A 72,089-nucleotide genomic window follows, 5' to 3' on the forward strand; every position below is an offset into this window, starting at 1 on the left:
TGTTAATGTTGTGTTTTAGTGATGATGTTAGTGTTGTGTTGTAGTGATGATGTTAGTGTTGTGTTGTAGTGATGAACAAACACACACACACACACACACACACCACCCCCCCCCACCCTCTGCCCCAAGCCAAACTTTTTTACGGTTCTCTAAATATAACACAACAAATGTCTTCCCACAGAAACCCATTAGAATGTACAGTAATCTGACCCTATCCCTCACTCACTCACTCTTCTCTCTCTCTTCCCCCATTCCCTCCCTCCTCTCACTCACTCACTCTCCCTCACTCTTCTCTCTCTCTTACACCATTCCCTCCCTCCTCTCACTCACTCTTCTGTCTCTCTTCCCCCATTCCGTCCCTCCTCTCACTCACTCTCCCTCACTCACTCACTCTTCTCTCTCTCTCTCTTCCCCCATTCCCTCACTCTCTCTTCTCCTTACTCTTTGTTTACCCTCCCTCCCTCCCTCCCCCTGGCCTTACTTACTCTCAATGCTCTACAAGTACACATTCACTTACACACAATCAACAATTTCTTGTTTTTTATAAGTGAGCTGCAGATTTTTTTAAGTTTCATTATTATTATTATTTTTTGTGTGGTTTATTCTTTTATATTATTGTTGTAACTGTTATTTTATTATTTTACTAACATTGTTATTATTTATTATTATTATTATTGTTGGAGGTGTCGGTGTTTTGATATTTGAGTTGTGTTCTTGAAAAACATCGTGTTATAGAAATTCGCGTAATAGAAATAACAGGCTTATGGAGAAAATAGGGTTAGGTGCAGATTACTACTCGAAATCGAAAAAAATTTAGTAGTTAGCCTAACACAAAGGATAGCACAGTCTAAATAAATGTTACATTCATATTTAATAATGAAATCATACAGTAAATGTAACACTTTACCTTGAAAAAATATGAATATAACTTGATGAGGGAGAAGGATGATTTTGAGGTAGATAACATGGAGCTTCTCTTCAAGGGTTATAGACTTTCTTTTACGATCATCACCGGGAATGCGATCACCAGAACGCTTCTTGGAGATATTCTTCTTTACCATATTCACAGTTAATACCACAAAATTGGAGAAATAGTAAGCAAAAATTGCGTTACAGCAAACAAGTGTTTTCGTTATACAAATATCGTTCCTCTATTCATAAATCGCGTAAGAGCTAATTCGCGTTGTCAAAACACCCGTTATAGCAGAACTCACTGTACCCAGAATATTCCTGGGATGAGGGCCGGGGGTGGGGGTGGGGGATAATTATAATAATAATAATAATAATAATAATAATAATAATAATAATAATAATAATAATAATAATAATAATAATCCAGATAAGTAAACTTTTAAATAAAATACTGTATACAAAAATTAAAAAATAAAACAATACTGATAACAATAATAATAATAACACTGCAGCAATAATAATAATATTAATAATAATAAAAATAATAATAATAATAATAATAATAATAATAAGGTAATAATAATAATAAATCATAATAATAAAGAACCATAAAGAAATAAAAAAAAAGATCAAGAGTGAGAAACCATATATGTATATATAAATATAAATTGTATCTTTGAGGAGCCCTACTTAAACTGTTGAAATTACTGTAGTGTCTTTGAATCCCTATGCAAACACCTAACTTTCAGATATATTTATCAGTGATTTTATACAATGCAGTATCCCACGTCTGCGTAGTCCCTGCAGTCTTTCAAAATTGTTGTCGGAATCCCACATTCTGAGAATATGTGATAGTGCTGTTGTCCGACATTCAGCTGACGACCAGTATATTCGGACACGAATAATGAATCACGTGGTACAGTACTTTTAGCTGAGGCAGCAACCCTTACAAACGCCTTATCACCATATGGCTTCAGTAGGCTTTCAGTGTACCGTCGTCACCTTCAAGCCTCCTGCATTTTTCTTTTCCTTTTGAAATTTGGTACAAATAATGCACCTCAATTATATAAGAGTCCGATATCAGTGAAACATAATTAGATTTGTTATTTGCTTCCTTGATGTGCCTATTAGCAAAAAATCTATGGATTGAAATAAATTAAAATTTTAACAGTATTTTTAAGTTGTGTCAAAACTATCGAGACAATCAGACAGAGGGTTACAATTGGTTAGTAAATTTTATTTTGAAAGTTCCTGCAGAGGCCATAATATCGACAGCAGCAGTTACACAGAATGTCACATACAAACTAAAGGAACACAACTCAGGAGTCGCTTCTACTGGACTTCTCATTCTCTAGTCTTGACCTTGGTAAATTACCCCCCCCCCTTTTTTTTACGGGATTAGTCCACCAGGGCATAGGTCAATGACCCACATCAGGGCCTGGAGGCGAAATTATAAACATTAATAATAAAATATAATAATAAATAAATAAATAAATAAAAATATATTATTAATTTTCTTTAATAATAATAATAATAATAATAATAATAATAATAATAATAATAATAATAATAATAATAGTAATAATAATAATGATAATAATAATAATAATAATAATAATAATAATAATAATAATAATAATAATAATAATAATAATAATAATAAAAATGACCATAAATAAAAAAGATTAATAGTGAGAAACGATATATGTTTGTTGTGTTGTCAAAGTAAGAGAAACAATTGAAATCCTGCAATTGTGTAAATGTGGCAGCAAGTCAGATCAGCAACCTCTGGGACTTTGTGATGCCATATTTTTGTGATGCCATATGGCAGCAGGGTCTACCATTAGACAATACTTGGTACTTCTTTCAATTTTGTTCAAGAATAACAAACGAATCAAAAGTGTGGTTAATCGTGCCTTTGAAGTTTATGTATTTAGAGAACTAATGTATCTGTGTTACTCCCTCCCCCAAAAAACAAATCTAATAAATATCGCGACATTAACTTCTAGCATTAATCCTAACAATTATGAATGCCATTTGGTTACCTACAGAAAAAAATATGAATACGAATGAAATTATTTATTTTTGTTTCTGAAATATATTTAATTCAGTCATAATATTAAAAGGTCTAAAACTTATATAACATTCAGAGCACAAGTTACTATTATCAGCAATAGCAAATGATAGGTGAAGGTTACCATTGGCTTGAGCTCATTGTAATAAACAGATAAACATTCTTTGCTATAGTTAGTTACAAAAATAAATAAATAAAATTCAACGTTATTCTTAATATTACGATGATATGATTCTGTAGGAGTCTTATTGTATTTAACGTTGATTTTCTCCATTTTGCAGTCACTATGACATGAATTAGTGACGCAGTGTCGCACTCCGCAGTGATGCCAATCCTTTACCAAATATAAGTGAACTGGTGAATGATGATCATTCCCCAGCCCGGGCGCAGTGGCACTCGTCCTCAACCAAAGAAAGCTAAAGTGAATCAACAGAAGTTTAGTTCATATTTGTTGAAACATCCTGAAATGAATGATTGCCTTAACCCTGACACTAATGATACACATGCAGCTTTGTGTAGTTTGTGTGAATGTAAGCTAAAAAAATGCAAAAAAAAAGTGTCTCATCAAATGATACAAATCTGAAAAACACGTGTCCGTCTCGAAAGGCTTTACAGCCAGACTTCTTGTTCTATGACTTTATGACAAAAACACCAGTCGTTCAATTTTCAAGATGATCTTATAAAAATTATAAAATAATATGTCCCCAGACAGTGATGGTGCTAAAAGGTTGAGTGAGTCAAAAGAAAACTACAAGAAATATGTCATTCTTACTTTTTTTTTTACTTTTTACTTTTACTTTTATCCTCTTCGCCACTGATCGGCTTGTTAGCCGCTTGGGCGATCGGTCACGACTCTTTTCCTTTATATTCTTCACCAAAAGGTCGGCTCGCTAGCCGCCCGGGCGATCGGTCACGTCTCTGTCACGCACTGTTGGCAAATACTGGGCATGCACCGGCTCCTGAATGTACCTGAACCCGCTCCAGTGTTGGTCAAGTCTTCTCTTGAAAGAGCTCACACTCGGTGCCGTCACAACACTCTCTGGTAGATTGTTCCAAGAGTTTACAACCCTCACTCCGAAAAAGTTTGCCCTCACGGTTTTCCGGACTTGCAGCTTCTTCAATCTTGAGCTGTGACCCCTTGTGGGGCGAGCGTCCGCCAGCTCCAAGTAAGGACACTCAACTGAGTAGTGCCCCCTGAGATGCTTATAAACCTCAACTAGGTCCCCCCTTGCCCGTCTGTAGTATAAGCTAGGCAAGTTCAGGCGCTCCAATCTCTCAGGGTAGCTGAGATGCCGAAGTGCAGGCACCAGTTTGGTGGCCCTCCTTTGAACATTTTCAACCAACTGACAGTCCCTAGCATATCTCGGGGACCAGATGGGGTGACAGTACTCCAGATGGGGAAGCACTTCACTCCTGAAGATCGTCACGAGGGACGGACCGTCTAGATATCTGAACGACCTTCTTATAAGACCCAATAATTTATTTGCCTGATTTACCTTCTTCTCACAATGGCCCGAGAACTTCAGCTCATTGTCAACATACACACCTAGGTCCTTCTCACACACAGTCTCAACTAGTACATTTTCTTCATCCCGTTGGGACATATGGTACGCCTCCTTACCGTTGGTACGCCCCAGGTGCATCCTCTTACACTTCGTGACATTGAATCTCAGCAGCCATTCCTTCGACCATTCCTGGAGCCCACAGAGGTCCTTCTGCAGCTCTTCACAGTCCGCTTGGTTCTTAATTTCCCGAAATAACTTGGCGTCATCGGCAAACATTTGTATGGAGGAGTGTACAACGTCAGGCATATCATATAATTCATATTTATGTATTACTATACAGTATATCATAAAACTTGGGAAATATTGGGAATTTGACCGAGCTCATCCTGGGAGTTCTCAATATATGGAATGTCTGGCAACACTGATACATGGTAGAGTGAAACATATGCGGGACTCGTGAGGTGGCGTTTAGTGCTAACCCTATTATCTAATGTATCGGCAGATAGCTCAAGTGACAGCCCGGCCCAAAACCTTCACTGCGTTGGTAAAGACCCAGATCACCTATAAACACCACCAATTGTGTGCACAGCTTTTGATTTTACCATCTCTACAGCAAGATTTGAGAAGGTAAAAGTAGTCCATCGGTCTCAGGTGCCGGCAGGTGATTCTTGGTGCCTAGTAAGAACCAAGAAATCATCAGGTGTATCCAGGCACAGTGTGTGGTTCAGAACTAAGGTAAAGAGAGTTATGGTTTGAGATTGACTGAGTAATGTCTCCGTCGATGGTAGTGAGCATAGCCAGCTGGATCGCAACTAATAACCTATAAAAGTAAGATTAGTTGTATTGTTTATCCATCTGTGTAGGCTAGCCATTATTAACATATACAGTATTGGAAGATAGACTAGTTGTGTGATACTGCAGTACTTGAATGTTACATTGTAAGTCTTGTAGACAAATGTTTTGATTGCTTGCACTACTTTAATGCTTGTATAGTACGAGTTTTTTTTTATTTTTTCAGAGGTACAGTATTGGTAAAGTTCTGTGGTTGATTCTTCCTAATCGGTGTATTTTGGGTACACTTGTTTTTAATGGGCGTAAAATCATGCACTCCTTTATTTATATTTTGTGCATCTGGAATATCAGATATTGCCTATTTATAATTTTCACCATTTATTAGCTTACTACCCTACCTAACTTAACCTAAATTACTAGTAATCTTCTATTCTCATCTTGTAAAAATATGCTTTAAATGGAAGGAACCAATGAATTCATCCACAAACGAACTTGGCAGACATAATTTTTTCCCCATTAAATCAAGGCAGTGGAAATTTTGCTGTGACTGGCTACGTACATACTAACACTATTTTACTGTGTGTGTGTGTGTGCGCTCTAATTGGCTAATCGTCCATTACCGGTGAACAATGTGAGAACTACATTTGACCATGACTGGTGGCTTTTATTTAGCTGTGAGTTGATTGTTGCATTGCTATAACATACCTAACCATATTTCTGTTGTGCATGGAAACTTATCATTTTAAAAGATGCAACATTTACTTGAACCTAATAGAACCTGACCTAACCAACCAAAGAAACCTACCTTTCCTTACCTAACTTCCTAGCTCGGGGGTGGGGGGGGGGGCAGACCCCCCCATCATTATTAAACGGAAAGTACTTCGCCAAACAGAGCGCACTCACGGTAAAATAGTGTTAATAGGAGCATAGCTGGTCACAGCAAAAAATCCACTATGTTAAATTAAAGATTACTGTATTTATTCCAGCCTGAAAAGGTGTCCTTCCTCTCGGTGGCACCATCTTTTTTATATTCCTTGTGTTTTGTTTCATGCCTGTATACACAAGAACAGCCAAGATAAATATTTGGTAGTGACCTAGCACACAACTCTATACAGTACGTATTGATTTGTATAGAGGGCGTATAAACAAGCAAAAAAACTGACGAAACCGAACCAAACAAGACCTAATTATTACAAAAGCTATAAAAGGTGTAATATTTAAGATCAGCTGCCTGGGTTAAGGAGCCGAGTTAGGAAATTTTTTAATAGAAGAAAAATTCTTTGGTTTATCAAGAACATCCCAAATTTTGTGGAAGAAATAAATTTTTGCCAAACAAAATGATCAAGAACTTAACCGGTCAATATTTGGTAGTTGCCACCACGTAATTGACTTTTGAAAATGGGTTTTTATACTGTAAGTCATCGTGTTAAATACAATATGACCTTCATTGCCGTCAGAAATTAGCAGTAGTTGAGATATTGAAAAAAAAAGTGGAAGGTCAGACATTGTTAAAAACAACTAAAAAAACCTTAATTAAGAGATACAGGAGGGTAGAAGGATAGAGTGATGAGACTTGAATGAGGAAGTGGCCGTCAGTGTCCGTCACTTACCACAGTACCATGCATGGCGATCTACACGTTACTGACACTCTGAATTACATCTCGGACACTCTACAGATGAAACAAAAACACCGTAAGCCTTAAAAATGACAACGGCTGCTGCTTCCTTGTCCAAAATGCACTGAATAATGCGGCAGCCAGCCAAAGATGCACCGACCCCACCCTGGGTCTCGTGCTCGCAATTTTACTTGGCAATCCTTGGTAAAGGAAGGCTGTATGCAAAGGTGATTGTGACTGGTGGATCTGTTTTCGGCTGTATCACTGTCAGGATAAATATTAAGCAAACCAAAGGTAACATTTTTATGATAATAAACTATTCATTGTTGTTTAAGGTCATGAGAAGTTTCCAAATTTTCTTGTGCAAGTACAGTACAGTGGCCCCTCGGTTAACGAACTCAATCCGTTCCAGAAGGTCGTTCGTTAACCGAAACGTTCGTTAACCGAAACCATTGTTTCAATGGGTTTTTGGGTAATTGGTTCCAGCTCACCGAAAATTTCCTAAATTCAACAAAAATGGTAGAAAAGTTCACTTACTTTGAGGTGTGTATGTAGAAGGCTCCTGGATGATGATGATGATGATGGGATTTAGAATGGGGGTGGAGGAGAAGGAAGAAGAGAAGGCATTGGGGTGGAAGAGAAGTCACCCCATGGTGCCATTTCACCCATAAAATTTTAGCTCTCTGGTTTAATTCAAGATTATTTTCTTTAAATCAACGCTGCACTGCATTATATATTGTCAATATATAAAATATATTTCAAAATGACCAATAATTTGCTTGGAAACACAGAAAAAAAGCGTTTAGTTGAAGAGAGTCTCAAGCAAGATGTTACCTCCAGTGAAAACAGAGAGAGACTGACGCCTGTTTGCTGTGTTAAGAGGCTGGATGCCGCGCATTAAACTAGTCACTTTACCTTCAATTTTGTTCAATAATTGTTAAAATGACTAAAAAATTGAATATTAAACTTTTAAAATTATTGAATAGTATAAACTTCTTGATATTTACAAAAATAGTAAGGAATTTAAGCCCTAGAACCGATTAATGTATTGGCGGACTGATACTAAAGCTGGTTGCCCGGTCAGTGCAAGCGAAAACATGTTGAGGTCGGTTCGTAAGAAGTTCGTTAAGCGAATTTTTTTTCGTTAACCGAATTGAAGATCCTTATGGAAGGCAGTTCGTTAATCGAAATTACGTTAACCGAGGTGTTCGTTAAACGAGGGGTCACTGTATTTGCTTAAATAATGAAGAAAATAATATTAATGAATTGGCAACTCAACTACAACCACAGCTGCCACAAGATTCTCACATCAAATTTTCTCTATTATTCAAACAAATATACGAACATTTGGAAACTTCGCATGATCTTAAATAACAATGAATAGTTTATTATTATAAAAATGTTACCTTTGGTTTGTTTAATATTTATCCTGACAGTGATACAGCCGAAAACAGATCCACCAATCACAATCACCTTTACATACAGCCTTCCTTTACCAAGTATTGCCAGGTAAAATTGCGAGCACGAGACCCAGGGTGGGGTCGGTGCATCTTTGGCTGACTGAACATCCTTCACACACAGATGTCATCTTCCAACTGGCCGCGAATGCTGATTAGTGCACGAGTATTACTTCACATTGGCACTCACGCTGATTGGTGTGAATGACTATGATGTCAATTATAATAAAATAAGTTAAAATAACTAAAAAACTATAAATTTCCTTCGGAAATGTTGTAGAATATTTTTTTTTCTATCTCCCCATATATGACTCAATATTCAGTGAGGTGGTGGCAACTTCTAATTATTGACCACTTAATCTAATGACCCTTAAATATTAGTACAGTACATATAGGTACATGTCTAACCTAACCTAACTTAACCAGAGAAACCAGAAGGACTTGACCTAACCGTCTATCCAGGGAGATGGGGGGTGGTTGTGCCCTAACCTAACCCAACAAGACAAAAGAAAAACAAAGGACTCTAAAGAACCAAGCCTCATCTTTCTGTAGTACCCAAATCAATACTGGTACAGTACAGAGTTCTGTGGTTGGTCACTGCCAAATATTAACCACAGCCAACAAGTTTAAAGCTTTTTTTTTTGTTTAGATGATGATAATGCTGTAGAAGATTTTTAATAACTCATACTAAATATTGTAATACAGTACTGTTTTGGCAATCTCAAGAAATGATGTTTTGCACATTTTTTAATATTGTGACAATTTTCTTCTGAACCGCATTTCATACACATTAACTCTTCCACATAGAGCAACTTACTTACCAACTACTGCTGCATTATATCATTTATTGGAGTTAAATGAGCCAACCAATCTAGCCTAATCTACCTAATCTAACCTAGGTTAGGCTAGGTTATTATTAGTTCATCTTTTATCAGATAAATCATAAAATATAAAGATAGTTGGTAATACCCTTTATGTAAATAGTGAATCTAATTTCATTGCACATGTTTGGGATAGAAAAATCACCAAAAAATAATTTGTTCAGATTGCACTTTGGTTGAATGATGTGATGCTCTACCCTTGGGTTGATTTGTGTCCATGATGTACAAGGCCAGCCTAGATTAAGTACAGGTCACATTGCCAGGCCACACCCTCATATGTCCATCTCACTCACAAAGGTAAAAGAAAAGGGAAAACAAAATATTGAAAGATATTAGTTTCTTTTTAGCAATTTTTTTTCTTCATAAGTTTCCAAAAGCTAGAATGTGTTATTAAGAGAAATACAGTAATCACTAAGATTCACTAGGAACATGTCCTCTATTACTAACCTTCTGTATTTTCAGGTCCACTGCCACCATGTCAAAGCCTAAGGTGCTCATCACCCGATCAGATATACCACAGAAAGCGCTAGATTTATTAAATAAAGAGTAAGTGCTAGATTTTTATTGATGGATTGCTGTACATTTAGAAAACAACCTTTGTTTTCTTTTAACATATCTGGTTGACAGGAATCTGGTAACTTTAATATCTGCATATGCCCCACAAGTTGGGCTAAGTGAATACGACAAGTTTGGGATGAGTTGGTGCATGTAGTGTTGGAGTGAGGTGAAAGGGAAGTTGTAGTAATGGGTGATGACCTAAATTAATATGTTGGTGTCCACACTGAGGTTTATGAGGTTTATGTGGTGGAAAAAACTGTGGTACAAGGAATATGGAAGGAGAATAAATACTTAAGTTTGAGGATGCATGGAGTATGATTGTGCAGTTTGCATCATGTTTAAGAAAAGGACAATTCGTTTGATTAGGTATGAGTCGGGTGGTACAAAAATCCAGATTAATTATGGTATGCAACTACCTGTCAGGAACTCAGACAGGAAGGTTGTCAGGGATGTAGAAGTTATAACAGGAGAAGAGTGTGTCTTGCAGCAAAGATTGCTTTTGTGTGAAATGTTGCTTGAAAGGTGTAGAGAAAGGAAAGTTTATGTTCCAAGAAGGAAATTGTGGAATATGAAAGAACAGTGTGTAAAACAATAATTTTATGATGAGTTGTGAAGAATAGAATCAGTTATTAACAGTGTGGGGTGTAGTGTACCTAGTGAAATGCCGGTCCAAGAAACGTTTCTAGAGAAGTTTTCTTGCACTATTATTGTTTTGTAAGAGGTATACTTTTACATTGTTGGAGATTTTTCTTTCTATGACCTTTCTGTAAACTTTATTGTTTATATTTCTTTTATTTTATTTATTTTCTAAGTCTTTCTTTTAATATTATTATTTCTCTGTATATTTTCTCTTACTTTTATTCTCAGCTTTTCCCAGTTATATTCTGTTCAGTGGACCAATCTGGGAAAACCACATTTTCTACATTCTTATAATGATTATACAGGTTGTACCTCTCTAGTCTGGCATTCTGTGGTCCGGAACGATTTTGGTTTGTCCTATAGGTAGATAGGCAGTTTTTTTTTTTTTTTTTCTGAATTATTATTATTATTACAGGAGTATTAAATTTTTGCCCCTCAGGCCCCAATGTGGGTCAGTGACCTATGCCCGGGTGGGCTAATCCCCTTAAAAAAAAAAAAGCCGCGGGAAATTAAGGTTTGTTTACATCCGGCAGTTCGGCTGCTCTCTCTCTCTCTCTCTGCTTGTCTATACAGAGTACAACATTTAACCCTTCAATATATATGAGCAGTAAATAAGTGTTGCTTTCATATTCTTATGTAGAGTAATGACGATATATTTTCACATGTGCGCACTTACATACGAGCAGTCTCACTTTTTTTTTACCATTAATGGTTAGCTACTTATATTGTTCCATTTATTAACATTAAATAACATTACAGGTACTTCAAGCAACCATATTCATTTTTTACATTAATTTTACTACAGCTAAACTCAGGGTCTTATTTTCTTCAGTTTTATATGTAGAACCAATCAGTCACTGGTTTCGTAAGCTTTAACATAAACAATGCCGGCAGCCGTCTCGTCTCCTCTAATATTCCACGTATTATTAATAAATTGTATTGTTAATTTTGCACACACGTACATTGATTCAATAAAAACAAATTCAGAAACATTAATTAAAATATATATGAACAGTAAATAAGTGTTGCTTTCATATTCTTATGTAAAGTAATGACGATATGTTTTCACGTGTGCGCATGCGCACTCATATTTCTTTACCATTATCGTTAGCTACTTCTATTGTTCCATTTATTAACATTAAATAACATTACTTAAAACAACCATATTAATTTTACTACAGCTACAACCAAGGTCTTATTTTCTTCAGTTTTATATGTAGAACCAGTCAGTCACTGGTTTTGTAATCAACGAAAACAATGCTGTGTCATTTCCTCGTGTGTTTTAATATTCTACGTATTATTAATGAATTGTATTGCTCATTTTGCACACATAAACATTAATTCAATAAAAAAGACATTCAGTAATAAACAATAATGAATCTTTTGTACATAAGAGAAATGACGCTGTTTACACGATTATGCACGTCGTCTGCACGTTGGCGGGCCGTTCAAACCCGTCGAAATTCAAGTTTCCGCCGTCAAAATTTTTATTTATTTATTTTTTTGTGTGTTCCAATAAAATACGTTAAGAATTAAAAACTCGCGAAATTTGAGAAGCTACTATACGACATTTAACCCTTCAATATGTCTTCAAAGAGACCATGGCGCAGAGAAAGTGGTGCTAGTGCTTCCAGGCATAAGCACAAGTCACTATCTATCCAGGAAAAGGGTGAATTTCCATGGTCTGGCACCGGTCAGGTCCCGAGGTTGCCGGACTAGAGAGGTACAACCTGTACTTACATCTTAGGCTGCCACCACCCAGTAGAATATAACTTCTACAATGAACAAGTGGTAGCGTGGCAGACATGAGAGGTTAGGCGTGTTAGTCTTATTTATATTTTCTGAGATGTCAATGGATGAGTTGATGGTCGGAATTTTTTTCTAAGATGGCAGGTCAATGGGCAAAGAAAACGCTTAAATTCATTATGGTAATGATATTTTAAAATAAATTGGGCCAAAAAGTGTCAAAAATAAGGGTTAAAGTTGCTAAAAAGTCACTTGATTGCGAAAAGCTCTATGATTGGTTGTGACATCACTGGTTGGGGTGCACTTCCCAGCAGGAGTCAGCCAGCTGCAGTGTTCCAACCTTTTTGGTTGAACGGCTCTGTAAATAAATATTGTTCTATAATTAATTGTGCAACACAGTAATACTATTTTGAGTATAGTATAAATATTACTAAGCACATAAACTAATTTATTGGATATTAGATGCCCATACAACAAATTTCATAGTACAGTATAAACATTCCAAACAACATTGGTATTGGTTTTGGTCATCTGGGGAACCTTAAGATTCTAACTATGGGATTAAGTACTTTAAACAGCAAGACACATTATCTCTACAGGATTTCTGTCGCAAAACATTTTTCGATCGCATAAGAAAATGCAGGTCATAGGTTAGGTTAGGGTATGATGAGTTACAAGGTTAGCTTAACATGCATCGGTAAGGGGGGATAATAACTCAAAACAAGTGATTTCCGTTAGAAATGAAGGTCAAAATCGTTCATAACACATTGCAAACCATCAGAAAACAACATAGTCTGCTTGTCTAAGTACAGGGATGACCAAAACTTTAAATTTACCCAATATAGCCTATCTTGAATCTAAACATCCAAATACTTATGGTAGTAATAGTAAAATTTTACCCATTAATTAATATAAATGATGATATATCCCAGAGGTTCGGTAGTGAACCATCAAAACAATAACAGGACTATGTCATCAGGCATTATCAAAACAAAGTCCAGGCAATGTCATCACTTCTAAATTTACTAGTATCTCTTTCAATTTCAATTGTTTATTCCTTGATAGAGGAAGCGGGATCCTAGTGCTGTCACTAGGTACCCCTGTACAATGACACCAGAAGCATCTGGCAAGTGTGACAGGTATTTTCAGTACAGTATAAATATTATAAAGGGGCTTACTAAAGCCTAAGGAAGGAAGGAAGGATATTCCTTTAACACATAATGTTATTTACAAAATATCTGGCCAGTATGGGGAGGATCATCGTGTCTCCGTCAGGGGGTCGTGGAGTGGTGGTCCAGTAGGCGTCACGGAAGCGTTGTGTGTGGGGACATCTTAGGAGGTAGTGGATAAGGGTGCTGCTGTCGGGTCTTCTGCATAATGCACAAGAGCGTTGCTCAGGGGATGCGGGGATACCAATCTACCAAGCAAAGTCATACCCAATGATGATACGGGCAGCAATCATGTCCTCTTTCCGCGACCCTTTCCCATAGACGTACGAGAGGTGTATCTCCATCTAGTACTGATATACTCTGTAAATGCACTGAAAAAAGAAAAGAAAGAAAAAGTTTTTTTTTTCTAAAAACCAGTTTACCAGGTAAGAGTACATGACAGCTGAGCTGGTGTGAACATGTGAGTTTTTTATGTCCAAAAGAACATAAGAATGGAGGAAACTGCAGCGGGTCATACTGGGCAGTCCCATTTACACCCAACCCCTATTGCTCATATATCCATCCAACCTATGTTTGAAGCTGCTTTTCATGGCACATTTCTTCACTTACAAAATGTCCATGACTTAGACCATAAAAAAATACCTTTAAAACTTACGTGAACATGGCATTTGGGGTCTGAAGAGGCCATCCTCTGTATAACCTACGACTGCAGAGATGATTTTGAAATTGGTGATGTCATTGCAAATGGCGGCCCTGTTTCTCGAGAAATAAACTTATCACTACTATTATAGCAGGACTTTAAACTTTTAATACAAATTATACAGTATGTACCGTATCACTCTACGAACGTGGCAGAGTGTATTTCTTGTGTTTACCCAGAACCGTCAACTCGTCTATTGTTAGAAGGAAGGAGCGGTGATACTCCCATTCTACTGGATCAATATTTCTAAAATCAACTCTGAATATTATGACAATCTGAACCTTTACTCACAACAACAAAAACTAGGCTCCGTCACTGATTACTTTACTGTAACACCTAGACAAAACTGACCAATAGGTCTTACTGTATAAGTAGCAAAAATAGATCATTGATTAACAATTACATTCATTACCATACTTATACCTCTTGAAGGGTATTATTATACATCAATGACAATAAAGGTGATTACTCTATACACTTGTCAATAGCATACAGGGATATTAGTGCAGTGCATGTATCATCATGTCATTATTTGAAGAACAAACTTCGAATGTACGTTCACCAGCAAATCTCAACTGTGAGTACAGTACAGTACAGTACTGTATAGCTGGTTTACCTAACAAGCACTACTTCTGTTGGTATAAATATTTATGGTTTCAATACTCAACCTGGGACATTTATATTCCTGATAATCATCCACAATAATGTACACAAGAGATAACAGTACATATGATCAAGATTACTACACTAGGTTTTCACTACTGGTGTTCAAACCTATGCGGCTTGGCTGTAGCCTTGTTAAACTCCAGCACCACAGCGCTAGAGAGCCTTATTTCCGCGGGCTCATGACTCCCTCGGATTTTAATCTTGTTGCATTAAAGACCTCCTGCTTTGGACATCCTGTCTGCAGGCAGCTACCGATACTCTGTAGCAGCCACAACACACACCGTTCCTGTTAGATGATGGAAGAGCAAGTCACGAGTGGTCTAAGATCAAATACAAAATATCAACCCACATCTGGCAAAAGAACGCATGGACGATTCAACATTGCCGATATCTGGTTACGTTATTTTTATCACTTGGCACATAAGACGTTCAACTACGTTAAAACATGAACACTGATATATTCAACGAAGTTCAACTGAGTTAAATCACTTAATATGGCGGGTGTGAGGCACTAGTTACATACCTGTTAGACGATGGAAGAGCGAGTCACGAGTGGGGATTGCTCTCTCTTGTACACTCAGTTATATAAGACCCTATGGCAACTCAAGCACATCAGGGTGTCACCTCATGAATTTACGTACATATTCATTTAACTCGGTTGCGGTACACATTGGACTATGAAAATCAGTGTTATGGGTCAGATCAATTTCTTAAGTCTATTGCTCCAGATGATGATCAAGTAAGTCTGATCTAAGAGTACTGTACAGTATAGATCTAGCCACAGCTTTTATAAGGACATACTCCAAACCCCCCCCCCCCCTCGTGTCTATTCCTGTCAAGATGTTAAACATTTTAACCTTTTCTAATTTTTTGGACTGTGACAATCATATAATACCTGTAACTATGTTTTTGAGATGGAAAATATGTCAGCCTTAAATTTTAGATGCTAGATTTTTTATTTCTGACATCTTGGGTAATAATGATCTAGGCTATGTGTATAAAATGCAGTTCCTGACGGTCAACTGGTGTGTTTGCTAGGAATAGTGGAATAGACTATTGAGCATTTATTCTTAGACTACATACATAGTTAAAATATACACCACTAGACTTCAGACTTTCATATTCCTCTTTGGTTAAGAAGTGTGCACACACTGTGATTCTTTCATGCACCAAATATCAACACAAATGACTTTGGCTCTTTGTTCCTTCTGTACAGTTGAGACATGTCTGGCTTGTCCTTTTGATTGTTGTTACCTTTGAGATAGAAATTACAGACAATATCATCAGAAAGAAAATAGCTTACCTTGAAAGAATTCAAAGCCCCTAGAGTGGATGGAGCACAGACCAAGGTGATAAAGGAGGTGGCAAGCAAGATTTGCACCCCACTAAGACTCCTATTCAGGGACTGGAAATCAGTCAGTGTCACTCCAGTATACAAAAAGGGTAGAAAAGAGCAGCAGAAAACTATAGGCCGATCAGCTTAACATACCATACTGTACATGCAAACTCTCGGAGAAAAATCTGAGGGTTTCCATCATCCAACACCTGACTAAGCACAGTCTTATCAACACATCGCAACACGGTTCATGGAAACGGTAACAGACTACGTGGACCAAGGTTTACATGGATTTTTCTAAGGCAAAGGGTGGCTTAAAGATTCTTCTGTTTGGGCTAACTTTGCAGAGGGGAGCACTCAAGGGGAGATGAGGAGCGAGAGATAAGTTCAGTATAACTTTAATATTAAAGTACAGTATTTTGATTTATAGATGTGAAGTGGACATCTGGCCAGGAACCTTCCCAATTCCAAGGAATGAACTGCTGAAGAGAATTTCTGGGAAGGATGCTCTCTTTTGCCTCCTTACTGAAAAAATAGATGAAGAGGTGTTGGATGCAGCTGGTAAGATGTCAGGATTCATCTTTACTCATACAGTGTTATTGGGTAGCTTTAGAATGATAGTTGCAACCTTGTAGTAAATACATATATTCTTTTTATATGACTTGTATTGTTTAAGTACCTTGTTCTAGACAGGTTAGCTATGATCCTCCAGGGAAACAGTTTTAGGAGAAAGGAACTGTCTTTCTTAATGTTAACATTTACGGTGTATTCTGTCTTTTGGGAAGTGAGCACCTCAGGGTATACCAGAGTTTTCATTTGGGCAATCTGGACACATTTTCTTTCATAACGTGGAAACAAACCCCCCACCTGTTTTTCTTTTTGGCAATACTGTATGGTACATCTTGTTTTGGTTGTCTACATTCTCAGCTTAGGTGGCCTAGAATTGCTGTACATTACAGTAGTTACATACATTGCCATTGTGTGTGTGTGTGTGCGCATACATGTGTGCTTGTGAGAGAGAGAGAAAGAGATATTGAATCATACATATTTGGAATTTCAAGTTTTGATTAGCTAAAATAAATTAATACTTTACAAGTACAGGCATCTCCCGGGCTATGGAAGGGTTCCGTACCTGAAAATCTTTCCGTATCGCGAAACCATTTATTTTTTCCCATTGACTCTCATTATATAAGTTAAAATGCTTTCCTGTGGAAATTTTTTGCGGCCCTAAAACGTAACACAAGCACATGTAAATGAAAATAGACACATACTGTACAATGATTCATTCATGATGTAACATGACACTAAATACACACACTTGAATTTAACTCACCAGAAACTATATATAGAGTGCTGCAGGAAGTGGTGAGGTGAGGTAGTGCAATGGGAGTTACTGGGAGTTACATGACTTACCACCTAAAAACATCAAGTTTAATGTCCAAGGTAATTCCTTTATTAAATCTTTTATCACCACTGCTTTCACCTGAACTTGATGGTTTTCTTCCACTTATCTTGAATAAGTATCCACAGTAACACAGACTCATAACTGAACAGAAACTGGAGAAAGAATTCAAATTGAGCAGTGCCCTTGTTGTTGTGGCTGTTGGCAGCTGGAGAGGTGAGCTGCCCTCCAGCCGTCATGTAGCTCCCACCACATTCCACACAAAATAAATTTTAGAATTTTGGTGAAATTTTTTATTCAATATCGCTATTAACCAAAATTCCGTAAGGGCGACAACTGTCCTGAACACAGATGCATAACTGAACACAAACTGGGGAAAGAATTCAAACTGAGCAGTCATTGTTGTGGTGGCTGCTGGGGAGGTGTGCCACTCTCCAACTGCCTTGTAGCTACCACCAAGAATCCACACAAAATAAATTTTATATTTGGGGTAAATTTTTTTTGTTATAAATTTTGTTTGAAAAATGTAAAAAAATGTAGCGAAATTCCGTAAGGGTGAGTTTTTTGTCTATCGCTATTTTTTGTAATAATTTCAAAATTCCATGGCGATTTACCATAACCCAGGATTCCATATTGCGGGGTTGCCTGTATAATAAGGTTGTGGAATTTCTTTAAACATCGATCATTCAATCAAGGTTCCCTCCACATCACATGTCTGAAGGTTGGTGATCACAGGCATTTCTCCAAGCGCCCAGATTTTAATTTATTTCATCCATCCCAATCTCTGCCTTCCCCTGGCCCTCCTACCTTTAATATATTGCCCATTAACATTTTTCGTAATATCCCCTCATCCCAAATTATATGGCCAAAATATCTTATAATCTTATTTCATAGCAATGCAGACTGTATTGTGCTTGCTGGTTTTTTAATTCTTCATATGTTTTCTTGGATTGAGGTGCTGTGTGTAGTATTGGAACTTGGTAAAAGGAAATTTGTAACACTGGGTAGTGACCAAAATGGCTATGTTGGCGAACGTACATTGGGTTATGAAAGTGTGCATTGGGGAAAAGGCTTTTGGAACAAGGACTATTGAAAGCTAAAGAATTCTGGAGTTTGGGAATGCACTGAATATGATTGTATGCATCACACCAACCCAGAAAATGCAAAATGCAGCGGAGACCAGGAGAAAATACACAGCCCTGATGTCACAGTTGCCATCTGACAAATTTGAAGTACAGTCAACCCTCACTTTACGCGGTTAATATAACCCTCAGGGTACCGCGGAAAGTGAGAAACTCGTAAAGTGAACAACATAACATATGGGATTAATTGAAATAGAGACCGGGCCGACCCCCAAACTCCACTTTTTGACGACACTTTATGATGGTATGCACACACAAGTAATATAGAAGAGGTTAGGTTAGGAAAAATAAAGGTTAAGTTAGGAAAAATAAAGGTTAGGTTAGGAAAACTAAAAGTTAGGTTGAACACTTACGTTAGTAGAAGAGATGGGTCGGCGTACGGGGATGGAGGCTGGTTCCGAGGCAGAGGGCAGGCTACTGGCCCTCAGGTGAGTCACCATCACTGTCATCCACACTTGTCAGGGCCTCCCTGACAAATCCCTCAAAGTCATCTTCACTGTCTCTACCTCTGTCACTATCACTGGCTTGGGCTGGCTGTGGTGGGTTGCGGGCGAAGAACTCTGTTATGCTTTGCTGACGGCTGGTGTTTATGTTATCGTGATAAACCTTGAAGTAGGGCTCCATAGTCTGCAACAGCTGGGTAGTGACGATTTCATACCTGTTTGCGTCATGGTCGTCGGAAAGGAGGAGCTTGATTTTCTCGACACACTCGATGGCACCCCTAACATTACTATGGGATAAGCGGTGTTCTTCTTGGGATGACGCACCACCTGCCTCTTCACTGACGTCATCATCATCTACCATCTCGTCGGTAGTCACATCAGGATCCCTTATCACCTCCAGGATGTCGTCGTTGGTGGTCTCGGAGAAGCCTGCAGCTGTAACACTCTGCGCAGCTTCTCTGGCAAGGCCCACTGCTACTGTAACAGTCTGAACCTCACCAGTCACAGATTGACTCTGCCTTACGCCCGGAATGCCTTGCAACACATGTCTCCATGCGTGACGAACAGTTGCTACAGACAGCTGATCCCATGCCTCCACCAAGAAGTCCACAGCTTTCTTGATGTTAAATATTCTCCAGAATTGTTTGGAAAGTATTTTTTGGTCTGCCAACTGTTGATCCTCGTCTTCTTCGCTCTTGCTATCGGTGGTGGTGTCACTCAGGTTACGCAACTCTTCCCTGGTGTTGGTGTAGTCGTTCAGTAGCTGGAATTTTTTTGTTGAGAATGCAGCTTTTACATTGCAGATTAACTCTTGGTCCATTGGCTGTAATATAGACGTAGTGTTGGGAGGAAGGAAGACCACTTTTACGTTGGGGTGACGATCTAACAGTAGGGGCGAGTGTCCTGGTGCGTTGTCCAGCAGCAACAAAATCTTGAATGGCACATTCTGTTGCTCACAGAATTTCTTTACATCGGGAACGAAACATTCTTCAAACCAGGAGAGGGACAGTGTAGAGAACATCCACGCCTTACGTGCGGTCAGCCAGTGGACATTTAGCTTGGTCATGGCCATGTTCTTGTAGGCGTGCGGCTTGCGGGCTGTGTGGAATCACCGATAACTTGAGCTTACAGGTACCGGAGGCATTGGTGGTAAACAGGACGGTGATGCGCTCCTTCTGCAATTTCCGGCCCCGAATCTTGCTGGCATTCTTCACAACGAAGGTCTTGGAAGGTAGCTTTTTCCAAAAAAGACCAGATTCGTCCGTGATAAACACCTGGTCGTCGGTGTACTGTCCTTCCTCCATAATCTCACGTAAAAACGGAGGAAATTCCCTAGCTGCAGCACGGTCAGCACTGGCTTCTTCACCACCAATATTTATATTGGTGATCTTGTTCCGCATCTTAAACCTCTGTAACCACCCAGAGGAAGCATTAAAGGGTTTGGGCTCTGTAATTCCCATCTTTCGTGACACTGCAGCATACAGTTCACGTGCGTACTCCTTAACAGAGCGCGTGTCGACCGCCATGTTCCGTCGCGCCTGATGCACCAAGTAGCTCACAAGTAATTTTTCTGTCTTGAGAAGCACCTGGTTGTGAAAATACTTGATCATAGAAGCACCTGTAGACTTTGTGATCTTCATGTGCTCCTTTATCTTGGCTGCATCCTTCTTTATCGTCCGGATCGTAGATTCGTTCACACCATGTGGGCGAGCCAAATCAACCTGTCTTGTTCCTTTCTCTAACTCTTGGATGATCTTGTACTTCACCTCGTAGCTTAAGGAACGTCGTGTCTTCTTGGGCTTCGGGCGGCTGGGTCCAGGCAAGGAAAGGTTTCTCTCTTGGGGTGGTTGTCCGGCGGAAGCCATTTTACAGAACAATGGATGCACGATTACACGGTGTGGCCTGGAGGGATGAAACTGCCGTGGCTAGGTCAATCGTCGTCTTTCCTCCCTCCCTCCCTCCCCCGGGTGGACACGTCATATTACTTTAAACCAATTACAGCTAGCAGCGGAGGGAGGTAGGGCTGCATGGCCAATCACAGTCCGATAAGTCATATGACGTCACTGATAACGCAACAGAGACATGCACTGCGCAACCTTACCGCGCGGCTTGCCCAGGCGGAGGCAGAGGAGGGAGGAGGTGGGAGCAGGCGGGTGGGGCGAATCTAAAAATAGTGACGAGCCGGACACTCTCCGCGTAAAGGGGTACACGCACTGCTGAATGTGAGCATCCTGGGTTCCGGCAGGGCACCGCGTAAATGTGGAAACGCGGAATGTGGGACCGCGTAAAGTGAGGGTTGACTGTAGTATGTTTTATGGCTGGATGCCCTTCCCATAACCAACCTGATTTCACAGAATGGTAACTGGGCTTTATATGTAGGGCACAATAGTATCAGGAAATGTCTAAGTCTGTGTGTGGAGAAAATTGCAGGTTGCTAATAATTTAATCTGTAAATTATATTTTATTTCTTTTTTGATAGGACTAAGTCTTAAAGTGATTGGCACAATGTCAGTCGGACATGATCACCTGAGTTTGGAAGAGATAAAAGAACGTCGTATAAAAGTAAGTTTTAACATGTTTTTTACTATTACAGGTATATTGTATATGTTTGTTTCAGTAAATATTTTTATATCTTACCACTTTAAATAAGGGAAATACAGTGTATTGTCTTCTGATTTAGCACATAGGTAATCCTCCATTACCTGGAGAAGCATATAACAATAGGTCAAAGAGAGGGGTTATTGATTCCATAAAGTACACAAAGAACTTGAAATAATGTTTCTCTAGTTGGTTCAGGAATTGTCCTCCATAAGTTCTGAGTTACTTATATCATTAGGGATCAAAGTACAGTAGTGTAATCACAAAAGCTTAAATGTCATGGTCACAAATTTGTTATATGAGTACCGGGTAGTCTTTTTTTTTCTACACCATGCCAATGTTGTATTAGCTTTGTATAACACCAGTCACCCAGGACACTTATAAGGAATTGGAAATGATTAACTAACGGTAATCTTTAAATCTCATTTTATAACCAAAGATGGATGACTGATGTTATGCCTTCTGTTAATGGTTACATACAAAATGGTTTGCACTGAAGATTGGGTCTTTATTGGTCTTGCAAGTTGTAAGTGAATAAATAATGGGAGAGATAAGTACTGTTGAAGTACAATTTAGCCAAGTGATTTAGATGACAATATTATTTCTTAGCTCTGAGGGGGCTGGAAGGCATCAATAATCTTTTGAGTACAGTAGTACCAACCACTAATTAATGGGATAACATAGATGGTTATATAATGCAGGCCATCCAGTTGTGTCTCGGTTATTAAATAAGGCTTCAGGATCAGTTCCTCATATCTGGTTAATTTAATAATAATGCTGCATGGTATATATTTCGTAACCGCAAAACAATACAAATTATGAGTGATTTCGAATTTGAGGGGGTACGAATTATGTTTTTTTTTACTGTAGCTTGTCTTTTGTTTCTCAAATATGCCAGTTCTTCTAAAGAATTCACTAGTGCTGGACATACTACAAAGTCAAGGATCTGAGAATAAAAAAAGAAAAAGTACAGTATACTACCAAAAAAGATAAAAAAAAAAGTGACTGTGTGTATACACCCTTCCTAACACTTCCTGAACCCTGTAATTCTCCATCAGCGTACCCTCTTCAGGATCATAAGCTTTAAAAAAAAAAGAATTAATTCTTAAATTAATTCTTAAAGGCCTTCACAGGAGACAATTGTACAATCTGGGTGCTGTATAGGAAAAGGATCTGGCAGTGAAAGAACATTCCCACACTGGGTGAGGGGGATCATCACTACTAGGCAAAATAATTTCAGAACTTGTGGTCAGAGAATTTAGTAAGTTGGATAAATACTTAAGATCACTAAAGTTCCTAAACATAAGTGCCTTAAAAGTCATTAGGCAGAAATTGAACTCTATTCTAGCTTTAATTGGATGACTGCAATTTGATCAAATCAAGAATGGGGTAATGGTAGTCCTTGGTGGGAGAGCAAAAATAAGCCTAGCAAGTATTGTTATATCCAGAGGTGATGCAGATTCTAGTACAGTACAGCATGCCCTTAAAATTCGCGAAGATTAGGTTCTCAAAATGGTCATGAATAGCCGAATCCGCGAATAACATTTGCTGACTCGTGTGCAAAGAATTGTAAATTCCCTCTATATGTTTGCCCTTAGGACAATTATTTCTTTTACCTGTATTGTATATATATATATATATATATATATATATATATATATATATATATATATATATATATATATATATATATATATATATATATATATATATATATATATATATATATATATATATATATATATATATATATATATATATATATATATATATATATATATATATATATATATATATATATATATATATATATATATATCCATGGCCCGTAATGAAAATCTTGATAATCACGGAAAATGGAAACTTTGCTTTAAGGCTAGTTGTTCTTCCCATATATATATATATATATATATATATATATATATATATATATATATATATATATATATATATATATATATATATATATATATATATATATATATATATATATATATATATATATATATATATATATATATGTGTGTGTGTGTGTGTAGACACACACAAAACACATACAAAAAATAATAATGGGAAAATTCTTTAACAAATAATCAGAAACAAGACAACAAAATGTATTAAAAATGTGAGAGTCTACCCTCAAGTCAACTCCGTGCTTTGTTATTGAAGTTAATAACAAAGCACGGATGCGAAAATGCTAGCAACTTTAATACTACCCTTAGACATTCTTGGGTACATCCAGGGTGTCATCCGCAAATAATCGAGGTCCGCGAATGGACGAGTTGTTAATTCTGAGTCAACAAAAAATACACTCTGCCACGTTCGTAGAGTGATACGGTATACAATGGTCCCTAGGTTAACGAACGGTTCGATTAACGAAATTTCAGTTCACGAATTACCTCCCATAAGGATCTTCAATTCGGTTAATGTGAGAGGTTGGAGTCATAGACCACGTTCTTTGTAGACTTTATTCTAACAGCGTCAGCTGGTGACTGGCAACCGGGCGCTGCCAAAGACAAGCCCCCATCTCAACATGGGAAAACATATCGTACGATGGTACAATCTTACATCTCCCCCCCAAGTTAAAAGGAAATGACAATGCACATTTGAACTAACAAAAGGAAAACAATGCATTCATAAAAACAACAATAATGCAGGAAAAACGAGTCAAACAAAGGAAAAAAAAGAAAAAAAACCCTCTAAACTGATTTTACATCACATACACTACACCACGTAGTCCGTTAACCAGCCCGGAGGCCTACGGCCTCTCCTGGGCCTGGCCGCGCTCGACTGGGGAGGGGCCGTGGGTGCGGAGGAGGGCGCGGGTATGGAGGGCACAGCAGAAGGGGGGCCAGGAGGCACAGCTTGGTGCACCACCGGAGTAGTAGGCACAGGTGTGGAGCCGTTTCGCAGGTGGCGTCTGTTGCGGATGGACACCCTGCCACTGCCACTCAACCTGACGGCATACTGCCTGTGAGGGCGGGCTTCCACCACTATGCCTGTCCTGTCCCAGAACTTGGTAGCTGCGTCCTGCACACGCACCTGCGTGCCCACGACTAGGGGAGCCAGCTGGCGGGATACCTCCCTCCGCGACAGGACCCCATCCTGGGTTTCGGCCAAGCGCACCTACCTCATACGAAGTGCCCGCCGCCAGTGCTGGTCCACCTTATAGTGCTGTCTGGCCACGGGAACGCCGTCACGGAGCTGGCGGCCGGTGGCAAGTTGGGCGGGCGACTTGTTCACCCCCCGCAGAGGCGTGTTCAGGTACTGGAGGAGGGCCTGGGATGTCCTATCGCAGTCCAGGCTACCCCCGGGCCCAGTGTTATCCCTGAGGAGCCTCTTGGCAGCCTTGACCCCAGCCTCTGCCCTGCCATTGGACTGGGGGAAGTGGGCCGACGAGAGGCACACCTCGACCCCCCCATGACTTGAGGAAATCTGTCATCTCAAGGCTGGCAAGGTTGGTACCTCCATCCGTGGAGATCTGCTCAGGTACCCCCCACCTCGTGAAGTAGGCCCGCAGACGGGCGATGATTTTTCCAGAGGTGGCCTCGTTGGGGAAGTGGGCGATCTCCAGCCAACCTGTGAGTCGGTCAGCATATGCTAGGTACGTGCGGCCCTGCAGGTGGAACAAATTGGCCACCACTTGTTGAAAGGGATAGTCTGGCGCTGGGGTCAGAACCAACGACTCCGGAGGCTGGGAAGGGGCGTGGGTCTCGCAAGCAGCACACCGGGACCGATGATACTGCAGGTCACCCTCCATGCCAGGCCAATAGACAGACTGCCGGGCCCGCCTGAGCATTGAGTCGAGGCCCTGGTGCCCCACATGCAGGTTAACGGCGACCCGGTGGCGGAGGGAGTCGGGGATGACAAGGCGCACGCAGCCCTGGTCAAAGGTGTAGGTGACCAAACCCCTGACCACAGCCAACCTGTCCCTCACCGAGAAGTACGGGCGCAGACAGGCCACCTCCTGTGACTTGTGGGGGTGCTAGTCGCCCGCCAGCACCCTCGACACTAGAATCTGGTACACTGGGTCGTCCGCAGCCGCTTTGCACATTGTGTCTTCGTCCATAGTGATGCACCCATCCTGATCCAGTGCTGCGATTGTGACTGCACACACTGCAGCGCACAGGTCCTCCTCTTGGTCCATGTCCTCCGCATCAGGCGCCGCCCTGAGGGAGGGGAAGCGGGATAGGGCGTCAGCTGCACAGTTCCGCTTCCCTGGCAAGTATTTGACCGTGAATCGGAACAGGCGCGGATTCGCCACATCCGTGAGGGCTCTGTCCCCTAGCAAGCCAACTAAGGGGCGGTGGTCCATCACCAGAATGAGGTTTGGGCAGCCAAGGAGGAACAGCCTGGCCTTGCGCAGGCACCACACCACAGCCAGGGCCTCCCCTTCTACTGCAACATAACCGGCCTCGGCCGTGCTCAGATGTCGGCTACCACACAGAGCCAACCGCCACCCTCCTCTGCAGCAGAAGGGCGTCTCTGGAGAGGCACAGGCACAGTATTGTTGCAGGACAACGAAGCCGATGCCCTCCCTGCTCCAATCCGTGACAGCTGCCGTAGGCCTGGATTTGTCGTAGTACACCAAGCCGTCTCTGGCCAACTGACAGATGGTGTCCTGGGCCTGGCGAAACTTGAGCCGCAGCTGGTCGTCCCAATACACCTGCTTGCCCACTGGCTTCTTGAGGAGCTCACGGAAGGGCTCCATCACAGGTGCAGTGGCAAGGAAGGGAGCCAACTGGTTAACCAAGCCATGCCAGTACCTGATGTCAGTGATTGATGGCTGATCCGGCATGGGGAAGTCCTTGATGGCTGACAGACGTTGGGCAGTGGGCTGGTAGAGGTCCCACCCCAGGAGGAAACCCACAAACTCGGCTTCTCTCCTGCAGAACAAGAACTTTTCTGGTTTCATCGTGATACCTGTGCGAGCGCAGGTCTCCAGAAAATCGTAAGTGTGCCAGAACGCCCCCTTCACACTGGATTCATAGAGGAGAGTGTCATCCACGCACTTGTACTTGCGGGGCACATCCTGAATAGCGTCGTCAAACCTCTTGGTGTAAGCATCTGACGCTGAGCAATGTCCCATGGGCGTCCTGCAGTATCGAAAACGGCCCCACGGCGTGATGAATGTGGTCAGGCGTCTACTCTCCTCCTCCAACTCCACTTGATGAAATCCCCAAAAGGCGTCGACGACAGTTTTGAACGAGTGCACTGGCACCCCAGACACCATGTCGAATGGTGCAGGTGTGTGGTGCGTCTCCCTCAGACAGCTTGCATTGAGGCGTTGGAAGTCCACAGTGCGCCTGGGCTGACCGTTTTTCTTGGCCACCACGACCATCCTGGCGCACCACTCTGTAGCCTCACCAGCAGGCACTGGCTGGATGACGCCTCTCCTGACGTCCTCCTCCAACTGGTCCTTCACCTCCGCTTCCCAGTGTTTCGGAACGGGAGCGGGTGTGTGACAGGCGTAGGGGGTCGTGCCGAGCGTCAGGTGGATACGGTGAGGGGGACCAGTCATGACTGGCAGTGGGGACCTGCTGGTGTTGAATGCGGTAGACGAAAAGTGCGTGAGTAGTCATGCCTCCAGCCTGGCCACATTCTCCTCCAAAGGAGGCAAGGGTATCTCAACTGGCCTCGGCGGGAAACGGCTGCTCTCAGGTAAAGGTTTCGGAGGTAGATCGTCGGCAGTGTGCCGCTCCCCCTCCATCGCTCACGGCAGCCACAGCACGTCTATGGAGCGGGAAGTCGACAGGCACCAAGTTGAGGCACTTGCAGGCCTCCAATGACAGATAGAGGGCCTTGGCTGTCTGCACGAAGTAGACCTCCTGGACGGTGGACCCCTCGTCCACACCGAGGCGGCAGGGGGCGGACCCCAGACACTTGAGCTGTTTGTTTGCCACGTCCCTTAGGCCATTACGGGCCCGAAGTTGCCCCAGACACAAACCGATGTCCCGGAGCAGGGATGCGCCTGCCACACAGACCATAGCACCTGTGTCAGCTACAGCCAGCACAGGGGTGGCGGGGGAATTGCCCCCGGCCTGGGACACGAACACTTGTAACCTGGGGTGGCGGGATAGCTGGGCTGTTGCCACTGTAACAGCGCCTGACACATCCATAGGAGCACTTAGGGCTGACTTACTCCTACAACACCTTTTGAAGTGACCAACCTTACAGCAATTGCGACATGTAGCCCCACTTGCAGGGCAGTTACTTTTACCAGAGGCATGTGACATGCCGCAGTTACCACAGTGCGCGTGATTGGGGTGTCCAGGTCGGGCGGCAGCTACCTTGGACTCACCGGTGACGTCATCACCAACCGCCACTGCCTCCGCGGCTGTTCCCACCACTGCCTGGCCAGACGTACGACACAATACACCAGCATCTCTCACTGCTGCCTCAAATAACATGCATTTGTTTCTGAGCACTTCAACACTATTATAACTAGAGTACCCCTGGAAAATTTCCCTTTTCAGCACTGGGTTACTCAGGCCCACCATAACTTTACGTAATAGCATGTACTCAGAGAGGTCGTTATCACAGGTGGGACATTTAAATTCACACTCCACTGCCTCTGCGAAGCATCGTTGAAAATACCTTTACATGGGCTCCTCTTCACCTTGTTTGCTGTTGAAAAACTCGTTCCATTTCACAGCTTGGTTTGAAGATTGAAGAACCATTCCACTGATGGCGTCCAGGGCTTCTTTGGGCGAGAGCTGCTCCCACTGACCGCATTTCTGCCTCACACTTCTCTGGTGCGATAGCTGCTGAGGGCTTCATGACCGGCATAGAAGCATGACCACCGCCAGCAACTAGAGACGCCATCTGCGCCATCAATGCACTCATGGCCTGCTGCTGGGCGCGAGTGGTGTTCCCCGCCGGTGTAGAGAAGCCCTGGCGTGCCCTTGAGGGCGTCGAGAATCGTGGACGTGTAGGGGCCATGTCAGCGTTCTTGTCAGGGCTGTAATGGCGTGTCGGGCCCCGACATATCCTACTCACTGCGCCATGTGAGAGGTTGGAGTCATAGACCACGTTCTTTGTAGACTTTATTCTAACAGCGTCAGCTGGTGACTGGCAACCGGGCGCTGCCAAAGACAAGCCCCCCATCTCAACATGGGAAAACATATCGTATGATGGTACAATCTTACAGTTAACGAACAAAACTTCATTTAATGAAAACCTTACGAACATCACGTTTTGTTGTGAGCATCTGCTGATCAGCTGATGGGCTAGTCTGCCAATTCAGTAATCTGTTCTATGCTTACATTCGCTTCCAGTGGAGTAAATATCAAGAAAGTTGTGCTCTTTAATATTGTTGCATTTTTTATATTAAAATGATTAGTCATTTTAACATTTATTTAATATATTGAAAATATATGCATTACAGGGAACTAGTTAACATATTGGTAATATATAGCGCAGTGCAGTGTTGATTTAAATGAAATAATCTTGAATTACAACTAGTGAGCTTAAAATTTTATTGGTGAAATTACTGCATCACACAAGGGTCCCCTGAAAGGTGATTTCTCCTCCATCCCCACTTCCTTCTCTTCTCCCTTCTCCTCCTCCCCCACTTCTAATTCCCATCATCATCAACCAGGAACCTTCTACATACACACCTCAAAGTAAGTGTACTTTACTGCATTTTTTTTTTTTTACTTTGTACAGTGGGGTATGCTATAACGAATGTAATTGGTTCTAGAGCCTTGTTCGTTATAGCATTCGTTCGTTATAGGATTAATCCGTTCCAGGCCCCCAAATACATCCACTTAACACTGAAAAATATAATATAAAATTGTAAAAAATTAAAAAAAGTGCATAAATATGCATCTAAACCCCTGAAATAAAGAATATCATTAATACTTGTAATAAAAAAAACAATAAATTAGTAAAAAAAAAAAAATTCGTTGCAGGAGTTTCGTTCGTTATAGCATTCTCAATTTTATAGGTAAAACCGTTCGTTATAGGAATATTCGTAGTAGAATCCATTCGTTATAGCATACCTCACTGTATGTACTTTTCGGTGTGCTGGAACCAATTACCCAAAATCCCATTGAAACAATGGTTTCGGTTTATGAAATTTTCCGATAATGAACTACCTTCTGGAACGAATTGTGTTCGTTAACCGAGGGACCACTGTATACCATTACGTTACTGTGTTGCACAGTAAAGCACAATTAAATCTACTAATATTTTTTTACAGAGCTGATCAGCCGAAAAGGTTGGACAACTACTTCCAGGGTTCATCAAGGCAGATGAAAGAAATTTACCAAAAGTAGATGTCTTTATGATTGTAGAGTATTATCAAGAACTCCGCCATCCAGCTATGAAGCACGTTAAATTACATCTATCATTTTAATCATCTCAAGCTTTACCATGGTCGTCCCTAGTCCTTCCATAACATTAAATATAGACATCAGTGACGAAAACTTAAATTTTTCCAGACATTAAATAGAGAACAGTGCTGAAAACTTCCATGTTGGAGAGTTATCGGTCTTTTGTATCATTTTGGCACCCAGCAAGTAAATGCACACCATGATACTTGAGCAGTAATTTGTTATAACTAAAAATAAGGTATGCATGTGTATATCAACATTGTATATGGCCACAAGTCTTGTATTTCTGCTGGTAACAACACATACACCACAGCTGGCTGCCTCCACGCTCCTGCTCGGCAGCTCGAGGCTACCAGTGATGTCACAACCAATCACAGAGATTTTCACAATCACGTGACTTTGTAGCAACTTTAACTCTTATTTTTTACACTTTGGCCCAATTTATTTTAAAATATCATTACCATAGTGAATTTAATCATTTTCCTTACCCATTGACCTGCCATCTTACGAAAAAATTCCGACCGACAACTCGTCCATTGTCAGGGCATGCTGTACTGTACTTTTTTATTTTAATTAATATAAGAAGTGATTCAGATTTTTTTTACCTTTGCAATTGTTTTTACATTGTATGCTTTTTGAATATGTATCTCATTGTCAAGGTTACTGTTAAATGACAGAACTTCAGAAACATTCAAAATATCTTACTGGCACAGGTATTAAGGACATACCTATAGAGTTCATTCTTCATATTTCATGTAAATCATGTTGATGTTACATGGTGTTGTATACTTTAGGCTATTTATTTTGTCGTGGGAAGGCCTTGAATAATCTTGTCTCACACAGGATATTGCCACCTCATTCAATGTAAAATGGGATCAGTGATAGCTCTAAGCTTTAGATTGAGTCGAGTTTCTTACAAAATTAATCTTTTACAATTAGGTGGGATATACTCCTGGTGTCTTGACTGATGCCACTGCAGAGCTCACTGTTGCGTTACTCTTGGCAACGTCTCGCAGGTTGATTGAGGCACACACGGAGTTACTCAAGTAAGATGAACTTTGTTTTGAATTTATAGGCATATTTAACAGATGTCTTATAGCCACTCTATACCTGAATTCTCATGTTATTGTGATTCTGCAGTAATTCTTTGATTAGACATAGTACTGTGTTCAACTGAATACAGTACTGTCCCAGTAAAAGTAAGTACTGTACAATATAAATGGAAAAAATAAGGTTACATCAGTCTCAGTAATTCCATACTGTACTGTAAACTCCTTGTTACTGGAGATTGTAAAACTGTATCTAACTGCCTGCTATAGGATATAATTTATTTTTTATTTTTCAGAACTGACATTGGATACATTTTCTTAGCATTAGTTAGGGCATAAAATTATTATACACATACCTTGTGAATCTGGACCCTGAACTCTCCAAATTGCTTATAAATAAATGAACTGGTTAAGTAATAATAATGCCAAGTAAATTACAAGAGAATGCACAGTACTGTACATCCTTATGATTTCAGGTTAATTGGAGAGAAAGCAATCTGAACAGAGGCGCATATTCCAAAAGTTAGGAGGCATCTCTAAGAACATGTTTTCATTGACAAAGCTATTCATCTCACTCCCTACCTTATCTATATGCTGTACAGTGTAATTAACTAGCCAATACTGTACCCCATTCTCTACAATTTCTAAAGACAAGGTGTTAATACAAATAAATTAAAATCCACTATACCAAATATTTTTTGATTTATGGACCAGAGGCAAAATTATGCAGTGGTGATAACAGTACAGTAATTGTAATCCATCAGTTTATATTCAGTTTGGAGTTTTTCAAGAGGAACTTAATAGTGCAAAATCTCTTGCCATGCAAAATCTTACATATCTCATAATACTTAAGCCCCTGTTGCACATACCTGTTCCTGCATTTTACATAAGGTCTTGTCTTTGCATCCAGTTATAATTACAGTAGATAACTAATTGTTTATGACTTTGTACATCTTGGCTCTCTATTAAACTTTAAGATGTTTAAAGATGATATGGATTGTGGGCAATGATGTATGTCATGTTGCTGAGCAAACTTTTAATTTCAGTGGAGGCTGGGCTAAATGTGCCTGGTCACCTCTGTGGATGACAGGTTGGGGTCTAGCGGGCTCAACTGTTGGTATCTTTGGATTGGGTCGGATTGGTCAAGGTGTTGTCCGGAGGTTGCAAGGCTTTGGTGTCAAGAAATTCGTCTATAATGGCCGTTCCCGTAGGAAGGAAGGTAAGGGTATCAGTGCATGACATGCATGAAAGACCCTATGTTTTGCCCTTAAGAGAGACTTTACCTCTAGTCATTCAGTGTTTTCCACATTTACTTGGATTCCAAATTAACTTTAAATTAATGGGGAGAAGTCTAGTTTCTGGTAGCATTTATGATTTTATAGATTTAATGTTTTTAAACAGAGTACAGTACAGTACAGTATTCTGAATTTCTTAATTTTTTACTGAATTGAAAGAGCCATTAAGAAGGCAGTAAGAGTCTGCGCAGAAGCAAATAGGATTTTATATGAGGCAGAGTAGACCTGCATTTCTGTGACTCATTCATTTAATACTGGAGTGGACAAATATTTTGGCTAGCAAGCCACATCAACAGCTTGGGTACACTTGGTGGGCCACATGCTCAAATTCATGTCTTCCATATATACATAGAGAAATTGAAGGATATATGGTTAATATGAATTTAAAGGCATGTTAGATAATGATAAATCATTGTAGAAATATTCATTCAATACAGTATTTGCATTTACATATTCATGAAAATGTGAGAAACTTACTTTGGAAAGAATAGAAACAGTGATGTACACTTGTTGCATGAAATAAATAGGCTGACTGAAAAGATAGGAATTTTGTATAAAATAAAAAACAACTTGTATTTGATGAGTCATTGAAAATGTTGATGAAGGTGTGAGAAGCTTGTTCAGTGGGAAGAATGCCAGCGTTGGTATGCGGTAATAAATTTTTTGAAGTCCAATGATGTCGCCGTTGTTGAGTACTGTTACAAGGTGGTCATTGTGTTGAGTACTGCTCCAAGTGGGTCATCTTGTTGAGTACAGTAAACTCTTGATAACTAGGAATTTGATATCTCGTAATTTCATACACTGTAATTCGTCACGTGTATAATCTCGGAAGTTATTACACAGTAAAATAACTCGGGAAATGCCGAGTTATATCAAATTATCTGGGAAGATCTTGGCAGAGTTGGTCACGTGGGTAACACTCACTGCACTCTACACTTGGTCAGTCTTGTGTTTGTTATTGTTGTGGTGAGGTGTGTGCTGGCTCACTCCACCCAGTACTTGGACGTGGGAAGGGAGGGTGCTGCAGCAGCCCAGTATTTTGGGTATAAAATGCTATACAATACATTGCACTACATAGTATCTAGGGCACCAGAATTAATATTCAACACTCCCTGGTAAATTTAGTTCCTGCTAAACGAACCCAGTATACTCTATATATATAATCTATAAATATTGACTTTTAAGAATGGAACCCATGCAAATAAAGAGGCCTCACTGTATGTAGTTTATTTATTTAGTTCTTAACAAATCAGGTGAAGAACTGGGTGCTGAGTACGTTTCCTTCAGTGAACTGCTGCAGGAATCGGACTTCATTGTGGTGACTTGTGCTCTCAATGATGAAACACGTGAGATATTTAATGATGAGGCATTTAGCAAGATGAAGAAGTCTGCCATTATTGTCAACACTTCTCGAGGAGGTAAGTGATAATACTTCTAATTGTGAACTTATTTACTATCCAGATGTCCAGTATTTAAGGTAAAACTTTGTTCAACTATACTGCATTTTTGCCTAATCACAATACATTAAAAATACTTCAGTTATCATACTTAGTGATATACGAGTTTGTGAAATGTTCCATAAAGTAATAAAACTTGTATTGGCAAGATAAAACAATTTACTATAATTACGGTAGATCTGTAAGTTATTTCAATGAAGGGTGGTGATTATCTGATCACCATGACACAAAGTACAGTCATGCGCCGGTTAACGTCCTAGATACGTTCTTGGAAACGTGATGTTAACCGAAATGGACGTTGTCCGAAATTACATAACCCTATGGGATTTATTCTAATGGGGGTTCTAGGCACCCAACCCCAAGTTTACCATTTTACGACCATTTAGACCCACTAAATATATACAGTCAACCCTCGCTTTACGCGGTCCCAATTTACGCGTTTCCACGTTTACGCGGTACCCTGCCGAACACGGAATGCTCACTTTCCGCGGTGCATGTACCCCTTTACGCGGAGAGCGGCTGGCGGTCCTCTCGCGCCATGCCATTTTTGGATCCAAACCTCCCGCCATCTCTCCCGCCATCCGCCATGTTGTGTAAGCGGCGCGAGCATGGTGCGCAGTGTATGTCTATGTTGCGTTATCGGTGACGTCATATGACGTAGCGGACTGTGATTGGGCAAAGCGTCCTTACCTCCCTCCCTGCTAGCTGTGATTGGTTTAATGTACTATGACGTGCCCCGCCGCAGGAGCGTTCAAGCCCCTTGACCTACTGCATCAGTTACACCCCTCCCTGCTAGACCGTGTATATCGGTATCCATTGTTCCATAAGAATGGCTTCCACCGGACCACCACCACCACCAAGAAACCTTGCATTACCTGGACCCAGCCGCCCTAAGCCAAAGAAGATACGACGTTCCTTAAGCTGCGAAATCAAATATAAGATCATACAAGAGTTGGAGAAAGGAACAAGACAGGTTGATCTCGCGCGCCAGCATGGTGTTAACGAATCAACTATCAGGACAATTAAGAAGGATGCAGCCAAGATAAAGGAGCACATGAACATCACAAAGTCTACAGGTGCTTCTATGATCAAGTATTTCCACAACGAGGTGCTTCTCAAGACGGAAAAATTACTTGTTAGCTACTTGGTGCGTCAGGCGCGACGGAACATGGCGGTGGACATGCTCAGTTAAGGAGTATGCACATGAACTGTATGCTGCAGTGTCACGAAAGATGGGAATTACAGAGCCCAAACCCTTTAATGCTTCCTCTGGGTGGTTACAGAGGTTTAAGAAGAGGAACAAGATCACCAATATCAACATTGGTGGTGAAGAAGCTAGTGCTGACCGTGTTGCGGCTAGGGAATTTCCTCCGTTTTTACGTGAGATTATGGAGGAAGGACAGTACACCGATGACCAGGTGTTTAACATGGACGAATCTGGTCTTTTTTGGAAAAAGCTACCTTCCAAGACCTTCGTTGTGAAGAATGCCAGCAAGTGTCGGGGCTGGAAGTTGCAGAAGGAGCGCATCACCGTCCTGTTTACCACCAATGCCTCCGGTACCTGTAAGCTCAAGTTATCGGTGATCCACACAGCACGCAAGCCGCACGCCTACAAGAGCATGGACATGACCAAGCTGAATGTCCACTAGCTGACTGCACGTAATGCGTGGATGTTCTCTACTCTGTCCCTCTCCTGGTTTGATGACTTTCGTTCCCGATGTGATGAAATTCTGTGAGCAACAGAATGTGCCATTCAAGATTTTGTTGCTGCCTGACAACGCACCAGGACACTCGCCCCTACTGTTAGATCGTCACCCCAACGTAAAAGTGGTCTTCCTTCCTCCCAACACTACGTCTATAATACAGCCCATGGACCAAGAATTGATCTGTAATGTAAAAGCTGCATTCTCTGCAAAAAAATTCAAGCTCCTGAACGACTACACCAACACCAAGGAAGAGTTGCGTAACCTGAGTGACACCAACACCGATAGCAACAGCGAAGACGACGAGGATCAACAGTTGGCAGAGCAAGAAGTACTTTTGAAACAATTCTGGAGAACATTCAGCGTCAAGAAAGCTGTGGTTTTCTTGGTGGAGGCATGGGATCAGCTGTCTGTAGCAAATGTTCGTCACGCATGGAGACATGTGTTGCAGGGTATTCCGGGTGTTAGGCAGAGTAAATCTGTGACTGGTGAGGTTCAGACTGTTGCAGTAGCAGTGGACCTTGCCAGAGAAGCTGCGCAGAGTGTTACAGCTGCAGGCTTCTCCGAGACCACCAACGACGACATCCTGGAGGTGATAAGGGATCCTGATGTGACTACTGACGAGATGGTAGATGATATGATGATTTTAGTGAAGAGGCAGGTGGTGCGTCATCCCAAGAAGAACGCCGCTTATCCCATAGTAATGTAAGGGGTGCCATCGAGTGTATAGAGAAAGTCAAGCTCCTCCTTTCCGACGACCCTGACGCTAACAGGTATGAAATCTTCACTACCCAGCTGTTGCAGACTATGGAGCCCTACATCAAGGTTTATCACGACAACATAAACACCAGCCGTCAGCAAAGCATAACAGAGTTTTTCTCCCGCAACCCACCACAGCCAGCCCAAGCCAGTGAGAGTGACAGAGGCAGAGACAGTGATGATGACCTTGAGGGATTTGTCAGGGAGGCGCTAGTAAGAGTGGATGACACCGATGAAGACTCACCTGAGGGCCAGTAGCCTGCCCTCTGCCTCAGAACCAGCCTCCATTCCCCTACGCCGACCCATCTCTTCTACTAACGTAAGTGTTAACCCCAACCTTGTTTTTTCTAACCTAACCTTCAGTTTATTATTCTCTTATTGATTGTTCCTTTCTATATTATGTGTGTGTGTGAATACCATCATAAAGTTAAGATGTTATTTTTAGTAAAACGTATGTATTGTGTCGGGAAAAAGTGGAGTTTGGGGATTGGCCCAGTCTCTATTTCAATTAATCCCATATGTTATGTTCACTTTACGCGGGCCGCGGTGGGTTCAATTAACCGCTTAAAGTGAGGGTTCACTGTATATTAGGGAGTGACAGTTTTGCAAAAGTTTTCAAAATCTAATTGCTTGGGTTGGATTATTTGTCTATCGGCCACGCTAATTCCGAATATGTTTGAGTTTTTTACATCATTGCATTAGAAGGTTTGTGGATACTTTTGGGTTTGGCATGAAAAACGCGAAAAAACTGTAAATAATAAAGGGACTGGCAATGTGGCACAACCTGTTAAAATCAAGTTATTGAATTGGATTATTCGACTACTGTGTACACTGGTTCATAATATGCTATTGTTTTACAACTCAATGCGCTACAAATTATGCCGATATTTTTGCTGCAAGTCACCACATACGTATATTTCGAAAACCAGGGCCCAATATTACCAACGGCGTGGATAGATTCCGTGGAATGAATTCAGGACATTCCCGCTCATGGAACATTACCAAACTCCGTATATGTGCCAATGGCAGGCCAATGGCAATATTTACAGAGTTTGTTGAGGCTCCCTGGACGGGAATGCCCTGAATTTATTCCACGGAATCTATTCACGCCGTTGGTAATATTCGTCCCAGGACTGATCAACGAATTCAGCCCAAGTAGCTTGACTTGGACAGTTAAGGACAAAATCTCAGTCCGTTCTTCTCACCTACACCAGTCACTATCTTGTTCTCATTGATCCTCTCATCTACCATGAGACCTCTGACCTTGAATCCCCTGAACTTTTCTTTTTTCTGTTCTCGTGACCTCTTCCTGACTCTCTCCACTTTCTTCCAGTTAGTCACTTTAGACTTGTCCCCTTCAGTTATGATGTTGTCTGCAGCTCTGATGGTGTTTGCGATGTGAGCCACTGCATCATTGGATACCTTGAACCTGTCAGCAGTTTCTCCGATCCTGTCCTCGGCTTCTTTCTCCCTTTTCGTTTTCGTTTTCACTCAAATCCTAATTAAACACCACAATTAGAATAGGGGAATAGGGTGGTAGATGTTGTATAAACAGTGGGAACACAGTCCCACCACCAAGACGAGGGAACACTCCCACCACCGATCGTCTCGTGCGAAGCAAGCAAGCAAGCTTATAAATTAAAGAAAATACTTGCAGTGTGTTTAATATGTTACAGTATATTATAAATAAATAAATAAACAAATAAATCGGTAAATCCATTTCAAGTAAATGGAAAAATTTTACTCGACACCGACATTAGTTCCAGTTACCGGTAAATAGCAGACGCTTCAGTGACGTCACTAGTGTTTACACTACACCAGCGGGTAACATTTGATGACATTACTTGAAGTGAATTGGCCTTATTTTAAAAAACCAAGGATGGTTGGTAAAGGACTACTGAGTCATTGGGTAAGTGTCACATTTGGGGTACTGGTCTTATACAGCGAATAGAGCTCAAAAGCTAATTTTTAAATGGAAATTTGGGGGGGGCCGTCTTATGCACCCCGACGCCTCATAGGCCGAGATATACGGTAGACAATACTGTACATTATGCTTCCAATATCTTCCCAGGCAGTAGAATCTCCCTGTTTGGTAGCTGCCTAAAACTTTTAGTAATATTACTTTGATACAACATGATAAATTAGACAAACAATGAAAATAAACAAACAAAAGTTATTTACCAAGACCTTCTCTCTCAGAACAGAGGGTAACAGATGGAGAGGAGATAAGGAGGCTATTTATAGCCTATCTTTGTGTAGGAAGTCAACCACACTAGAAATAATTCATTTAAAATTTATATTTTTTACATAGAATATTCAGTACATGACTGCGATTATAAAATATTGTGAATATATATATATATATATACCTGTATATATATATATATATATATATATATATATATATATATATATATATATATATATATATATATATATATATATATATATATATATATGTTATATTTATATATATATATATATATATATATACATATATATATATATATATATATATATATATATATATATATATATATATATATATATATATATATATATATATATATATATATATATATATATATATATATATATATATATATATATACATATATATATATATATATATATATATATATATATATATATATATATATATATATATATATATATATATATATATATATAATAAATGTAAGTAATGTACAGATTGACTATCAAAAATCCGGCAACCTCCGGACCTGAGGAGTGCCGGATTTTCGAAAATGCCGGAAAACTGATGGTTATATTTGCTGTATAAGTTTAACAGAAAATGACTACCTGTACAGTCCTTTAAACAAAGAAAATTAAACACTTAAGTTAGGATAATATAATTGACATTGCTGGATTCCTTGTAAGACCAGGAATATTTTGAATATAAATGTCATATATTTTGCACAAAAGATAACATATTTACTCAGAGTAAACATTATATCTAAAATTTGTATGTCTAATGCAAAATCTATGATGTTTATATTCAAAATGATCATCAAATTGTAAGAATTCCAGCAGTGTAAATTATATTTTGGCCGGGTAATTTGTATGAATTTTATGAGCTAAAACATATATCTTCATTAAGTAAACAAAGAAATATTTGAAAATGCTCTCCGAAATCCATGCCGGAAAACTGAAGGTTCCGGTTTATCGGTTGCCGGATTTTTGATAGTCAACCTGTACAGTAATCTTTTTCACCCAAATCCTAATGAAACACTATTGAATTAGAATACTGTAGCTGGTTGAAGCAAGCTTATAAATTAAAGAAAATACTTGCAGTGTGTTTAATATATTACAGTATGTTATAAATAAATAAATAAATAAACAAATAAATCGGTAAATCCATTTCAAGTAAATGAAACAATTGTATTCGACACCGACATTAGTTCAAGTTAAATAACAGACTTTTAAGTGAGTCACTAGTGTTTACACTACACCAACCGGTAACATTTGATGCCATTACTTGAAGTGAATTGGCTTTATTTTAAAAAACCGAGGATGTGTAAACAGCACTGGTCAATGGGATGGTTGGTAAAGGACTACTGGGTCAGTAAGCTCCCAATGGGGTACCGGTCTTATACAGCGAATAGGGCTCAAAAGCTACTTTTTAAATGGAAATTTTGGGGGCTGTCTTATACACCCCGTCGCCTTGTAGGCCGAGATATACGGCAAACACTAGACCTTGGCATCAACTGTCAAACATATCACCTCACCCCCCCATCTTCCCAGCCAGTAAACAGACCATTTCCCATCCCTTAATTTTAGCTCTGTTGATTTATGAGTGTTTGTTTTAATGTAATACTCCCTGTACTACAAAAAACAATGTTTTGTTCATTCTTGGAGATGGGCTGAGGTGCATCTGGGTAGACTATCAGTCAAAATGATTTTAGTATTTTGTGTTTCTCTCAAGTACCAAACTAAATTATTCCATTGAAGCAACACTTCGATTTAGTGCGAATTCGGTTTAAAGCGACTTCTCTTGGAGCGTATCTCGTGTTATATCGACTTTCTACTCTACTAAGAGCAGTAGTGCAAAAATGAAACTTTAAGTGCTTAGTATCAAAGATTATTTTGCCTCCGAGAGGCTCATAGCTATACATCTCGCAGATGACTCGATCAGCCACTTCTTCCTCCTACCTGTTCATCTAATAATATGGTTAAATTTTGTTTCCATATAAAATTTAAATGTCCAGTATACGTATAGGGAAAAATTTAGCTGTTCACATTGGCTAACACTCAGGGCATTTTCTGTCCCATAATGAGCATGGCTCTATAGCTCAGTTAGAAGAACATTTGCCTTGGTTTGATAGCCAATCAGAGTGGAAGATTGGGTTCCATCCTCATGTACTCGGCAATAAATTAATATGTTATTGAATGAGCTTGCCAATGGAGGAATAGTTCTTCAATGAACTGCTGGATACTGTATTAAATTTAGAGGTTCAGCACATACTGACCACAATAAGGCAGGGGTGTCAAACTCATTTGCTATAGCAGGCCAGATTTAATAGGGGTACACACTATGCGGGCCATGTAACATAATTATGACACTCTTTCTCTCTCTCTCTCAAAAAAAAAAAAAAACTGCTTGTGCTATGTGTTGTATAATATATACTGTAGTTACAATCCTTAGTCTTATTGCCTGCTACTGCTGCTCCCTGATACTTGGCACCTCTTGGTATGGAATAATGCATCAAAGTTTGGAGCTAATGACTGAGCTGCAGCAACCTTCAGCATTGAATTCAGGTGCGCATCAGTAAGTTCAGAATGAAGCCGAGATTTGATACTTTCATTACAGAAAAGAGCTGTTCACAAACATATGTACTGTCTCTCAAAAAAGTATCTGAAAAATATTGTCCTGACAATATGACACATCGGACGTATGTTTTTGGAAAATAATAGAGGACCTGGCGTAAAGGTGGTAGCCCTGCATGCCACAATGGTTGCCATGTAATATATAAGACGTTTCCTGCTGTAGTCATTCATGGATAATGGTAGGCTCGATGCTCCTACAGTTGGTGTCGGCAAATACTGGCATTTGTTCTCTTGTCTTCCCAGCGAAGTCAGAGGATGGAACGTAGACTACATTGGTGAAAGTTTTCAAGTGCCTTGAGGTGCCTCCTGTGTGTGACCCATGTCTCACTGCCATATAGCAGGGTGGGGTGGACCACTGCTTGATATACGTGCAACTTTGTAGATAATTTCAGCTCCCTACAGCTGAAGACATGGGTACGGAGTCTGCCAAAGGCTTGAGATGCACATCTGATCCGATGTTGAATCTCTTCATCGTTGTCTGTGGTGGTGTACAGGTGGGAGCCGAGATACTGAAAGTGGGTAACATTAGAGAGCGTAGTACCGTTAAGCTGGATGGTTGGTGGAGGTGGGGCTGAACCGGGGGTAGGCTGAACGAGAATTGGAGTCATACGCACATTCACCTCAAGGCCGAAGTATGCATACGCATCTGCAGAGGTGTTCAGTATCTCCTGTAGGTCGCGTTCAGTGAAGTTCAGTAATGGAAGCTGCCAACTCCTTTGTTCCTGCCTGGAGTTGTCTTATGTTTAAAAATCCCTTCATCTGGTACTCTATGTCCACCCCGCCGGCTAAATTGGCACTAGCACGAGTAAGGAAGGCAGCCAAGAAAATGGAAAAGAGAGTTGGCACCAGTCCGCACCCTTGTTTTACCCCCATTTGGATGGGGAAGAACTCAGACTGGGTGCCATTGTGCTGGATACTGCTGTTCATGCCATCGTGGAGTTGCTTTACAGTGGTGATGAATTTTGGTGGGCAGTCAAACCGGCTGAGGGTCCGCCAGAGGGCTTCCGTGTTGACTGAGTTGAAGGCCTTGGTTAGGTCGATAAAGGCCATGTATAAGATCACGACGCTGTTCTCTGCACTTTTCCTGTATCTGGGAGGCAGCAAAGTTCATGTCAGTGGTGCCACGTGATGGTCTAAAGCCACATTGAGAAGAAGTCTGTTTAGGAGGACTCGGGTGATAATTTTGCCAGCTACAGACAGCAGCGAGATCCAGCGGTAATTGCCACAGTCTGACCCGTCTCCCTTGTTCTTATAAATATTGACGATGGAGGCGTCTTTAAGAGCTTGGGGGATTTCCTCCTTTTCCCATATATTCTCCAGGAGAGAGTGGAGACGGCTGGTAAGCAGAGGTCCTCCTACTTTATACTCCTCAGCTGCGATTCCATCAGCCCCTGAGGCTTTGTTATTTTTCATCTGTTTGATGGCAGTAGCTACCTCATCCAGGGATGGAGGACAGCTGAGGTTGGTCAGCTCTGGATGCTGAGGGACCTGCTGAGTAGTCAGGACATCCACATCGGTGTTTTGGTTGAGCAGCAAATGGAAGTGCTCTTTCCAGCGCTGACAGGTGCCTTCTTCGTCATTAATTAGGGGGTTACTGTCGAATGAGCAGAGGGGGGCTGTGCCATGAGTGATTGGCCTGTAAAATGTTTTAGTGGAATTGAAAAACGCTTACATCTTGTGTTGATCTGCAAGTTTTTACTTTTCGCATGCTTATTTTTAAACCAGTCGTTCTTTAGTTTGCTAAGTTCGCGCTGGGCTGCCACTTTCTTCTTGCGGAAGGTATCAGCTTTGGTCCGAGACTGAGGGTTCTTCTGCCAGTCAGTAAAAGCAGCACGTTTATCATCGACGAGTTCATTAATTTCTGGTTCATTTTCATCAAACCAATCCCGGTGTATTCTTTTGGCCTGTCAGAGTGTCTCTCTGCAGCTTTTTGTCATGACAGTGTCGAGAATACCCCATTCGGCACTGGGATTTGGGTTGTTTGTTGTTGGTTTGTTTATCAGCCCATGTTCAAACTGCTCTCTGAAATCATGTGCTACCGCTGGATCCTCCGGACTCTTAGTGTTAAAACTTCTTCTGGAGGCTTGTTGCCCTCGCCGTTTTGGGGCGACGTGAAGTGAGAGCTTGGCTCTGATGAGCCGATGATCAGTGTCACAGTGGTCTGAAGCACGCATGGCACGGGTGATGAGGACATCTCGGCGATCTCTTTCTCTGACAATGATGTTGTCAATGAGATACCAGTGTTTGGATTGTGGGTGTTGCCATGAACCCGTAAATTTGTCAGCGTGCCTAAACAAAGTGTTGGTGATAGTGAGGTTGTGTGCAGCACACTTGCTGAGGAGGAGTAGGCCATTGGGATTACTTTTGTCTAGTCCATTTCTCCCTATGATTCCCTGCCAAATGTCAACATCTCTGCCAACTCTGGCATTGAAGTCAGCAAGGAGCACAACCTTATCTTCTCTGGGGATAAAGGTCAGAGTAAAAGGCCTCCTTGATGTCATCCTTTGCATCCAGTGTTCAGGTGTATGCATTGATGAAAAAGTCATGATGTGAGTGATTCAGTGGGACTCTGAGCATCACGAGGCGCTCGTTGATCGCAACAGGCATTTCAGTTAGCCTGTGTAGGATGCGTTGGCGGATGGTAAAGTCAACTCCATAAATGCGGTATCTCTCCACAGCAGGCTTACCCTTCCAGAAGAAGGTATAGCCAGACCCCCGTTCTGTGAGTCGATCCTCGTCTGGGAACCAGGACTCGATAATGGCTGCTATGTTGATGTTATACCTAGACAGTTCTTCTATCATATGGGCAGTTCTTTCAGGACGGTCATTTGTGCCAGTATCCTGAAGGGTCCTGACATTCCATGCAGCGACCATAAGAGGGTGTATAGTTTGTTTTTGTTTTGATCTGTGATTATAATTGTGTTCTCGACCTCATAAGGATGACCTTACTGGGTGCAGTTGCCCAGTCAGGTTGGTTATTTATGCAGGCTATGTTTAGGGCACCTTTTCTAGCCCCCTCCCCATGTAGGGTGAACAGAGTGGCTCTTCGAAAGGGCTGCTCAGTTGCACAGACAGAACCAAATTGCACTACTGCCTAGATCCCAGTGCATAAACGACCATTTTATCTGTGCCGCCCATGTGCAGAGTTTTGACTAGAGACTCTCGGCAGTTATCTCTGCCTGTCCCCGTTGCCACTCGTCCGTCGCCATAGGACTCTTGGGATGTAAGGGTTTGATGATGATGAGAAGTATGATGAGTTGGATGATGGCTGTGCGTGAGTTGATTTATTTGGAGAGGCAGGAGCGCAGACTGCAACCATACATCTTGGCTCTCCTTTTTCTTGATCCAGTGGTGTAAGTGTTGCAATGGACTGCCAATAGTCCAGTTTGTTGGGTTTTGCCTTAGTAGCCTGTCCATCATGCATTGCCTTATTCTGCTGCTGTAGTCATTCGGTTCCCCATGTTGGTCACCTCTTCTGCCTATACCGCCGTTGGGGTCTTGTTGGAGCTCTGTAAGCATGTCTGCCTGATGCGGGGCTCCACAGCAGATTTTTCGTTCGGGGTTTACTCCTGTAGCCTTATACCTACCAAGGTTAATCCGCTAGGCAGCGGGGCAGTGGTTGGTAGATGCCAGGACGTGTCCACATGCCAGTGGATCTATGCGCCGTTCCTCTGGGGCCCATTGCTACTCCGAAATCCCCTGTTGGTCTAGCCTGGGCCCAAGAAGCACCCTGTTACCTTATGTTGCCACAAGGAGGCACAACAGGAGTCTTGGTGGTGAAGAGGCTGTGTACTGGTAGGGGAAGACTAACCCGGTATGCAAGTTGCTTCCCTGTTCGCCACGCGGCGGTAGCTGAAAGCAAAAGGAAGCAAGCAATGCTTGCACCTTAACACTAACATAATGCTGCCACACTAGACGCATTACACCACCCTGTGTGCACACACTTACCAACCCTACTGAGGCAACAGTGCCCAGACAACAGGGGTTGTATTGTTCATTTTGACATCCATTGGACCCCACTTTTCACATAATTTTTTGACCGACTGTACTTCCAAAGTGGATAGAATCTTTGAGGCAAAGCACTTAATCCTGGGATTATTTGGTCCTACATACAGTGATCCCTCAGTTAATGAAATTTCGTTTAGCAAATTACCTTCCATAAGAATCTTCAATTCAGTTAACGAACAAAAATTCGGTTAACGAAATTCTTACGAAATCATGTCAACATGTTTTCGCTTGCTCACCAGCTGGAATATTAGTCCTCCAATACAGTAATCGGTTCTAGGGCTTAAATTCGTTCCCATTTGAGTAAATATCAAGAAGGTTGTACTAGTCAATAATTTTACAAGTTTTATATTAAAATTTTTAGTCATTTTAACACTTATTTAACATAATTGCAGTATTGTACAGGAAACTAGTTTTTGGTGTGCCAATCAGCCACTTGACTCACCCAGCAAGGCCTCAGTTTGTATCTCTGGTCAGTAGAGGAAACATCTTGCTTGTGGCTCTCTTGAACATAAACTATTTTTAAATTTTTACAGTACAACTATTGGTCATTCTGAAATTTATTTTACATATTGACAATATATAGTGCAGTGCAATGTTGATTTAAAGAAAATAATCTTGAATTACACCTAGTGAACTTAAAATTTTGTGGGTGAAATGACGGCATGAAGCATGGGGTGATTTCTCTTCCACCCCCACTTCCTTTTCTTCTCCCTTCTCCTCCACCCCCACTTCCAATTCCCATCATCATCTTCAACCAGGAGCCTTCTACATCACTCCTCAAAGTAAGTGTACTTTACTGCATTTATTTTTACTTTGTATGTAATTTTTGGTGAGCTGGAACCAATTACCCAAAATCCCTTTGAAACAATGGTTTCGGTTAAATTATTTTTTGGTTAATGAACGACCTTCTGTAACGAATTGTGTTCGTTAACCGAGGGACCACTGTGTTGATAAAATGTGCCAACATCGACTCCTGAAATCTTGTTCCTGAAAACAGAATCACACTGGAGCCCAGTTAAATCTAACTGAAGATGTTCTGGTACATCATTAACACTGATCTGTCATGGGTTCTGAAGAATGGAATATCTTTCTCAAGGTATTTAAGGTTGGCAAATCTTTCTTGGAACTCATTCCTTAACTTGGAAATCCTGATGCAGTACTTTTCTTTGTTGGTATTAACATGAAGCTCAGGTGTGCCTTGTAGGGACTTTAAGGTCGGAAAGTATGAAAGATTACTCTGCAAGTTGCTTTTCGAAAAGCTGCAGTTTCATCTCAAAGGCACGAATACAGCCACAAAACTTTGTTACCAATTTATTGCATCCTTGCATCTTTGTGTTCAGATAATTTAAGTGCTCTTTAATATGCAATCCATTAAATCACTTCAGTTTGACTCCCCGACTTAACCAGTGAACAACAATGTGCTATGGTAGTCCATGTGTGTTCTCATTTTCCTCCAAAAAGCAGTTGAACTGTCTGTGGTTCAGACCTTGTGCTCGTATAAAGTTCACTGTCTTTATAACAACATCCATGGCATTATCCATCTTTAATATTTTACTGCACAACACTTCTCTATGTATAATGCAATGCAAATTATGAAATTGATGGTTTGGGTTCACAGCTAGTAGTTTTTCCTTTAATTTTGTTGCTGAAGGTTCCAAGTGTTCCCTGAAGAAGGCAGTGATGGGTAGGGAAACACCGGGTAACACTGAAGTCCATTTATTAACGGATAGGAGAAATACAAGTGGTGACTAGCGTGTGCCATGCACGGCCCACAGAGTCAGACTGAGACTGCCTTGCCATATGGCAGCCTCGGGGCAATGTTGCCACGTAATTACATATATAAATGCTACTCGGCACAGTACTGTAGCTTATATACAAGGTTGCTACTCAGCACAGTAGCTTAGATACATAACCTACAGTTGCCACGCCAGTTTTTCTAACCATCATTTGTGGTGCTCCATCTGTAGTCAGACTCACAGTTTGTACCCAGTCAACACCTAATTTACCCAGTGCCCCTCCCAAAGATGTCATCACCTGTTGTTGTTCCTTTCATTAGTACCAGATCCACAAGCTCTTCTATTAACTGCATATTTTCATCTACACCACATATAAAAACTGCAAGTTGTGCTACATCAGTTGTATCGGTACTTTCATGAATTGCAACAGAAAATGCAGTAAAGGACTTAACTTAGAGTTGACTGTTAATATTCTCTGATAATTCATTAATTATCCTGCAACTATATTTCTTGAAAGGCTAATATTTGCAAATGGTTGATGTTTTTTCGGGCAAATATCTTCTGAAGCCATCAACATGCATTTCTTTATAAAGTTCCCTTCAGAAAAAGAGTTCGATGACACAGCTATTTCATGGGCACTTCTGTAACATGCCTTAACTGCAGCATCACTAACTTGATGAACACTCTTAAATACTGACTGCTGCTTTTTCAATGACTGCTCTAACTCTCTAACTTTTTCTTCACGTAACTTGCCACTACAGCTTCTCCCCGACTTACGACGGGGTTAGGGACCCAAATCCAGGTCGTAAGTTGAAATGGTCGTAAGTCGAAAATGCTTAAATAATATAGAAAATCTAAAATGGATGTCTCTTTTTCTTCTCAGCATCACAAAGCTCTCACTTTTAGGCTTGCCAGCCAATTTAAAGTGAATTACAAACAAAAATTTTGTCTGTGTACTGACTCGAAAATACGTAATTTGACAAAATTTTTGTTATGACTGGGTCAGGTTGTAAGTGCGGGTGGTCGTAAGTCGAGTAGGTCATAACTCTGGGAGGAGCTGTATATTTATTATACTTCAGAGCATGGTTCTGTCATAATGCCTTCGAACGTTGTAATCTTTGGCAACAGCCACCTGTTGCTTACAAATCAAACATGGCGGTTTTCCATTCATTTGAACAAAACAGTACAAGATTTTCCACACTCGTCATTAATTGTTCTTTTCTTTGATAACATGATTATGGGCTCAAAAGTAAAAACACTGGACACTGCTTCCTATATTTACAACGCTCCAACTGCCTTGATTGACTCTGCAGAACAATACCCTTTCCATGCTAACCTGGCCCGTAAGCCACGCCCCTCGTCTATAGCTACAAATAGCTGATTGGTTCATAGAAATTGTTTGTGTAACTGTCCATTTATTCAAACTAAATGTGTTCACAATTGGTAAGCAGACCTGTTATTCTCTAAAATAATGTTAAATACAGGTACACCACTGATTATCCGGGAACTGATGGTCAGGCACTTCCTTTAGTCCAGACAAAATTATGAGGGGGCACTTAACTCTCCTTCCTCCCTCCCAGCCTGGGTGAAGGTAGTTATAGGCTTAAAGTTTTTATCTTATAAAATGTAGCTGACTAGACTTAGCAGAATATAAATTGCATTGCTGGAATCCTTGTAAGATAGTGATTAATTTGAGTATAAACATCACATAGTTTGCACAAGAGATAGAAATTTTAGTCTAGTGGAGTACATTTGAGTACAGTCAACCCTCACTTTACACGGTTAATTCAACCCACAGGGTACCGCGGAAAGTGAGAAACGCGTAAAGTGAACAACATAACATATGGGATTAATTGAAATAGAGACCGGGCCGACCCCCAAACTCCACTTTTTGACGACACACAACTATGTTGTAGTAAAAATATTATCTTAACTTTATGATGGTATGCACACACAATTAATAATTAAGAGAAATATAAATAATATTAGGTTTTTTAACACTTACATTAGTAGAAAAGATGGCTGGGCACACGGGATGGGGGGTTGGTTCCGAGGCAGAGGGCAGATTATTGGCCCTCACCTGTATCACTTGTATCAATTGTATCACTATCCACCACAGAGGCTTGCAGGGCCTCTTTGTCAAACCCCTCAAAGTCCATATAAGTCCATATCCTCACTATAATTATCACTATCACTGACTTGGGCCGGCTGTGGTAGGTGGCGGGTGAAGAACTCGGTAATGTTTTGATGACTGGGCGACCTGGTGCGCACCATGCTCGCGCAGCTTATACAACATGGCGGATGGCGGGAGAGGGCGAGAGAGATGGCGGGAGGTTTGGATCCAAAAATGGCGCGGCTCGCCAGCCGCTCTCTGCGTAAAGGGGTACACGCACTACGGAATGTGAGCATTCCTGTTTCGGCAGGGTACCGCGTAAACGTGGAAACGAGGAATGTGGGACCGCGTAAAGCGAGGGTTGACTGTACAAGTTTTTCAACTCATATTTTCAGGTAGATATACATAACTTTCTTTTAAATATTTATCATAAAAGGTTGAAGTCAAAGATGAAATTCACTTTCGAATGAAGTCTTTTTATATTTCTTTTGTTTTGTATCAAACATAAAGCAAACAGAGACAATTGATACCAACAATGTTACACAATTGGTAATGAACTACAGTTTGTATGGCTGTATATGCAGTATCCCAAATCATTTATGTAACTGATAAAACTATATAAATGCGCTCTTATATACGCATTTAGCTGCTCAAAGTACAGCTGGAGCAGCCAGTGGGCTGTGTTCTGCATGTAAGAAGTTATCGGGCGTGGACTGTGTGTTTGACACCCCTGGAATAAGGCTTATATGTTAAAAACAAGTGAATTGTGCATTCTGTCCAAAAGTGCTATTTCGACTACCCTGTGCTGTATTTTTAGACTAAATTCAAATTTCTAATGAAAAAAAAATCCAGTATCCTCTCTCTGATAGAAAATACCTAGTCCCAGTAGTAATTTCCGTGAGATGAGAGAGAGAGGGAGAGAGACTCTAGTGTCAAGTGGTTTATTAGGATGAACCTGGTATTGATTGGTGGTGCTGGATAGTGTGAAGTGACAGGTAAACTACAGTACAGGTATATGAAAATCCTGGGGCAGTATTGTGGAAGGGAGCTTCCATAGTGACGAAACGTCAGGAATAAAGCTGCTCCTCTCTCTTGTGTTTCCTTCATTACCACACTACCATCTGTCCACTATGAACAGTGTCTGGGTTTTTTCCAGGCACCCTTGCAACATATGGAGGCCAGCTGGCAAGGGTGATAATTTGTTTTTTATGTACCCTTTATAGAAGAGGGGTGACAGGAATTAGAGACAATGTGAGACTGATGATAAATATGAAGAATTTATATGGAATTATTTATTTGAAATATGTTTTGTCGTTGAGAAATGTGAAGTTGTACAAACAATACGTACAGGTTGACAACCCTTTATCCAAAATTCCGAAAACCGAAAAGCTTTGAAAACCGAAAGTTTTTTTTTTTTGTGGGTCAATTTTTTTTTTTTTTTTTTAAATAAGGGATTAGCCCACCCGGGCACAGCTCACTGACCCACATCGGGGCCTGGGGGGGCGAAAATGTAATAGTAATAATAACTATAATAATAATAATAATAATAATACAGTAATAATTATAATAATAATTATTCATAGTAAATAAAAATTTTAATAAAAAATACACAAAAATAAAATAATAATAATAATAATAATAATAATAATAATAATAAAGATACAAAAATGAAAAAAGATCAAAAGTGAGAAACACCACCTATGAATTATTATTATTATTATTATTATTATTATTATTATTATTTTCATTTTCTTTTTCTTTTTTATTTTCATTTTCATTTTCATGTTCTTGTTCATTTTCTTTTTCTTTTTCATTTTCATTTTCATTTTCTTTTTCTACAGTATTACCCCGCTTAACGCGCTTTCACTTAACGCGTTTTCGCATATACGCGGTGCCTTGCCAAAGCTGAACTTTCACTTAACGCGGATTTTTCCACAGCAATGCGGTGAGTGTCCGGCTCGAGAGCTATTTTTAGATTCGCACCACCCCCCACCCGCCACCCTGCCTGACTGCCTGTTTTAGCTCATAAAATTCATACAAATTACCCAGCCAGAATATAATTTACATTGCTGGAATTCTTATAATTTGGTGATCATTTTGAATATAAACAACATATATTTTGCATTAAACATACAATTTTTAGATAAAAATTGTTCTCTAGGTAATTATGTTATCTTTTGTCCAAAATATATGACATTTATATTCAAAATATTCCTGGTCTTACAAGGAATCCAGCAATGTCAATTATATTATCCTAACTTTAGTTTGAGGTATTATTTATTAAAATTTAGTGGTTATCCCACACATCTCCTTGGGACGGTTGGTGGGGGGTGGGGGGGAGGGAGGGACCAACCGACCGACCATCTGTTACCCGGTGAAGAATTATTTTTTTTTAACTGAAGATATTTGTTTTAGCTCATAAAATTCATACAAATTACCCGGTCAGAATATAATTTACATTGCTGGAATTCTTATAATTTGGTGATCATTTTGAATATAAACAACATATATTTTGCATTAAACATACAATTTTTAGATAAAAATTGTTCTCTAGGTAATTATGTTATCTTTTGTCCAAAATATATGACATTTATATTCAAAATATTCCTGGTCTTACAAGGAATCCAGCAATGTCAATTATATTATCCTAACTTTAGTTTGAGGTATTATTTATTAAAATTTAGTGGTTATCCCACACATCTCCTTGGGACGGTTGGTGGGGGGTGGGGGGGAGGGAGGGACCGACCGACCGACCATCTGTTACCCGGTGAAGAATTATTTTTTTTTTTAACTGAAGATATTTGTTTTAGCTCATAAAATTCATACAAATTACCCGGTCAGAATATAATTTACATTGCTGGAATTCTTATAATTTGGTGATCATTTTGAATATAAACAACATATATTTTGCATTAAACATACAATTTTTAGATAAAAATTGTTCTCTGGTAATTATGTTATCTTTTGTCCAAAATATATGACATTTATATTCAAAATATTCCTGGTCTTACAAGGAATCCAGCAATGTCAATTATATTATCCTAACTTTAATCTGAGGTATTATTTAATACTAAATGTTAAAAACTCTTGAATGGAGGATTGGTGGGGGGTGGGGGGAGGGTTGGGACTGACCGCGTGGTTGGAAGAGGGGGGGAGGCAAGGTGGGGTACTTTGATTGACAGATAGTGTTGAAGAATATATTTTTTTTTTTATTAACTGTAGATATTTGTTTTAGCTCATAAAATTCATACAAATTATCCGGCCAGAATATAATTTACATTGCTGGAATTCTTATAATTTGGTGATCATTTTGAATATAAACAACATATATTTTGCATTAAACATACAATTTTTAGATAAAAATTGTTCTCTAGGTAATTATGTTATCTTTTGTGAAAAATATATGACATTTATATTCAAAATATTCCTGGTCTTACAAGGAATCCAGCAATGTCAATTATATTATCCTAACTTTAGTTTGAGGAATTATTTATTACTATACCTGGTTTTCCCCCAAAAATTTCTCAGAGGGAAGAGCCAGTGAGTGTAGTGTGAGAAGAGGGGGAGGGAGTTGAGTCCATTATTTGAATGGACATTAACTTGGCGACTGTATTTCTCTATTTCTCTTAAGTATTAATTGTGTGCATGTACCATCATAAAATTAAGATGTTATTTTTACTACAACAGTTATTTGTCGTCAAAAAGTGGAGTTTGGGGGTCGGGCTGGGTTCTATTGGAATTAATCCCATATGTTCTGTTATTCACTTAACACGGTTTTCAGGTTTTCACTTAACGCGGTTTTCACTTAACGGTTTTCACTTAACGCGGGACCCTCTGGGTTCAATTGACCGCGTTAAGTGGGGTACAACTGTATTTCTTTTTCATTTTCTTTTTCTTTTTCATTTTCTCATTTTCTCATTTTCTCTTTTTTTCTTTTTTCTTTTTCTCTTTTTCTCTTTTTCTCCTTTTCTCCTTTTCTCCTTTTCTCCTTTTATTTTTTTATTTTTTTATTTTTTTATTTTTTTATTTATTTTTAGCCCCCCAGGCCCCAAAGTGGGCCAGGGCCTGTGGTCTGATCCTTTAAAAAAAAAAAAAAAAAAAATCTGAAATCCGAAATGCATCTGGCCCCAAGGATTTCGGATAAGGGATTGTCAACCTGTATTAGCTGTTACAGTGACCCCTCGTTTAACGAACACCTCGGTTAACGTAATTTCGATTAACGAACTGCCTTCCATAAGGATCTTCAATTCGGTTAACGAAAAAAAATTCGGTTAACGAAAAAAAATTCGGTTAACGAAGTTCTTACGAACCGACTTCAACATGTTTTCGCCTGCACTGACCGGGCAACCAGCATTAGTATCAGTCCGCCAATACATTAATCGGTTCTAGGGCTTAAATTCCTTACTATTTTAGTAAATATCAAGAAGTTTATACTATTCAATAATTTTAAAATTTTAATATTCAATTTTTTTGTCATTTTAACAATTATTGAACATAACTGAAGGTAAAGTGACTAGTTTAATGCGCAGGCATCCAGCCTCTTAACACAGCAAACAGGAGTTAGTCTCTCTCTGTTTTCACTGGAGGTAACATCTTGCTTGAGACTCTCTTCAACTAAACGCTTTTTTCTGTGTTTCCAAGCAAATTATTGGTCATTTTGAAATATATTTTACATATTGACAATATATAATGCAGTGCAGTGTTGATTTAAAGAAAATAATCTTGAATTACACCAAGAGAGCTAAAATTTTATGGGTGAAATGGCGCCATGGGGTGACTTCTCCACCCCAATGCCTTCTCTTTTCCTTCTCCTCCACCCCCATTCTAAATCCCATCATCATCATCATCATCCAGGAGCCTTCTACATACACACCTCAAAGTAAGTGAACTTTTCTACCATTTTTGTTGAATTTAGGAAATTTTCGGTGAGCTGGAACCAATTACCCAAAAACCCATTGAAACAATGGTTTCGGTTAACGAACGTTTCGGTTAACGAACGACCTTCTGGAACGGATTGAGTTCGTTAACGGAGGGGTCACTGTATGTTAAATTATGAGGCATGAAGTATCAGATACAAAGTTTTGTCATCGTTCTTAAACTTCTTCATTTTCATTCGTCTTTTTGTAGAGCCAAAGCTGTTATTATTATTATAAAGTGTACCACCAATGCATAAAATGCCATTAACCTGAAACAGAAATAGGCTCCAACCTTGATTTATTAATTTTGGGTTACTTTAGCTTTTAAAATTATTAATATTTTTTTTGCATACTGTATAGGTGTTATTAAGCAAGAGTCCTTGATCAAGGCACTGAGGACCAACCAGATTCGTGCTGCAGGACTGGATGTGATGACCCCAGAACCTCTCCCACCAGACCATGAACTTACCACTTTGCCGAACTGCAGTAAGTGTTTTTGCTTTATTTTATATCATCCATATATGAGATGAATTTTATAAATAAGCCAAGTAGGACAAGAATGTCATGGGGAAGGTTGTGAGAAATAACCTTAAAGAAGAACCTGGGGAGAAGGCTGCAAGAGCATGGAGAGTTGACATTAGTTAATCACAGTTAACTAACACGAGCATGGAAAATGGTTGTGTAGTAAGTCATTGATGATGGTGATGAGTGTGGATTGTTAAAACTTATTACAGGAAACTTTCTTGTTATCTTGAAAATGATGGATACTGTAATTCTTACATATTTTCTTTAAATTTCAGCACTGATACCTCATATTGGGAGTGCTGAAACAACAGCAAGGGAAGGAATGGCTCTATTGACTGCCAGCAACATCATCGCTGGATTAGGGGATTGTCCCATGCCAGCTCGCCTCTGTTGAGGGATTCTCATAACACTATTACAGTAGTTTATATTTGAAAAGGAAATGTACTGTCCCCCAAAAAATTATTGTTAGATTTTCCGTTGCTACAATTTGGAATGCTTGACGAAATGCTCGCCATATTAACAACCAAAGACCATAGAGTAAATATAGGAAAACTTGGCTGAGATGAACTGAAACCATTGTGCACAAATAAAAAAGATGCCAGATATTCCCATAATAGTGCCATCTATTGAACCAGCAGAGAATTAAGTTTAAGGAAGGGATACTGAATAATTTTAATGCTGTATCATTTACAAGTCTCCATCAACCATATATGAGTAGCCCTATATTGTATTTTCTGGTTTCAGAATACACAGTGGTCCCTCGGTTAACGGAATTTTGGTTAACGAATTACCTTCCATAAGAATCTTCAATTTGGTTAACGAAAAAAAATTTGATTAACAAAATCCTTACGAAAATCACATTTTGTTTTGAACATCAGCTGATAAGCTGAGGAGGTACTCAGCCAATTCAATGATCTCTACTATGTTTACATTCGTTTCCAATGGAGTAAATATAAAGAAAATTGTGCTCTTTAATATTTGTGCATTTTTTTATACAGTATTAAAATTATTGGTCATTCTAAAATTTAGCCATCCAAGCTCTCTCTACATAAAGTTTTTCAACTATTATTTTTGGCTCATATATGTAACTTTATTCATTTATTGAAACTCATTTACATGCACACACTGTCCTAAGGACAAAGCTGAACTGTACATGTAATCAGAATACTGTAATGTACAAAATGATTACTAAAATTTTTGTCTAGTGCAAACTATGGCATGTTTACATTCAAATTAATCACTATCTTATAAGAATTCCAGCAATGTAAATTATATTCTCCCCGGTCACTTCTATGAAATGGTATAAGCAAAAAACAAATACTCAATCAAAAGGACATAAATAAACAAATTAATACTTCATCAGACCTTGGCGCTAACTGTCAAACATGTCACTGTCACCCCTCCCTCCCAACCCCCCACAGCCCCCCCCCCCGTCCTCCCAGCGAAGGCTTCTGGTTATACAATAGGCTTTAAGTTTCATGGTGATTATCAATGGCATTTACTATTGGTTTAAGAAATGTATCAATCATGTGACCTTTCACCATTGACAGTAATGGTTACACCTTCGTCATTTAAAAAAAAGTAAGGTATAATCACCCTACAAATCATCAATTAAAAAAATTATAAATATCCCAGAATCCTTCAAACTAACTGAAATTCCTACACTAATTTTGGCAAACCATGTATATATATGAGTGTGTATGTGCGTGTGCATGCGTGCGCATCACTAAGGGAAAGTTATACATTAATTGTAAGTATTCTTTTCATAAAATAATATACTGTATACAACACACCCACTTTTCGTTTTACGCTGGGGTTACGTTCTTGAAAATCACCGCTTAATTAAAAATTGAGTAAATTAAACATAATTTTCCCATAAGAATACCTGTAAATGGTACAGGTTGGGGGAACCATCATATACCGTACGGGGTACGAACAGTGCTCTCACTTAAACCAAGCACGCGGCCAACCTCCGACACACGCTCTCCTCTCTGAAGGCGGGTGATTACATTTAATTAAACATCCATTGCTTTTGTTTTTCGTGCCTTTTTAGCTTTAGGTGACCCAGAGGAGGCAGATGGATGTTTTCCAGACATGCTTAATGGGGAAAACAGCGTTTAACACTTAAAGGTACCTGATAAACACACAATGCAAATGAGAGCAGAAAGAAAAAGTAGTGCTGGTGTGAACTGAGAAAGCAATACGCGTGAAGCTTGCTGGACGTTGTCACAGTTTTTGTATAGAATACTTCATTATCATCATTATCTTCATCATTAGTAGTAATAATCTTTATTATTACATTATTATAATAATTATTATATATTAATAATAATATTAAAATTTTTGATACGATGTGCTTTATAGTAATAACTTACCAGCACCTCAGCAGGCATCACACGCGACTCCACTGCCAGGCGAATATGAGCGCCAAATTTAAACTTGTCTTGAGCGTGTTATTTCAAAAATAGATGCCCATAAATTAGTTTTGGTATTAATTGACCAATCGCGTTATTCCAAAAGATGCTTAAATCAAACGCAAGTTACCTGTACCAAGAAATGTGAAGAATAAATAAAAATAATACGAAAAAAAATTTCTGTATTTCCAAGTCAGTAAATAAAAGCCAAATGAAAGTTTAACACAGTTGCCATTTGTATACACTCCCTGTTTCACCATAGTAACAAAGATCAACTGGGACACTGATTCCCCAGCAAGGTCCCCCCTACACTCTGCAACCGTCTTCCTCCCCCTCACGGACCCAGCTAAATTGTGTGCAAAGAAATGTGTAAGGATGGAGTGTGCATGTAACTAGCAAAAATAAATTACGAAAGTTATGTATATCTACCCAAAAATATAAGTTGAAACAAAACCATAACACCTCACAGCTTGGGTTAGTAGCCTGGTGGTTACAGTGATGAGTTTAACCTGGCTACAATGCTGTGATTAATCAGTATTAAGCACTATTATATCAGTTAACACTAATATTAACAGTAAATCCAGTGAAATATTGCAGTGATGGAGGAGAGTTACAACTGCAGACGACTCTCTAACTAGCGGTCACTCGCTCGCTCCTGTTGCCAGGTGTATGATCGAAATACTTACAGGAGAAATACATATCTTGTCCAGTACTGTAGGCTAATTTTAAAACGGTGATGGGCACATTGATAAACGAACTATATAAACCAGTATGATAACATAATAAGAAACATTGTATCATTACTAGAGTGAATGAAATAATAAGTCCCCAAAACATCAATTGATAACTCTTGGACACCTGTGTCCCGCGCGCTGACACCTCAGTCCTTTTAAATTTTGTGGACATTTCATCGTAGGAAAAATTTTGTCATATTTTTTTATTTTTTATTATTTTTATTTTGTATGGCTTAAGCAACATCCGCCTTAATGAGGCTTTACTGGAAATCAATCAATTGTTTAACTTCAAAAACATTTATTAAGAGATGCAGTACTGTAATAGATAGTCTCACAAACGAAGGCAGGTGTGGAGCCATATCTTCTACAGAATGCATAATAGGGAATTTTTTCCGCATGAATTGAATTGTGAGTAGAAAGAGGGTTGCCACATAAATGCAAATTCACAGTAAATAAAAGCTAAATGAAAGTTTAATACAGTTGCTATTTGCATACAATCCCTGCCTCACCAAAGTAACAAAGATCAGCTGGGATGCTTTTTTCTCTCATTACGTATTTACCCTTAGGACAACTATTTCTTTTACTTTTTTCACAATATGTATGTAGGATGGTGTGTGCATGTAACTGAGTAAAAATAAATGAAGAAAGTTACGTATATCTACCCAAAAATATGAGTTGAAAAACAACTGTTAACTCCTCACAGCTTGGCCCAACAGATGACTCAGACTGGATCCATTTTAGCAACGGGGGAGAAAACACAGCATACGGACTGAGAGTGAGAGACCAGATATGTATTTGCCACATCCAGACCAACCGAAATCCGGATCCGAGAGGGCCGAAAGTGTGAGGGTTTACTCATTACATAGATTTGCTGATTTGTGGCCACAGTTCCAATTGACTGTAATATACTGTATTGTATTAGGTCTGAAATCTAGATTTGGGAACAGTGCAGTGGAAAAATCATGTTTTTTTTTAAACATTGTGTATAGATCAAGCAGAAGCAAACTGCATACAGTAAGAACTCATTTTGCCTACATGCAGAATTCTTTGGCACATATTTTGTATATTGCACACCATAGGTGTTTCTTACCCAAATAATTGTGAATGGTGTTAAAGTTACAAAATATTTTGCATGCTCTATGTGGCAAAGTGTAGTTAATCATGTATTTTATCTAAATAAATAATGTTGCCATATAAATTGTCATTTTGTCCCAGACAGATAAATGCTGGATGGTATTTAATTGAATATCCCCAGATAATAGGATTGGTATTTTGCAGTCATTATTAGCACTGTACTTGCATTAATAATATATTTTTGGCCACTCATTTGTTATTGAATCTGGAAAATTAGGTCGAGGGGAAATGCATCCTTTGAAGCTTTATGTTGACTCCAATGCTTGCTGAGAAACTAAGGAACTATTTTTGCATCAAGTACTTTGATATCTTAGGGAGACTGAATTTAACTGAAATCAATGATGTACTGTACAGACTGTTTTCAGTTATTTATTATTGTTACCAAATTTTGATTGAATAAATATTCTATTACTCTTTAGGGTTTTCATATACATTTTAAGGACCTGTTAGGCATTAGCTAATAACAAGATCCATCATTAACTAATAACAAGCAGGATCCTTATTACTAAAACACCCTCTGGGTTAGCTTGTTTTTGCCAGAGGTTGACATGTTTAATAGTACCTGTATATAAGTTTTATTGCTGTGTACAGGGTATTCTTTTTAGCCTGTCAAATAAGGATACAGTGTAAGATTCAGTCATTTAATCCAGTGGTTGTGTCAGAGTGCTAGTGAGGTTTCAGATCACTGGGCCAAAGATTTTCAACCTGAGGTCTAAACTCTTCACATTCTGAACCTCTTTCAGCCATTAAAGTAAAGCCATATTGTGACCCTCGCAATTCCTGCAACGTCACTGAGGTTATAAGAAGCAGTACCTACTGCCAATGACTTAATGTGGAGCAACCAAGGAGGATAAATGTTAGTCATACATTTTGTATTCATTATATAATTACAGGTACTGTATACTTTAGTGTCTCCCATACAGTATACAGTAAAAGTCCAAAAATCTGGATGCCAGAAATCCGGACCACCCGAGAATCCGGACTTTTCGAAAACTCACAACTTTTTTTTTTTTTTTTTAGCGGGCTTTTGTGTGTATGTGCGCATGCGTGAGCGCCACAGCTGCACAGCGACAACAAGCGACCACGTGGTCGCCACTTTAAAACGAGCAATCAAACTGACAACATATGTAATTTTGAGTTCTACTCTTTCCATTTACAGAGTACTGTACAAGCCCATAATAATGGCTCCTATAGTAGATAAACTTCGTTGTGTGAAGAGAAAGAAGAACACGTTGAAATTGAGTGACAAGCTTGAAATAATTAAGAAACTAGAACGTGGTGTGAGCAATACTGTTCTAATGGAAACATACGACATTGGAAAGTCTACAATTTATGATATAAAAAAGGCTAAGAATAAAATTCTAGAATTCACAACTTTTTCTTTAAAACTGCTCGTTTTGATAAATGAACCATGCTATATTTGTGAATGAATAAACTATCAAAATGTACCTGTTCATCTCTTCTTTATTCCTCCTTAAATTTGAATTTTAAAAGTACTGCCTGGGAATCCGGAAAATCCGAAAATCCGGACCGGCCCAATCCCCAAGCAGTCCGGATTTTTGGACTTCTACTGTACTACACTTTCCTTGCTATTTGTGGATTCAGGTAAGTGGTATTAATTCAGGCAGCAGTTTTCTGTTGAATCACAATGCAACTGTTATATGACTTATATTTGGAAATCCTTAGTAATTTCCTGATAGTGGCCATTTACCAAAAGCTGGCATACTCCCTGCTGATCATGAAAATCACTGGAGCCAAGTTTGATTTTTAGCTGTAAGTTCACAATTAAAGATGGCTAACAAGATGGTTGCCAATATAGGCAAAACCATATCCCTGGACCTATTGATGCTAAAGATATAATTTTAATGCAAATATTGTACTGTACAGGTACTGTAATAAGGTATTCTGATAAAACTAATGAAGTCAGTAATAAGCTTATCCATGTGACTGCTAGCAACAAAGACATAATAAATAGCACACTCGATGAGAGGAAACACATCCCATGCCATGCAAATGGTGGTATTTCAGTGAGGAGCAATAGGAAAGACATCTCTCTTTGTGGCTTCAAGGGAAAGTGAAAATAAATTTTCCCAAAAGTTGACAAAGTTGAAGTACAGGTATTTCATTCCGGGGGAAGAAGAAGGTCTATACACTTTAGTGATGGTCAGTACAAAACTGAATATATATTACAAATTTATTTGTCAAGTAGCCCAAAGATAAAAATGCTTTGAAAGCATTTGAGTTAGATGTAGATTAGATGATTAGTGGGTCTCATGTTTTTTACCTGACTTGTTACGTTGCCCATTTTATAAGCTCTTCTTTTGTGTCCGGATTTGAAAGATGAAAATCAGGCGCATTTTCTGGAAATTCTGAGAAAAATTTTCCGTTTTAGTACCTGGAAAATTCTGGGGAAGAGGGATTTTTTTTCCAGGTTCGAGAGATGATGTAATAGGCAATTTCTAGAGCTTCCAAGAGCATATTAACGTTACCCGGAAAATTCCGGGGATGAGTGATTTTTTTCCGGCTTTGAGAGAGTCGTCTCGTTAGCCGGATCTCTATCATTCCCGGAGTGCTCTGCATCAATTGTTCCGGCTTACAGGGATATCACTATACTTGTACAGTATTATATATATATATATATATATATATATATATATATATATATATATATATATATATATATATATATATATATATATATATATATATATATATATATATATATATATATATATATATATGCTGATAACCCACAAGGAAAGAAGAAAACATGAAGTTCCCAAGCGCTTTCGTGTAATTCACATCTTCAGGGGTAGTACAGACTATACAGAGGAGGGTGAGACCAGGTCCACAATGGTCAGGTATTAGGTAATGACCCTACTAATCTTTAAATAGCACACAACGGTTGGTGGTCAGGTCAGAGGGTAAGGTGACCCAACTTTCTCACCTGGTTACAAATCTTCTTAATTACAAAATTGTCCAGTTTGTACAGGCCATTACTCAAATTCATGTTGAATGCTTCGGTATGTTTAATAAGACTAGATTCTATGATGTTCCTACTGTCAATTGAATTACAAGGTAATATTGAGGAGGCATTATCCCAGTCAATGCAATGCTTGTTATCCCTCAAATGAACAAACAGAGCATTGGATTCCTGGCCTGCCCTAACACTGTATTTGTGTTGTTTAATTCTAGTTGCAAGATCTTTACCTGTCTGGCCTAAGTAAATCATATTACATTCCTTGCAAGGAACTTTATAAATGCAACCAATTGTGTTGTTGGGGGGAGTTCTTGATTAACATTTGTTTAACAGTGCATGAGTTTTTAAATGCCACATTGACGTTCCAGGTTTTTAGTTGTGAAGGAATGTGTGAGAAATTTTTGTGAAATGGTAATATTAAGATATTCTTATGGTCATGGGTGGGCTTTGGATCAGTTCTATAAAAAGTTTTCTTAGTAATGTTTAGGCATTTGTCTATGAAAGATCTAGGGTATTTAAGGTTTGAGCCAATATTATAGATATATTTACTTTTTTACTTTTACTTTTATCCTCTTCGCCACTGATCGGCTTGTTAGCCGCTTGGGCGATCGGTCACGTCTCTTTTCATTTATATTCTTCACCAAAAGATCGGCTCGCTAGCCGCCCGGGCGATCGGTCACGTCTCTGTCACGCACTGTTGGCAAATACTGGGCATGCACCGGCTCCTGAATGTACCTGAACCTGTACCTGAACCCGCTCCAGTGTTGGTCAAGTCTTCTCTTGAAAGAGCTCACACTCGGTGCCGTCACAACACTCTCTGGTAGATTGTTCCAAGAGTTTACAACCCTCACTCCGAAAAAGTTTGCCCTCACGGTTTTCTGGACTTGCGGCTTCTTCAATCTTGAGCCAGACCCCTTGGGGTAGCGTCCGCCAGCTCCAAGTAAGGACACTCAACTGAGTAGTGCCCTGAGATGCTTATACACCTCAACTAGGTCCCCCCTTGCCCGTCTGTAGTATAAATAGGCAAGTTCAGGCTCCAATCTCTCAGGGTAGCTGAGGTGCCGAAGGCAGGCACCAGTTTGGTGGCCTCCTTGAACATTTTCAACCAACTGACAGTCCTAGCATATCTCGGGGACCAGATGGGTGACAGTACTCCAGATGGGAAGCACTTCACTCCTGAAGATCGTCACGAGGGACGGACCGTCTAGATTCTTAAGACCCAATAATTTATTTGCCTGATTTACCTTCTTCTCACAATGGCCCGAGAACTTCAGCTCATTGTCAACATACACACCTAGGTCCTTCTCACACACAGTCTCAACTAGTGCATTTTCTTCATCCCGTTGGGACATATGATACGCCTCCTTACCGTTGGTACGCCCCAGGTGCATCCTCTTACACTTCGTGACATTGAATCTCAGCAGCCATTTCTTCGACCATTCCTGGAGCCCACAGAGGTCCTTCTGCAGCTCTTCACAGTCCGCTTGGTTCTTAATTTCCCGAAATAACTTCCTCATCAATGAATTCCGGACTGCAAATTCTCAAAGCACGTAAAAACATTGTTGAAAATACTGACTGTTTGACTCTATTATGGTGGGCAGAATAATAATGAATGTATGAACACACATTAGTTGGTTTTCTAGAAATACTGAACTTAAAAGTGTTACCTATTCTGTGTGTCAGACAGTCTAGGAATGGCAATTTACAGTCTTGCTCTAGTTCCATAGTGAATTTGATCGAGGGGGCTAAGTTGTTAAGTTGTGGCAGGAAAGCTTTTAGGTCCTCTTTACATGGCCAGAGACATAATACATCATCAACATATTTAAACCAGACTGCTGAAGGTGGTAAAATATTACTTAATAGTTTCTTTTCAAAGAATTCCATATATAGGTTGCTTAATACAGGTGAGAGTGGATTACCCATTGCCATACCAAATTTTTGAGCATAATATTCTCCATTGAATTCAAATTTACAATCCTTAATACATAGTTTGATGAGTTCGATGAAGTCGTCTTTCGAGACGGGCAATGAAATATTGTCTAGGGAATCTATGAGGAACTCTAGTAAATCATCAACTGGGACCTTTGTAAAGAGTGATGTTACATCAAAACTGACCAGTTTAAAATCATAATTAATGTGTAAGTTATTGAGTTTATCAACCAAATCCATATTATTCTTGATATTAGAGTTAGAAATGTTTCCAATGTAAGATTGTACCATCGTACGATATGTTTTCCCATGTTGAGATGGGGGGCTTGTCTTTGGCAGCGCCCGGTTGCGAGTCTCCAGCTGACGCTGTTAGAATAAAGTCTATAAAGAACGTGGTCTATGACTCCAACCTCTCACATGGCGCACAGTGAGTAGGATATGTCGGGGCCCAACACGCCATTACAGCCCTGACAAGAACGCTGACATGGCCCCTACACGTCCACGATTCTCGACGCCCTCAAGGGGACGCCAGGGCTTCTCTACACCGGCCGGGAACACCACGCGCGCCCAGCAGCAGGCCATGAGTGCATTGATGGCTCACATGGCGTCTCTAGGTGCTGGCGGTGGTCATGCTTCTATGCCGGTCATGAAGCCCTCAGCAGCTGTCGCTCCAGAGAAGTGTGAGGCAGAAATGCCAGCAGCTGCGTTTAGGACATGGAGGCGGTCCATGGAGTCATGGGTGCTGTTGAACGGGTGGCCACAACTGGTGGCCACACTCCACATTCGCCTGAACTGCGTCCCTGCACTCCAAAGGGTGATTGACTCGAGATACCCCAGCGGTCAGTGGGAGCAGCTCTCGCCCAAAGAAGCCCTGGACGCCATCAGTGGAATGGTTCTTCAATCTTCAAACCAAGCTGTGAAATGGAACGAGTTTTTCAACAGCAAACAAGGTGAAGAGGAGCCCATGAAAAGGTATTTTCAACGATGCTTCTCAGAGGCAGTGGAGTGTGAATTTAAATGTCCCACCTGTGATAACGACCTCTCTGAGTACATGCTATTACATAAAGTTATGGTGGGCCTGAGTAACCCAGTGTTGAAAAGGGAAATTTTCCAGGGGTACTCTAGTTATAATAGTGTTGAAGTGCTTAGAAACAAATGCATGTTATTTGAGGCAGCAGTGAGAGATGCTGGTGCATTGTGTCGTACGTCTGGCCAGGCAGTGGTGGGAACAGCCGCGGAGGCAGTGGCGGTTGGTGATGACGTCACCGGTGAGTCTGAGGTAGCTGCCGCCCGACCTCGACACCCCAGTCGCGTGCACTGTGGTAACTGCGGCGTGTCACATGCCTCTGGTAAAAGTAACTGCCCTGCAAGTGGGGCTACATGTCGCAATTGCTGTAAGGTTGGTCACTTCAAAAGGTGTTGTAGGAGTAAGTCAGCCCTAAGTGCTCCTGTGGATGTGTCAGGCGCTGTTGCAGTGGCAACAGCCCAGCTATCCCGCCACCCCAGGTTACAAGTGTTCATGTCCCAGGCCGGGGGCAATTCCCCCGCCACCCCTGTGCTGGCTGTAGCCGACACGGGTGCTATGGTGTGTGTGGCAGGCGCATCCCTGCTCCGGGACATCGGTTTGTGTCCTAGGCAACTTCGGGCCCGTAATGGCTTTAGGGACGTGGCGAACAAACAGCTCAAGTGTCTGGGGTCCGCCCCCTGCCGCCTCAGTGTGGACGAGGGGTCCACCGTCCAGGAGGTCTACTTCGTGCAGACAGCCAAGGCCCTCTATCTGTCATTGGAGGCCTGCAAGTGCCTCAACTTGGTGCCTGTCGACTTCCCGCTCCATAGACGTGCTGTGGCTGCCGTGGGCGATGGAGGGGAGCGGCACACTGCCGACGATGTACCTCCGAACCCTTTACCTGAGAGCAGCCGTTTCCCGCCGAGGCCAGTTGAGATACCCTTGCCTCCTTTGGAGGAGAATGTGGCCAGGCTGGAGGCATGGCTACTCACGCACTTTTCGTCTACCGCATTCAACACCAGCAGGTCCCCACTGCCAGTCATGACTGGTCCCCCTCACCGTATCCACCTGACGCCCGGCACGACCCCCTATGCCTGTCACACACCCGCTCCCGTTCCGAAACACTGGGAAGCGGAGGTGAAGGCCCAGTTGGAGGAGGACGTCAGGAGAGGCGTCATCCAGCCAGTGCCTGCTGGTGAGGCTACGGAGTGGTGCGCCAGGATGGTCGTGGTGGCCAAGAAAAACGGTCAGCCCAGGCGCACTGTGGACTTCCAACGCCTCAATGCAAGCTGTCTGAGGGAGACGCACCACACACCTGCACCATTCGACATGGTGTCTGGGGTGCCAGTGCACTCGTTCAAAACCGTCGCCGACGCCTTTTGGGGATTTCATCAAGTGGAGTTGGAGGAGGAGAGTAGACGCCTGACCACATTCATCACGCCGTGGGGACGTTTTCGATACTGCAGGACGCCCATGGGACATTGCTCAGCGTCAGATGCTTACACCAAGAGGTTTGACGACGCTATTCAGGATGTGCCCCGCAAGTACAAGTGCGTGGATGACACTCTCCTCCATGACTCCAGTGTGAAGGGGGCGTTCTGGCACACTTACGATTTTCTGGAGACCTGCGCTCGCACAGGTATCACGCTGAAACCAGAAAAGTTCTTGTTCTGCAGGAGAGAAGCTGAGTTTGTGGGTTTCCTCCTGGGGTGGGACCTGTACCAGCCCACTGCCCAACGTCTGTCAGCCATCAAGGACTTCCCCATGCCGGATCAGCCATCAATCACTGACATCAGGTCCTGGCATGGCCTGGTTAATCAGTTGGCTCCCTTCCTTGCCACTGCACCTGTGATGGAGCCCTTCCGTGAGCTCCTCAAGAAGCCAGTGGGCAAGCAGGTGTATTGGAACGACCAGCTGCGGCTCAAGTTTCGCCAGGCCCAGGACACCATCTGTCAGTTGGCCAGAGACGGCTTGGTGTACTACGACAAATCCAGGCCTACGGCAGCTGTCACTGATTGGAGCAGGGAGGGCATCAGCTTCGTCGTCCTGCAACAATACTGTGCCTGTGCCTCTCCAGAGACGCCCTTCTGCTGCAGAGGAGGGTGGCGGTTGGCTCTGTGTGGTAGCCGACATCTGAGCACGGCCGAGGCCGGTTATGCTGCAGTAGAAGGGGAGGCCCTGGCTGTGGTGTGGTGCCTGCGCAAGGCCAGGCTGTTCCTCCTTGGCTGCCCGAACCTCATTCTGGTGACGGACCACCGCCCCTTAGTTGGCTTGCTAGGGGACAGAGCCTTCACGGATGTGGCGAATCCGCGCCTGTTCAGGCTCAAGGAGAAGACCCTGCAGTACCGATTCACGGTCAAATACTTGCCAGGGAAGCGGAACTGTGCAGCTGACGCCCTATCCCGCTTCCCCTCCCTCAGGGCGGCGCCTGATGCGGAGGACATGGACCAAGAGGAGGACCTGTGCGCTGCAGTGTGTGCAGTCACAATCGCAGCACTGGATCAGGATGGGTGTATCACTATGGACGAAGACACAGTATGCAAAGCGGCTCCGGACGACCCAGTGTACCAGATTCTAGTGTCGAGGGTGCTGGCGGGCGACTGGCACCCCCACAAGTCACAGGAGGTGGCCTGTCTGCGCCCGTACTTCTCGGTGAGGGACAGGTTGGCTGTGGTCAGGGGTTTGGTCACCTACACCTTTGACCAGGGCTGCGTGCGCCTTGTCATCCCCGACTCCCTCCGCCACCGGGTCGCCGTTAACCTGCATGTGGGGCACCAGGGCCTCGACTCAATGCTCAGGCGGGCCCGGCAGTCTGTCTATTGGCCTGGCATGGAGGGTGACCTGCAGTATCATCGGTCCCGGTGTGCTGCTTGCGAGACCCACGCCCCTTCCCAGCCTCCGGAGTCGTTGGTTCTGACCCCAGCGCCAGACTATCCCTTTCAACAAGTGGTGGCCGATTTGTTCCACCTGCAGGGCCGCACGTACCTAGCATATGCTGACCGACTGACAGGTTGGCTGGAGATCGCCCACTTCCCCAACGAGGCCACCTCTGGAAAAATCATCGCCAGTCTGCGGGCCTACTTCACGAGGTGGGGGGTACCTGAGCAGATCTCCACAGATGGAGGTACCAACCTTGCCAGCCTTGAGATGACAGATTTCCCCAAGTCATGGGGGGTCGAGGTGCGCCTCTCGTCGGCCCACTTCCCCCAGTCCAATGGCAGGGCAGAGGCTGGGGTCAAGGCCGCCAAGAGGCTCCTCAGGGATAACACTGGGCCCGGGGGTAGCCTGGACTGCGATAGGACATCCCAGGCCCTCCTCCAGTACCTGAACACGCCTCTGCGGGGGGTGAACAAGTCGCCCGCCCAACTTGCCACCGGCCGCCAGCTCCGTGACGGCGTTCCCGTGGCCAGACAGCACTATAAGGTGGACCAGCACTGGCGGCGGGCACTTCGTATGAGGGAGGTGCGCTTGGCCGAAACCCAGGATGGGGTCCTGTCGCGGAGGGAGGTATCCCGCCAGCTGGCTCCCCTAGTCGTGGGCACGCAGGTGCGTGTGCAGGACGCAGCTACCAAGTTCTGGGACAGGACAGGCATAGTGGTGGAAGCCCGCCCTCACAGGCAGTATGCCGTCAGGTTGGGTGGCAGTGGCAGGGTGTCCATCCGCAACAGACGCCACCTGCGAAACGGCTCCACACCTGTGCCTACTACTCCGGTGGTGCACCAAGCTGTGCCTCCTGGCCCCCCTTCTGCTGTGCCCTCCATACCCGCGCCCTCCTCCGCACCCACGGCCCCTCCCCAGTCGAGCGCGGCCAGGCCCAGGAGAGGCCGTAGGCCTCCGGGCTGGTTGACGGACTACGTGGTGTAGTGTATGTGATGTAAAATCAGTTTAGAGGTTTTTTTTTGTTTGTTTTTTTTTCCTTTGTTTGACTCGTTTTTCCTGCATTATTGTTGTTTTTATGAATGCATTGTTTTCCTTTTGTTAGTTCAAATGTGCATTGTCATTTCCTTTTAACTTGGGGGGGAGATGTAAGATTGTACCATCGTACGATATGTTTTCCCATGTTGAGATGGGGGCTTGTCTTTGGCAGCGCCCGGTTGCCAGTCTCTAGCTGACGCTGTTAGAATATAGTCTATAAAGAACGTGGTCTATGACTCCAACCTCTCACATCCAACTAGGGGATTTAGTAAAGAAACTAACCATTTAGATAGTTTATAAGAGATTGACCCAACTGAGCTAATGATGGGTCTTGCTGGGTTATTAGGCTTGTGGGTCTTGATTACACCGTACATGTATGGCAGTGGAGGGGACGTTGAAGTAAGATGTTTAATGAGAGTAGCTTTGCCTCTCAACAGAGACTTCAGTTTTTTGTTGAACTGGGTGTTGACAGTGTTGAGAGGGTTATTTATGAGTTTAGAATATGTTGTAGTATCACATAAAAGGTCATTCATTTTAGAGATATAGTCATCTTTGTTTAAAATCACTACTGTGTTGGCTTTATCTGCTTTAGTGACATGTAGATCCTTATTTTTCTTAAGGGCTTGGATTGCTTTGGTGAATCTTTCTGGACAGTTTGGAATACAAGGCTTGGACATAGATGCATACACAACACCTTTACACATGTTCACTTCTTCACTTGTCAAATTACTGAATTTCTCCAAATTGCAAAATGCTCTGGCTATGTCAACACTGTCGACTCCTAGTTAGAGCCATCAAAACTTAAACCATAGCCGAGGGCACACAAGGTATCATTGTCTAGTTGTTTAGAGGAGAGATTCACTACACAGTTGTGATTGGCATCCTTAGTCCAATCACTATTTCTAATAAGGAGTGCCAATTTGTGGTCTATCTTAGCTTGAAGATCAGAACGCTCACGTCTCAGGTTATCAAAACAGTCTGTATTCACCCCTGAAGATGTGAATTACACGAAAGCGCTTCTTCTTTCCTTGTGGTTACCAGCATATATATATATATATATATATATATATATATATATATATATATATATATATATATATATATATATATATATATATATATATATATATATATATATATATATATATATATATTTATATATATATATATACACTCCGTTATAACAAATAAATTTTCATAATTTATAGCAAAAAGATTGCACCTTTTTCATTACTACATATGTAAAAATTTTACATATCATACTAATAATAATAGCTGCCCCTCGTGTAACGAGGATGGCCGGTCCAGGGGCCATCTAGGCATGAACTTTTTTAAGGTGTAGGAGCTGTCGCCAACACAACAACCACACCCTAAGTTAACGAGCTGCATAAACCAGTGTCAAGGAATAGTCCGAGAAGATCGGACAACTCCCCAACCATTACTCCGGAATACGATCTGCAAATTGATTAACATCCAGGTTCCCAATTACTGCTGGGTAGACAAAGGCAAATGGCGTAAAGAAACTTGCCCATAGTTTCACCCTGCCCGGGGGTCGAACCCTGGGTCCACTCTCTTGCGAGGCGAGCATGCTGACCATTACATCACAGGTCGCCATATTGCATAAACTGCTGCAGAAGGTACCTTAGTTCTTAATGCAATACCAAGCATGTGGTAGAGAGAGAGATGGATGGATAAACACTATTTTTTTTGCTTATTCATATAACTTATTTTTATGCTTACCGGGGTATTCATATTACAGTATAGTATTTGGGTATTTTGAAACTTTTTTCAGATCCTGACATGATGACAACAGTAAACCTGACCAGTCACACAAACGACCTTACTTCCGTCGTGTTAAATGCACCGAGTGTGGTACAGAAAGTGATTCTAACTACTGTACAAAGAAAAGCATGCAAAGCACTCACACCAGAGAAAGAATGTAAAGTTCGTTGCTTTACACGATAAAACGCAAAATCTACTGAGTGCACTAGCGTAGCCTTCGAAATCCGCCCCCGGGCAGCACGCACTGGTCTGCTCATCACCCATATCTGCAGCTACTGGAGACGTTAATCCATCCCTTTGTATCGGCGGCAAGTTAATCCTTGTCGTGTCTGACCTAACACCTGACCCACTTCATCACGGCCACGTCATGAGCTACACCCTTGCTATGGGCCCCCTTCCCCCATCCCCCCCGCCACACACACAACCTGTAACCTGTTGAGGATTAAGGAAACAACTTCAAACAAGTACGCCAGTGAGCTCATGTGGTGTGGGTCAGGTGTTAGGTCGGGCATTGAGATGCTGTAAAGACGTCAGTCTCCGGGTCATATCGGTTCATGTACAGCGGACCAATCCTGCCAGTTGCTGTTGCTGCTATAACTATTAAAGACAGAATACAGACGTGGAAAGAAGGCCCCCTTGAACTTTTGCAGTTTATTCAAAAGTATAACCTTGGGAACTCGGTTCCAAATATAGTAATAATGCTGAGGATTTTCCTCACAATTGCTGTTAGTGATGTTACCTGTGAGAGGAGTTTTTCGAAACTAAAACTGATCAAGAATTACTTAAGATCTACTATGAGCACCTTGCGGTTGAGAAATCTTGCCATACTGTCTATAGAGCGACAATTGACAGATGAAATAGTTTTTGACAATGTCATTGAAGAATTTGCCAACAAAAAAACAAGAAAAGTTACTTTGTAGAAAGTTGTAGTTTTCATTTCAGAAATAAAGATGGTCCTAATTTTTTACACTTTTTTACTTTTTTCCCTATCCTATATGTCGTTTTTGCTTTTTGTTTAACTGTTACTTATAAAGTTTAAGTATGTTTGGGGTGTATTTAAAGCATACTATATTTGAGTATGTGAAAGTACAGTAATATTATAATAGTACACAAACTATTTAATATATATATATATATATATATATATATATATATATATATATATATATATATATATATATATATATAGGAGTCTGTGCAATATGTATTTTTTGTTGGGGCACGGGGGGGGTGGTGGGGGGGGGCGGCAAAGTCAAGGGCCGCCCCGGGTGGCACACACTCTAGCTACGCCACTGACTGAGTGAATTCTTATCAAAGCAACCTACCCTTGATAAACCTGATGGCATTAAGGTGGCAATATCACTGGCCAAAATCATGATTTAAGTTCGCTAACACATAAGAACCTAAGAATAGAGGAAGAATATATATAGTTAGTCATAATAACAAACATCAAAGTAATAAATGTAAAACAGATAGAAACGGAAGAAATATATTGAGTGTTTATTATACTAATAGTAGAAGCCTGAGTAACAAAATGGACCAGCTCAGGGCCATTGTTAGTAAAGAGAACATAGATATAATTGCAATAACGGAAACATGGATAAATTCAAACAGCAAGCATTCTTTAGCAGAATTCCATATTCCAGGATATAACCTATTTAAATTTGACAGAGTAGGAAGGAGAGGTGGCGGTGTAGCAGTGTATATCAGGGTGTCATTAAAAAGCTGCAATAAATCAAACATTAAAACAAATAGCGACAATGAAAGTATTTGGGTAGAGATTGGTGAGGGCAGTGAATCCGTAGTCATTGGTG

General features: G+C 40.9%; 1 protein-coding gene across 5 annotated transcripts; it reads left to right on the top strand.

Annotated features, from left to right (window-relative positions):
- The first annotated feature begins 3,308 nt into the window (after nucleotides 1-3,308).
- Nucleotides 3,309-55,243, top strand: LOC121862379 (glyoxylate reductase/hydroxypyruvate reductase-like). Of its 5 annotated transcripts, none has more exons than XM_042360639.1 (10): nucleotides 3,312-3,407; nucleotides 4,994-5,118; nucleotides 9,700-9,783; nucleotides 16,482-16,612; nucleotides 21,518-21,600; nucleotides 30,912-31,018; nucleotides 32,068-32,240; nucleotides 33,570-33,734; nucleotides 54,217-54,342; nucleotides 54,657-55,243. In XM_042360639.1, exons 1-10 carry the CDS (start codon nucleotides 3,348-3,350, stop codon nucleotides 54,773-54,775), a joined length of 1,173 nt encoding a protein of 390 aa, XP_042216573.1. In that variant the 5' UTR covers nucleotides 3,312-3,347; the 3' UTR covers nucleotides 54,776-55,243. The 5 variants fall into 5 exon arrangements, with proteins under 5 accessions (XP_042216574.1, XP_042216573.1, XP_042216576.1 ...); XM_042360644.1 differs by lacking the exon at nucleotides 3,312-3,407 and adding an exon at nucleotides 9,402-9,534 and having other exon boundaries at nucleotides 4,988-5,118; nucleotides 54,657-55,242; XM_042360640.1 differs by lacking the exon at nucleotides 9,700-9,783 and having other exon boundaries at nucleotides 3,309-3,407.
- The last annotated feature ends 16,846 nt before the right edge of the window (nucleotides 55,244-72,089 follow it).

This window comes from Homarus americanus, unplaced genomic scaffold, assembly GCF_018991925.1.
Source record: "Homarus americanus isolate GMGI-L3 unplaced genomic scaffold, GMGI_Hamer_2.0 scaffold31037, whole genome shotgun sequence".
Taxonomy (NCBI): domain Eukaryota; kingdom Metazoa; phylum Arthropoda; class Malacostraca; order Decapoda; family Nephropidae; genus Homarus; species Homarus americanus.

What these genes read in the sequence shown, in the direction of transcription:
- LOC121862379 (XM_042360639.1), top strand. Translation starts at nt 3,348, where the DNA reads ATGATGATCATTCCCCAGCCCGGGCGCAGTGGCACTCGTCCTCAACCA. An exon ending in TAAAAGAACGTCGTATAAAA is followed by an intron (nt 21,601 to 30,911) that starts GTAAGTTTTAAC and finishes TTTTACAATTAG; the next exon opens with GTGGGATATACTCCTGGTGT. An exon ending in TGTCAACACTTCTCGAGGAG is followed by an intron (nt 33,735 to 54,216) that starts GTAAGTGATAAT and finishes CATACTGTATAG; the next exon opens with GTGTTATTAAGCAAGAGTCC.